This window comes from Halichoeres trimaculatus, unplaced genomic scaffold (assembly GCF_033239565.1).
Source record: "Halichoeres trimaculatus isolate MK-OKI-2021-1 unplaced genomic scaffold, fHalTri1.1 fHalTri1_scaffold_2, whole genome shotgun sequence".
Lineage (NCBI taxonomy): Eukaryota > Metazoa > Chordata > Actinopteri > Labriformes > Labridae > Halichoeres > Halichoeres trimaculatus.
This window is the reverse complement of record NW_027437180.1, coordinates 11,960,983-12,021,930: the sequence shown is the minus strand read 5'-3', so window position 1 is coordinate 12,021,930 and position 60,948 is coordinate 11,960,983. Positions and strand designations below refer to the sequence as shown.

General features: G+C 39.5%; 1 protein-coding gene across 1 annotated transcript; it reads left to right on the top strand.

The window, feature by feature from the left end:
* The first annotated feature begins 12,975 nt into the window (after window positions 1–12,975).
* Window positions 12,976–34,676, top strand: LOC141810409 (uncharacterized). Its single transcript, XM_074697937.1, has 7 exons — window positions 12,976–13,251; window positions 17,471–17,773; window positions 23,115–23,405; window positions 23,499–23,607; window positions 25,467–25,537; window positions 28,255–28,322; window positions 34,111–34,676. The coding sequence occupies exons 1-7, from the start codon at window positions 13,218–13,220 to the stop codon at window positions 34,240–34,242; spliced, it is 1,008 nt and encodes a 335-aa protein (XP_074554038.1). The 5' UTR covers window positions 12,976–13,217; the 3' UTR covers window positions 34,243–34,676.
* The last annotated feature ends 26,272 nt before the right edge of the window (window positions 34,677–60,948 follow it).

The following is a 60,948-nucleotide window of genomic DNA, read 5'->3' as shown; positions in this document are numbered from 1 at the left end:
AAAAGAGCAGAATCATGAATGACAAAAGTGCTGGGATGTAGGCAACAAATGTTGACATCTTTTTGAAATTAAACAAAAAGTGGGTAGAATGCAAATCATAGCTAAAACAATTAGGGAACAAACAGTCATGTCAAGATTAAGACTAGGTCACACTGGGTTAAACAAGACTGTGCATTTAATTGGAAAACATCCAACAGGGAGATGTGACTGTGGAATTGAGGATCAAACACTGGAACATGTTATATGTAAGTGTCAAAAGTACAATAAACAAAGAGAAATTCTTTTAAGAAAACTACAGAAAAAGTGGAATTAGGGTGTTAAACCTTAAAAATCTATTTAGCTTGGGAAAAGGAGAATATTAAACAGTTTTTGATTTATTAAAACAAACTAGATTAGTAAACAGAATTTAGTGTAAGTTTTTTTATGGCTCTCACTCCTGTATGGTAGGTGGCAGTAATGCACCTCTAATGATGGATGCCACTCGACCATAAAAGCAAAAGAAGTAGAACATGGTGGCCTTTTGTCTTGTCTGCTTGCTGGCTGCTACATGTTAACTACACTGAGGTAGGTTATGAATCAAAATGACAATTTAAAACGTGTTCCAAGTAATTTTGTATTTACTTACAGGTAGCAAAGTTTGATTAGCCATGAAGTAGTCCTTGCCTGCCTGTGAACTGTTGTCTGGCTCGCTAAGGTCTGTCTTTTTCAAATATTGTTTATTCATTGCTGAAAAGTGGAAATATTTTAAAGGTGCAGCATGTAGAAATCAGAATTTTAGCAACATTGAGCGTTCAGATGTTAAAACAAGCTGCTGCTAAAACTCTCAGACTCTCAGCCTTTGCAAGTCAAACAGGATCCTGAAGATGGCGTCATTTATTCTGATCATTATGTTGATGGGTGTTGATGCTGTGGGACATGTCTCATAGCTGGAGAAACAACAGGCAGAAAGCTCCATGACAGCCACACCACCCTCTGATAGCTTATGTTCTGTTTGACAGAGCTAGCCTTCAACAATGAAGCACAAATCCACCTCTGACTGTCAGAGAGAAAAGAAAACTCTCAAACAGAGAAACACTTAGACTATACCATAAACAATAAACAATGTGGTTTACAGCCAATAAACGTTGCAACAACTGTGGAGCAGAAAACGTCCAACCTTAGCGTCCTTCAGACCCAACTTTTCATTGATGGCTCCCAGCTTGGAAACTCTACACCATGTTTACTCTCCTTTTAGTCATTATCTGTCCTGGTTTCTCTTCATTTCTCTCTGCTCTTTTTGGACCAAAATCTGATCATTTACACTCATGTGATGCATTTTTGTGGTTCTCCATCAGGAAGTACTCTAAATACCAGTTCTTATGAACAAAACAACAAAAATGTTATCTCTTCTTCTTCTACCACAGTCTTCTTCTTCTGCTACTGTAAAAACAACTGTCCCTCTCTTCTTCACCTGACTTCCAGGTAGATTCCAGGACCAGCAGCCAGGCTTGAATTAAAAACTGCAAGTCACTCTTTCTGTCCCCCCAAATGTGCCGTATGCAAACATGGCCGTTCGTTATGACTGCCTCTGTGAATAGGACCCAGAGTAATGTAAATATAAAAAGTTTTTTTCTAACTTTTAGTGCAGCAGATAACTGAAAAACTATTCACATGATGATGCAAGCATGAAATTTGGCATAAATACTCTTTTAGAGACACTCTTTTGAAAAATTACATTTAACTTGAAAATTCAAGATGACGTCCATTTTTTAGGGTTGTGGCAATTTTTTTAAAGATGGGCACCATTTCCATTAAACGCTCATTATTCCAACAGTTCAAATGGTGATGCAAGCATGAAATTTGGTACAAATACTCTCTAAGGGACACTCTTTTGAATAATGATGCAAGACTGTGCAGGGGTACCCTGTGCAGTGCTATTAGACCTATGAAGACCACAGGCATACCGCTCTATCACAGGTTGTGATACTGTATCAGCCTTTCCCAACAAAGCCAGAAAGATTGCCTGGCAAACCTGGAACATTTGTCTTGAGGCCTCTCCCATCTTTAGCAAATTAAGTCAATACCCTCCTGTACTGACTGATGGTGGCCTTGAGATCCTGGAGAAGTTTGTGGTCCTGTCATGCTGAAATAAAGGCCAAAAAATAAAAAAAGTTTTAAGATACGACTTAAAAAGCCAGTAGGGTCAGTAGTTTGTAAAGGGGTTGCATCATTTGTAGAGTATTTTCATGGAACCTCTGGACTATGGAGAGATCCAAATACCAAGCTCTGCATATTCCTCCGTGTGCTAACCCACAGGCCTGTGAAAGCAGGCCACAAACAGAGACCGCCGACCCAAGGGAATGACGTTATCCACTGAAGGCACCTGTTGTATGTAATTCAAACAAATGTTGGGGCATGAGGTAGTTTCCGAGAGGCCATGTTCTAGGTGAGATCATGTAGATATGATTCAGATAAGCATGACTCAGGCAGGCTCTGGAAGCCCGGTGTTTTCCACAATGCATCTAATGACATCTAATGAGGCTACTGTAATGAGCTAAGGATCATGAGATCATTGAAATGAGATCATCCGTATGAGGTATTGTGCATCTGCCTATATGACCATGCAGGATGACATATGTTTCGTTTGTGCTTGTTTGTGTAAACTCTGTATCCTAAAAAGCCCAATCATTAAACAAACAAAGGCCTAACTAGGCCTATTTTTTATTAAACGAACTATGATACTGAGACACCATTAAAATTGATAGTAAAAGACCCGGAAGTACTGGGGACTCTAAGACACCAATATAATCTGTAGTATGTGGGAAAGGCGAGGGGTGGAGCCCACATCAGATGAGATCACTATTAAAAACCAAACGAACAGCTTTGTTAGAATTGGAAAGGGGGCTTAGGGCCGCCCCCTAGGAAAAGGGTATATAAGACGCTGCAAGCTTAGTTTAAACCAGTACGGGCTTCGATAGAACTCCTGCCCACAACCTTTGTTCAACTTTGTGCTGAATAAAGACCTTTTAGATGCATTTTTGAAGGCTCTTTCTCTTGACTTTTGCCTTTATTGATCCTGAAGAAAATAGAGACTTCAGATAACCTCATCCAGAAATTTAAGACACAACACATTTGCACAGGGTTTTCGTGTAAATGATGCAACATTACCTCGGGTTTCATCCTTAAACCGTTGTCTTGTTTATGTCCCCTTTGAAACTTTGGCTATGTGCCACTTTTCCCTCATGGAAATAAGAGGAGGGTAAATTTTACTCATCATACAAGTCATGAAAAATATCTGAACTTCATTAGAAGGATGATCTTTTCAGACTGGCTCTGCAAAAGACAATGTCAGAGTGACCTTGTTGACTATGTTCTTGTACATGGACTTATCTCTGTTTGGGTCTTTTGTAGTTGTTTAACATCAAACAGCTTAAACAATGATGTGTGAAGTATCATCATGTTATTTAAAAAAAATATTGCCTCCAGGTAAGTCCCTTTGAAGTTAAAATAGAGGAGTTGATGTCTGAAAGCACAAAAGAGCTGTTACTAAAGGTGAATCTGATCCACCTGGCAGGTCTGAAAAGAGTTTCCTGACTCAACATGCCCTCTGAGAAAGCTTGTTTATATTTCCACTGACTGGTCCTAACAGACACCCATAGCTGACGTTATCCTGCAGGGTATTTATCACTATATATAAAGACTCCAGTGAAAACAGCCTCTGTCAGTCTGTCAGCATGATTCTTTTTGTGCTGTTGTGACATAAGTGTTTTATAGAGTAAGGTCAAATCAAACTCATTATATATGAATGTTGTTAGCTATATAGTTAGCATCTACCTCAGTCTGTACATCAGTGGTAAAAAAACATGCACAGGCTGTAGTGGTACGTTTCCTCTTATAGACTCATTGTGGTCATGTGACGTGGGCTTGAGGCTGTGGTCTTAGGTTGTGTACTGGGACACTGCAGAGTTTCCTTTTGAGTTGGTTGAGGCCTACATGAGCGACCTAACTAAAGGGCACTTATATGGAGGCCTGTGGGTGTCAGACAATTTGCAAAAGCGACAACAGGAATGCAAAGCCCACAACACAATGGAAACACAGCCACAACAGAGTTAAAGAGGTCAACTTTAATGGTTTTCTAAAAGACGGTTAATCCAACAGACACAGAAAAGTTATGAAATAAAGTAAAATACTTTTCAAAAATTCAGCTATACGACTAAAGCTGACCTCTGTGGACTTCTGTTGTGGCTGTACTTTTTCATTGTGTTGTGGCTTTTGGATTTGTGTTTGCTTTTGCAAATTGCCTGACACCTACTGGCCACCAAACCATTTAGTTAAGCAACATACAGTGGGTTGCAAAAGTATTCATACTCATGACCAAAACTTTTTTTTTTTTTTTTTTAGCAAAAAGAGGTACCTTTTTCGATCACATTCACCTCAACGCTCCATCCTGTGATCCTCTCCATGATCTCCATTGTCTTTTCTCATGATCGGGCCGCTCTTTCTCTCTAAACTACCTCGATACATTCTCTTGGAGTGTGAGCTGCCTTTTCTGACTTGCAGCGTCTCGCTGTGCCTCTATCATCTCACATCTCCTCATATCCATGCAGTGAGTTGGAGGAGCTGAAGCAAAAAGTGTTACTACCATACCAAGTCCCCCCTACTGCAGATCTGCAGAGTCACTTAAGTCCTCTTTTCTTACTCCATTCTGATGCTCACTTTGAACTGCAACAGGTTGCCCTCATTGTGTCTATGTGTCCTTTCAATTTTCTTTTTAATAATTTCTTTTATATTTCAGTTTTAAGTGAAAATAAATAAATAAAAAACAAATATATTTATTCCATTTTGATTTTGAAGTTGGCTTTTTAATTTGAAATTTGATAACAACCTAAAGTGCACGCTTGAAGATTTAAAAGGGTCAATGCACCAATATTCGTAAAAGCAAAAGAATTCCCCTTCAAGCAATTTAGTTTTGAATTTGCTTGTTATATAGGAAAGAATTGCTTTTTTAGTCTTTATTTGTTTGCATACTGTTTTGCGTTTGAATGAACCCATATGACCTGTGCTCGTTACAGAGACATGTTCGGGTGTTAGAGTTCCCCTGGGTGGTGTTAATGAAAAGATATCTTTCCTTTTAAAACATTTATTAAAGAACAAATATACCACCAATGAACTTTTTCCAGTCATCAGGTGATGCTACGGAAACAGGTTTTCTATCAGCTTTACTTCCACCTGAAAAACTGAAAACCAGCGAAGCATACTACCAATCAAGACTAAACAGAACCATACATACTCCATACTCCATACTCCATACTCCATACCCCATACTCCATACTAATATTGCATACTACATACTACAATTGTATGTAGGAGGTAGTAGGTGGTTTGAAAACAGCCAGGGAGAGGACATATCCTGTTAATCGTCAGTAGATTTATATCTGCCTGTGTCAACTACCATCCAAAGAGCAGCCAACACCCAGCCTCCACCTTACAGAATGGTCCTTTTATTGTTTACAGTCTTTGAAATAATGAGCTTATAAAACTGTTTAGGGCATCAGTTGATGTTGTTTTATGTAGAAACATGTTTTTGACCTGACAAACATTCTTTTTCATTTTTTCTCTACACAGTAAAAGCTGACCTTAGCAGCTGGTGTATAAATCTCTCTTTGAGAGTGGGGCTGGTTGAAAAGGTGGTTACCCAGGGTGTATGACACCAAGCCTTCGGTCTAGATGGCTAAGGATTACAATCTGTTAGACTGGAGCTGTTGTGATACTCATAAGAGGAATTTCCCCAAAAACCGCATCAGTCTGGACCTTCATAATGGATCTTAAGACTGTGACACAACCTCTAAAAAGCTCCCAAACCCTTTTAAATGTGGCAGATCCCTGAGTAACAGACAGGCAGACATATGACTCAGTCACAGTTACACTCTAACTCACTGTCTGCAATCCAAAAGAGAAACTGATTTTCTTGTTATAAACGCCTGAAGTTTGCTGCAATAATGGACATGTTTGGAAGAGATTAAACAATTAAGTTTCAAGAATATATAAACTTTTATTTTTCTTTAAAACTGTTGTTTATGAATTTTCAAGTGTATGCTTTTACAATAAAAGCAAATCTATATATTTAATAAGCCCTGTGATGGACTCTTGAAGACATATTACTCTGAACAGGATTAGTGGCAGAAGATGGATGGATGAATATATATATATGTATATATATTTATATTTATAGAGAGGTCTATATGTATTACTAGTCAATGCTAGGTCACACCTCTTTTTTTTCAATGGTCAGGATACAGTTTACAGCAGACAGCTTTGAGTCTGCCGATGATTTAGCTCAGGGGTCTCTAAACTTTCTAGGATGTCAGCTACTTTCAACATAAAACAAGACGTAAGCTACCTCCAGTCCCCTTATGAATTATTACTATTTTTTTCTGGATTTAGATTTAGCGCCTTATTGGAGCCACTGAAAACAGCACCCAATTTAAAAGTCATAATTTGCATAATTTTGAATAATTTAATGTATTTAAACTTAAATTAACATGTTTGTTTTGGATCTTGAAGAATCATTTTAAGTTCATTTTTTTGCACTTTGAAACATTGTTAAAAGATATAGCTGCTGTCGTCCTTTAAGTGTCATGCCCTTAAGTTTCAATTACCGTAAAGTGCAGTTTATTGTCATAAAATGGCCATGTGGGAGTCTGATGAGGAGGAAATGAGCTCTTGTTGGGAGGCTTTTCAAGCAGGATGAGGACTGAGTGTTAGGATGTTAGTTGTTGTTTAAGAGAGTTGCCGGCGTAGCAAATGTCATATCATTTGTATACTTCAGTTTTCTTTTTGGAGGAATAAAATGTTCCTTTTTTTTAAACGTTGAAATTTCCCTTTTGTAATTGGATTACCTAGATACATTCGAGTCAGAAACTTCAAGTCCTGCTTTGAAGTGGCAAGAGGACTTTTGTTTGAGCTAAGTTGGCTACTACACACCTTATTATAGGATAACCTTGGTTATGATGTTTGACACTGTAATAATAATAATAATAATAATAATAATAATAATAATAATAATTATTATTATTATTATTATTATTATTATTATTATTATTATTATTATTATTATTATTATTATTATTATTATCATCATCATTATTATTATTGATAAACATTTTCCATCTGCTACAAGTACTACTTGTTGAGGGTCTGCAAGCTGTTGGAGACCCCTGATCAGCAAATTTAGGGAGACTCCTTCCACTCATCTCTGAAAATTAGAGAATTTTACTGACAGAAAGACCGTTTTGTTTTTGCACTATTTTCTCAGGGGGATTTCTTACTTGTACAGTGTGTGAGAACAACTTCTAACCACAAACGTTTTTTTGTTTCCTGTTGGAAACACTTTGGTTATCACCCTGTGAACAGACTGTCCACTTACTCATAGCTCTGATCACATTGTCACTGCTGGGGCTCTTCTGCTGCTCCGGGTTTTACAAAGAAATATGAACATCCTTAAACCAGAATTAGGCTTTAGAAGGGCAGAGAAAAAACAGCTGAGAAATTTCACATCTATTATTTAAACAGTCTGGACAGAAAATGTTTTTTTAACATGATCTGTGTCTGTACAACAACAGTATTACCCAGGCCACCTTCCTCATGTTAGAAGAGTAATCATTTCATATTAACTGGCGTGAGACGTGTCTTTCTGTCTGTTAGCAGTCTAAACTCAGGGCTACAGGACTCAGAGATACAAACAGGAAGCATCTGTTTTCCATGACCATTAAGAACATCCACACACTTCACAAGCCTTCCTGTGACGCCCTCAGCTCTGTAAGGAAATGTCTGCCTTCAGTCTGCTCTTGAAGCTGCGTGAGTAATCTGCATTCAGATGGAACAACAAAGCCTCAGAGATTTGAACACAAAGACACAGACTTGCATGTTGTGTGAGAAGTGGAGATAAAGGCCTCCTCTGTGGTTGGTTTTGTAGAATTGAAAGCCAGTGAGAGGTAAGTGACGTGGGCTGAGGAGTGTTTTTACATATCTGCCTCTGGTCGACCAGAAGCCTTTTTTGTCCACGCACCATCTTTGTCCCCGTTATTCTGAGGCACAACATGACAGGAAGAGGTGTCTGGGTTTTTTTTTTTAAGAGGAACTTTAACCATGAGAACAGAAACGTGCAGCAGCTTGAAGATAGAGCTTCACAGGAAACAGAGGCATCAAAAACCGTACAGCAAACTGAGAAACAACACAAGTCAATTTTTATTTCTAAAGAGTGCTCTCTGTTCTATTTGACTCCGAAAGTTTCATCATCAGACACCAAAAACAAATCAACACCATGGACACCAAACCTCAGTCTCCAGACATCCCTTCAGTGTCTGATTACAGCAAACCCACTGAGGGGAGGTTTAAGGACAGTCTTCTGCAGTTTGAAACCTCCTCCAGAGGATGAACTCAACTTTTCATGTACTGTGCCCAGAGTCTGTTTCAGGTAGAGATGGGTATCCAAAACTGTTACCTGTAAAGAATTGATAAATTTAAATCCATTGAAATTATTAGCCTTTTTGCTTAGCGATTCCTCTATTGATTCTTTTGCACTATGCCAGAGCTGCTGGACCTTGTGTTGACCAGTCTGCCTCAGCTGTCTTAGCTAAGCAAATGATAACATTTCCCAAGAAAACTCTGATTCAGGATTTTATAATTGAAGTTTTACTGAAGAACTAGACACACAAAGAAATGAACATTACTCTCTCACTGGAGATTCCTGTTCATCACATTCAGCATGTTATGAATTTCATTATTTAGCACAAAAAATGTAAATACAATAGTGCTAGCTTGATGCTTACATATGTAGGAAATTGCATGGATATGCTGGGGGTTTGTATATAAAATAATGCATTAGTAACACATAAATAATGTGTAAATTAGTGCTGTCATGTGATTTAAAAATTTAATCTAATTAATTACCAGATTTGTAATTATTGATCTAATTAATCACATTTTTGTCTCATAACCCAAATAAAAAATTTCAATTTTAGGAAATTACAAAATTGTAGTGTGTGACTAGTAAAGTGAGTACATAAAGGAGAGAAGATTTATAAATTTACATCTTGTCAACTGTCCAAAATTAAAATGTCTGTGTACGCTGCCATTGATGACTTTAGAGGCGGATCTGGGGGAGCTTGTCAATCAAAATCATGCTCCTATACTTCTGTGGGTGATCATTTGGGTCTTGAAAGATTATTCAAGATGCACTGAAAAGGTTAATCTTGTGTTAATTTTTTTAAGGCATTCATTTGTGGTGTAATTAATCAATTTAATTTATGTTTTAAAGTGACAGCCCTAGTTATAATTAATTTATCTGACACATTAAATAGTTACTAGGCCCTACCCTATTGTGGCAGCCCTCTCTTTCTCGTTCTTTCGTGTTGTTTTTTCTACTCTTTTGGTAATCTTTGTTTTTGGAGTGGGTCATTACTTTGTATAGTTCATTTGTTGGTCATGGACACCAAACTGGTTTTGTCTTCAGTGATATTTTTGCTACTTTTTTTCTCCTGTGTTCGTCTGGAGATCCTACATGTAACCATGGCTGCATTGTTTACATGTGAAATCAGCTGCTAGCAGCCTGTAGCATGTCAATGCTAACTGGTGCAAGGCCTGATGTTTCCCCACAAGGTGTGGAGAAGAAGGTGAGGACGACATTCAGGTTCTCAGGTGTGAGCTAAGAAGTGACGACTTTGACCAGTCTTACTATCCATCTTTATTGGGAATGTAAGATCTACAGTGGGTATGGAAAGTATTCAGACCTCCTCAATTTTTTACTCTTTGTCAAATTACAGCCATTTGTTAAAGTCATCGTAGTTATTTTTTTTCCTTAAAAATGTACACACAGCACCCCATTATGACAAAAAAAACAAAAAACAAACAAACAAAAAAAAACAAAAAACAAAAAACAAAAAAAAACGAAACGCACAATACCAGACATCTCTACGGATGTAGTGAAAAAAAAAAAATGAAACTATTGCATGGCCATAAGTGTAAAGACCCATTGCTCAATATTTTGTAGAAGCACCTTTTTCAACTAAGTCAGCCATGAGTCTTCTTGGGAATGATGCAACAAGGTTTTCACACCTGGATTTGGGGATCCTCTGCCATTCCCCCTTGCAGATCCTCTCCAGTTCAGCTCGGTTGGGTGATGAATGTTGGTGGACAGACATTTTCAGGTTTCTCGAGAGATGCTTAATTGGGTCTGGGCTCTGGCTGGGCCATTGGAGAGCAGTCACATTGTTGTTCTGAAGCCACTCCTTCATTATTTTAGCTGTGTGCTTAGGGTTGTTGTCTTGTTGGACAGTGAATCTTCGACCCAGTCTGAGGATTGATCACTCTGGTAAAGGTTTTCTTCCAGGATGTCTCTGTACTTGGCCACATTCATTTTGCTTCTAATTGCAACCAGTCGTCCTGACCCTGCAGCTGAGAAACACCCCCACAGCATGATGCTCCCACCACCACACTTCACTGTAGGGATGGTATTGGGCAGGTAGTGAGCAGTGCCTGGTCCTCTCCATACATACCGCTTAGAATTTAGGCTGAAAAGTTCTGTCTTGGTCTCATCATGTGTCTCTTGGCAAACTCTATGTGGGCTTTCATGTGTCTTACTCTGAGGAGCGGCTGTGTCAAATGCGTCTAAACGTGGCGTCCAGGGCGAATCGGCATCCCAACATGTCTTTGCATTGACTTTGTATGTAATCTTGAATTGAATCTTGAATTCGCGTCCGTGTGGCCGTACCATTATAAAGACAGGTGTGTGGTGTTCTTAATCAAGTCCTATCAATATAATTAAATGCAGCTGGACTCCAATGAAGGTGTAGAACCATCTTGTGGATGATCAGAAAATAGACAGCACCTGAGTTGAATACATGAGTGTCACAACAAAAGGTCTGAGTACTTATGGCTTTGTGATATTTCTGTTTTTCTTTTTTTAATAAATCTTTAAAAACGTCTAAAATTGTGTGTTTTTGTGTCAATATGAGGTGCTGTGTGTACATTGTTTAAAAAAGCTTTGACCTTATCAAATGACTGTAATATAACAGAGTGAAAAACTTGAGGGAGTCTGAATATTTTCCATCCCACTGTATCTCCAATTAGATGGACAAGCTAGCCATGCTAAACCAGCAACAGAGAAAATACCAGAGGGCAGAGTAGCATCATGCTATTCACAGACATGGTTAATGAGGCCAACATCAGACACCAACGCCACATTGGAAGAACTTCACCTGCTGTGAGCAGACAGGATCCAGGAGAAAGAGACTGAACAGACTGCTGAAGAAGTTCAGTCCTGGACCCTGTGGAGGTGGAGGAGCTCCAACCTTTGATCCACTCCATGGTCTCTGTCATCTTTTCTTACGATTTCTCTTCCTCTCTGAACTACTGCAACACATCCTCAGTTCGAGCGTGAGCTGCGAACCCACAGTAGTTTACGAGCAGGATTTTCATTGACAAGCTCCTCCTCAACCCGCCTCCCCTTGCTGAAAAACACTTTTATTGACATGGGAAATAGTTGGAATCAAATTGATGTCTGTAGATGTCAAAGGTAGTGAACACAGACATTTAAATATTGGACGGTTTCTTTTCAGATTATTTATTTCCGCTATATCTCTGTAAATATCAATATTATTTAAATATAGCACTCCTGTATTTATATTAAACTTTCCTGCTGCTACTTTGGTTGACTGCTACTGTTTTTGTTCAATATTCCATGTAAACATTTATGTTAATGTATTGTTTAAAAAATGTAATTTTGCAGGAAATGGTCCATAATTTTTAACAGATTTTTCTTTTCTTACAAAATGCTAGTAGATTTATAGATATTTTCAGCAATTTTTACACAGTAGGACTATAAAAAAATCATAATTTTACGGTTATTAACCCCTAATTTTTAAAGTATTTTCTCTGTTTTTCAAAAATATAACACAACTCTGTAAGATTACAGAAATTATCAGGAAATAACAAAAAGTAAAGAGCAAAAGCTTTCCAGAAGAAAGCAGTGTTTTCTGTTTGGAGGTATTTGGTTTTAAAAATCTGTCACTGATAAAAGAAAAGTTTATGTTTTGTATTTATACACTTATTTCACGTATTTCTGTGTTTTTACAGTGTTGTAATTTTACAGTATCCATCTGGAAACTTTGCCACCATTGATTTATACGTTTTTTTAAAATAATTAATTAATTAAATTTTTTAAGCAGTTTTTTTTTTTTGCAGTGTTGTCCTGCAATTTCACAGTTATTTCATGAAGTTCTGTGTTTTTAAAGTGGTTGATTATAATTTTACGGTATCCATCGGGAAACTTTGCTGCAAGTGTTTTTTTCCTTTTTTTTTTTTTTTTTTTTTTTTTTTTACAGTGAATTGCACCTATGAGTACGGAAACAGAGTTCAGCTATACGCTATTATGGGTATAATAACTAAAAAAAATATCCAGAATGTTATTTAACAGATTATTCTTGTAATTTTTTTTTTTAGTTTTGACTCCTTTTTTTGTAAAACAGAAAAAAAACTTGAAACATTAAGGGTTATTACCAATGAAATTAGGATTTTCTTTTTTACAGTGTAAAATTACTGACAATGTCTGTAAATTTACTGGCATTTTGCTGTCTTAAAAGAAAACATAAAAAATCTGTTTAAAATTGTAGACCGTTCTCTGCAAAAAAAACAAAAAAAACAAACATTCTTTACATTGTATTAAAAAAATGTAAAAGGAAAGAAAAAACAGGAAAAAAAAAACAAAACGGTTAAAAGCACTGGCAACAAAATTTCCAGACAGAGACTGTTAAATTAAAGTAAAGCTGTGTTTAAACACAAAACTACGTGAAATGATTGTAAAAGTACAGGACTACATTGTAAAAAATAAAAATCTGTATTAAAAAAATTTGAAAGCACTGGCAAAGAGAGAGAGAGAGAGAGAGAGAGAGAGAGAGAGAGAGAGAGAGAGAGAGAGAGAGATGAGTGTAAGGAGGAGACTTTCAGATTAGACTTTTTCGAGCCAATTATTGGTGCAACTTTGCGCTTTCTAAAACATGCTTCTGCCGCGGTGACTAGTTAAAGTGTTGTGGTACAAATCAGCGCCATCTTTGCAGCATCCAGCCTGACTTCAGTATTGATACGGCCATGATCTTCCAGTGACAAAGGATATCAGCAGGGACATGATCCTGATGACTTTCTGTTGGATAAAAAAGTGCTTTTAATGGCCACAAGCTTCAATGGAGCAGACGAGATTCATCGTCTTCTTTATAGGTAAGATCTGCCTCAATACTTCCTGTAACTTACCAACTGCTGTGTTATGCTAACAGCAGTGTTTTAGTCTGAGCTGTTTGAACAGAGCGCGGTGCGGGTTGGAGAGACTTGAGTCAGACAAAAGCTCAGGAGTAAAATATCAACATTTAGTTCATCCTCAGAGTCTTTGTGTCTGTCTCTCCTGGTTCTCCGTGGGGTCTGTAAGAAGGACTTGGTCTGAATTTTGCTGGCTGACTGGGCGTTTTAAAACATTTTAGGGTGCTGAAGCACCCCGTAATATTCCCCATGAGCTCCTCACAGGGGCATGTGTCCAACCAGATGTTAAAATCTAGCGGAGGTTTGAGAGGTTCAGGTGTTTTTCCAGTCTGTCTGACCACACAAAGCGATCACACAAAGTGATGGCAAAGACTGTGTTTGTTAACATCTTCATCTTATATTCTCGTCACGTTTGATAAAAGTTTAGAATCTATTTGCTGTCTGTTTCTCACCTCTACTTCAGGTAAAGTTAAAGAAACAGACTAAAATTCAGTCTGATCTCAAGATCATATTAAATCCAGCTCTATTTGTATAGGATCCAATTTGATAAACTTAATTAAACTACCCTGCAGAAAAAAACCCTGGTAATATATGGTTAACAGAGACACTATATGGACTTGCAGACTTCACATATGCGCAGTGAGGTTTTTTCTGTCCCTTACATCCTAAACTGCAAATTATGAAGATGCATAATTTGTCAAACTGCTGTGGTCTGTAATATTTTCTTTTGGTAAATCCTCTCAGTGCTAATATTTTGCCTTGAATCTGGGATGGGTGGCAGGGCCAAACAATAACTATTAAGTGACGAAGAGAATGACTTATTCAAGAGAGTGACTTCAAAACTTTCGATGTACAGATAATTTCACCATCACGGTAAACTGGAAAGTAATTTACTCATGTCGCCCTCCAGGCTAAAACTATATAGACAAATTTAGGCTGAGAACAAATGATCTATTTCAGGATGTTTTCTTTGTTTTGCAAATATAATATTAAATTAATTTTAAAATAAATGGCCTGTAAAACTCTTTCCATGCAAATTGATCTAAGTCAGTGGGTAAATTGAGCCATCTGATTATTTTTTTTGTATAAACATGATGAAACATTATGATGTAATGATAATCATACATTTTTTCAGTTTCAGTTAGCTTTCATTGTTTTGTTTTTTTTACCCTAACCCAAATAACATTAAAACCAACAACAAAACATTAAGTAAATTTAGAATGTTCAAATATTTTCCATGGGTTCATTAATTTATTTATGTCTTTCAAAATAATAATAATAATAACAATTATTAAAGAACCCTAAAAGATTCACGACTACAAACTGAAAACCTTAGGTTAATGTCTCCTTCAGTTTTATAGGTTGGCAAATCACAAATGTGATGATGCACATTTCTATTGGGGATGCACCAAATCAAGTGGTTCTAATCCCATCCCAATACCTTGGCTTTGGGTACCAATACCGATCTGATATCAGTGTCAAATAATAACCTGCATGCCCTACTGTGGGATAAGACTGGTAATGTTTTGGGCAAAAGGCAAAAAATGAGTATACAGAATCACTGAAGTTGATCTTTAGTAAACTATGAAATATTTCAATGTTCACCAGCAAAACAAAGTTTCAGACAGTACTGAAATAGATATTTTATTGTAAACTTTGATACTCTGTAGACTTGGTATGTAGCAAAAAAAAAAAATAAAAGAAAAGAAAGAGCATCAGAGGTAACACATAAAAAAGGCGTAGAGCAGGTTGCCTGGATCAGCACCATGGATCAGCCCCTTCCCACTGATACCGATCCAGCTTGAAGGGGCATTGATACACCAATACCCGATACCAGGATCAGTACTGGTGCATCCCTAATTTTAAGGGCTTTATATTTACCACTTAATTCATTACAGCTGGCATGGAGAAAATTGACTTTTACTTTTTAAAATGTGTTTTTTGTGTAAATAAATACCATCCACTCTGCTGAGAGCGGGTCAAACTATCTTTTAGCTCATCTTACCCCATTGTCCCCTGATTAATTAAACTGATATTCACATTATATCTGGTCGTCATGTGCCCATTAGTGATCAACAGAGCCTGTCTGTGTTAATATTTAATCTGGTCTCCAGGCTACTTTAAACACACAGACAACCAGATCGTTACAAAAAGCTGTGAGTCAGTTCAGGGGCATGAACCAGTGTTACTGTGAAAACAGCTGCTTGTGAAAACTGTGTACCTCAGACAGAAATGTGTTTACATGTGTGGATGGAAGAACATACTTTATTAAATAAAAAGTAGCAGTCTTAAACCAGACTCAGAGAGCTCTGACTCAGCTTTTTCTATTGTTAAGACCGACTCGAGAGCCACAACAAAAAGGGAGATGCTCACGCACAAGTCAAAGTTTTATGAAGCACATTTTATTGAGCCAAATGTTAGAAAAAGGATGGTCAGTGTCAGGAGTGTGTGTGAGTGTAGGGTACATGTTGTCTCTGCAAAAAGCTAGAAAGAAAAAGAGAGATAGAAGGAGTGGCTGCTGTGATGGACACCAGGGAGAGACAGACCAGGGTAGGCGGGTCGAAATAATCTGTACACCTGCCAGAGGCACCTGGTTGCTTATCAGCACCTGGAAGAAACTAATACAGAGAACTAGGACCAGGGCAACAACAGAACAGGACCCTAAGCCCCCCTTTTAAGGCTGCATCAATAGGTAGATAAAAACAGGAAGAATCATGCCTGGATGCTGGAACAAATGTTGAATCAATTTCTTAGCCCCTGAAAGATTATCACAACAGCATAATGTCAGAAAACACATTTATTTCTTTGGGTAAACAGTTTATTTCAGGGCTGGAAGGAGGGCTGAGTAGATTACTGGGTTCATTATCCTTCAAAGTAATTTTCCAATAGTCTGTTCAGGAACATAACCTCATCAGGATTTATTTTCATGTTAAAACATAAAAGTAGAGAGTTGAAGGCTGCGTGATGTCAGGTGATGATATCAGGTTTAAATGTTCCTCACAGTAGAAAAGAAGCTGAGAGAAAGAAGTCAGTGAAACAGGATCTTTTGCTAATGAGGGAGGAAACTTTTCACACAGCTGAATTAAAGTTAAGCTGTGTCTGTGGAAATCTTTAAACTGTTTTAACTACATAGGGAAGTTCTTATTGAGGAAGTAAAGACATTTATACAAAAATATAAAGATGTTGAAGTTTACGTGACACAAATGCAGTAAACTGACCACTTCCTCTGAGTTTGGTCAGGAGATCATTTGTAGATGATCAGAGTCTCAGCTCGGCTAGTGTCAGACCTTTTTCAGGCACAGTTACCGCAGCACAACCCTCTAAAAATGAAAGCATATAAAGCTTCAGTGTTGACATGATGGGTTTGTTTCATGAAGATACCATAAAATATTATCTAAGGTTATTTAAACCAGTGTATTTGTCTGTTGGAGAGAGAAGAAGTGCGAGAGAGAGAAGTCTGAGACGCATTGAATATAGGTCTCAAGAACCACTGAGATGTGTGCTTTATGTTGTATTAAGTGAACAGACTGTTAATGTGTTGAGTGAGAAGTGAAAACAACATGAGAAGAGATGAAAACAGACGTCAGATCAGTCCTTATCTCACTCTTAACATGACCAGCATGCAGAAACATCAACAAACTTAAAAGTTTTCACAAGCCAAATTGAACATAAACACAGAACGAGACACAAGACATGATGACTAGTCAAGGCCTAGACTACCACAGTCTCAACCCAGGACACCTCATAGGGCTCTTGAGAAACATCCTCTTCTACTCTAGTAGAGGCTTCCAGTCCGTCTGAACTGTGATAGTTTTTTTTTTTTTAACTTCTCTGCAGGATGAATTCGTGTTGAACACCTTGAAAGTTGCTTTTAACGTGTGGTATTTTTTTGATACTTTCAGATATGTGAACATATTTGTAAAATCAGAGAATCTTGTTGCTAATATCTTCAAGAGTTCAATGCACCAAGACATGTCACTCCTGAAAATTACCCATATATTTTTTTGAAAACTTCAGGACATCTCACAGTAATTTACCAAGACATTAAAAAGATCAGGAATATTGCCTGTAGAAAGTCTAGATAAGTTTAGTGTGTGTTGCTCCTGAATAAAACTCCAGTTGAAGACAACACATTTGCATCTCGGCTGTGGACGCTCTGACTGTTTCTTCTCTGTTTTTACAGTGATGCTCTCTTCTGCTGCTGAGGATATAAAGAGTAACCTCACACGTGTTCAGGGAGGATCTGTCACTTTTCCTGATCCGGTGCTGAAGAAAGGATCTTTCTCCTTTAAAAGCAACACCATTGCTATAGTGGAAAAGGGACAAATCAATATATGGGAGGAGATTTATGAAGAAAGACTTTTCTGGGACAAAGAAACTGGACTCTTCACACTCAGGGGACTGCAGAGGAATGACTCAGGGATTTTTAAAATTGAATCCAAAGACAGACAGGGTGCCCCTACATATCATAGACTCACAGTATATGGTAAGTTACTTCTACTTTACAGCTCAGTGTGTTAGTGGTAACACTGTTTTATTAACAAGTTTTCTGTTGCCTTAACTCATATGTGACCATTATGTTATCGTGCAGTTGAATTGAAACATTTACCACTGAGGGCTGGTGGTAAGAACACCATAGTGTTTGTAAAAGATGTTAAATGTCAAGTTTTCAGTGATCAAAAACAACATTTCCAACCCTGAATGACTTGAACAAGATTTTATCTGTACATGAATTTTGTTATAATTACTTTAAATTTACTGTTATCGTAACAAACTGGCTGAATCAAACTGGATCATTCTGCAGCTCAACCTCCACAACAGGAGCTGTGTCCATTACACACAACGGACTGTTGTATTCATTTATCCATCTTTATACTTTGAACAGCTACTTTTCTGCATGTTTCAGGAAAATATGTTGGACATAAACTTAAGTGTGTGACACATCTGTCTTGTATCCTCTCCTCAAAATGTTCAGGCCTTTCTCTCTTCATTAAACTCATAGTGTGATTATACAATTTAGCCCTGTCAGGTTTAGATGTCACAGTGCAGCACTGCTAACAGCTTGTCTCAGTCACAGTCACAACTAAAACTTTGTGGGCGTACCTTTTTTTCCAGAATATCATGAGAGAAATTTTCTTCATTGTTCAAACGTTGAGATGGAGCAGATAGCAGAGATAATGATGTGCAATTCTTGGTACTTGAAGCATCCACAAGTCATTCTCAGTGTGTTGTAGATTTCAGCCTCATCAGCCTGTGGAAAAGTCCAAAGCCAAATGAGGCTGAGTTTGTTTGGATTCACTTGCACAGTTTTACAGTTGGGTTGATCGCTAACCCTCTTTCTGCCTACGTGCAGGAGTCTCTTTTTATTTCCTTTCTCAGACAGAATCAGACGTCTTATCCTGTCTTGATGTTTGGTTCTTTTAATCATATACAGAATCTTCATGGAGTAAATCCTGGAGTAAAATTTGTCTCCACTGAAGCAAACTCCACAGGTTCTTCAACATGCCTACATCTCTGTTAAAGTTAAGTTATATAGAAGTTAAGACTAAACCAATAACTACTGGACCTAACCTGAATCATAAGAGCAGACGTCTCAGGGCAGATCCCTCAGCAGTGGTGGTTTGTTGGAGCAGGAACAGGAAGCTGTAAAGACCGTGACCCGTATGCACGTCCAGCCATTAGCCAGAAAAACAGGCCGCCTATACTAATGATAAATCAATAAAAGATAAATAAATAAATAAATCAATAAGTGGTATGCACGAGCCAGGTTAACAGGGCAGAAGAACTTTAGATTTAATGGAGGCATACCTCACCATTACAGGCGCTAACGATAGGATTACAGCGCCTTCTCAGCTGTTTAAAAGCAGACATTGCACGATGCATTACCATTTGAGACAAAATATGTCAAGACAGTGGACGATCCTTTGGAAAGGTGGTGATGTGTAGCCATACAGAAACTTTAGATTTAGGAAACACAACATTTTTCAGTGAATAGATGAGATGAGGGAGACAATCGAATACTCAAACTGGCGAGGCTCACTGCTGTCAGTTTTACAAGTTTGATTTGCTCTTTGCTTTTATGCGTCTGGGTCCTTCAAGATGTGTGTGGGGAAATGTTGAAGTTCATAAACTGCTTTAAATGTTATTCATCGAGGTACTGGGGCATTATTGCTGCACTTGTTTTGTAAAGCAGCTTTCATATTATTGATTTTATTATTGAATTTTTTTACACTGTGCTCAGAAACACCACACACATTCACTCTGTTCAAAATCACCAAACTTTCTCTGTATCTTTGTTTACCAGATTGACTCACTAACAGCTGTTTGTGTGCTCTTGTTATAAAATCTCCATTTCCTCCTATGAAAAATGTTCTTCTTGATATTCTCTCAGTCACACTGTTACCACTCGCCAGGTTAATTGCTGTTTATTAGTGGCAGGTATACACAGTTCAAGTTTTTTTGATGGGGAGGTTCCCCTGAATTATGACATAATCTCCGCCTGTGTCTCTTTCATGGTGTAATTAGTTAACTGATGATTATTTGCAGTTGTTCATATGGCTAACAGTGCAGCCAAATAGGCCGTACCATAACAGAACGTTAGGACTAATGGTCCCATTTGTTCAATGACTAAACGTGCATACAGGCCCGTGTCCTCATCCTGCAGCTGCTCTGTGGGTTTTATTACTTGTATTTTTAGTCAGCACACTGCTGACACAGCTTTCTGTGAAAGAAGTTCAGTGAAAGAGATGATAGGTTTCAGAAATTAATCATCATCAATATCGTCACTTTTTGGCTCTTAATGGCAGCACCTGCGGCTAAATCACCTGAAGCACTTTGTTTCACTAACTAAGGATTTCCCACCAGTCTATATTCTTGCTTGTGTTGTACATCACTTTGGACTTTTACCCTTTTACAACGTACCGTCTGTATGCTACAAAAAGAAAAAAAGAATACTCTTCTTTTATAGAAAATGCAGATGGTCAAACACAGCCTGAATTTAGGCTTGTGAAAACACACATGTAGTCCATGTGCAGACGAGTATGATCAGCCAACACCTGAGTGAAGGCCTCCATGATACTCAGAGTTGGCAGGGTGTTAGCTTCAACAGTAGGAGGAACAAAAAAAAAACAAAGAGGGAAATTCAGGCAGGTGTGAGGTAAAGGTCTGTTAACTGTTGGACTGATAACAGGTAGGACAGGATAGGACAGAGCCTTCTTTATTTCTCGGTCAATACCTGGTTTGACAACCTGTTGGAGCAAGTCGTCTGTTAAATAAAACAGGAAGTTCAACAAAGCAGGTGGGTTTCAAAAATAAGCCAAAATAATTCACAGATGTTTCACCAGAGAGTGAGTTAGATCAAAGATGGAAACCTGACCCTGTGTTTTCAGCATGGCTTTTTATATTTTTGGCACAGCAGTGGTAAATGATTGAACAACCTGACAGATGGTTTGATGTGTGATCATAATATGGCTTTATTATGGTTACACATCAATCTTCAGCAGTGTGTATACATTGACTGTCAACAAGAACAGGTGTTGTTTTAAACCTTTGTCATCAGTTTCTTTTATTTTAAAATATTTCTTTCATGAACAAAACAACATGCTCTTCAAGGATTAAAAAGGAGCACAGCACTGAAAAACAAATAGGAAATAAAATATCAATAAAACCACTAATTGTTACTGTGAAAAACAGACTACAGTCATACACAATAAAAAGGAACTTAGAATTTTATGTTAGACCTAACAGCAACTTGAAAGAGGGATGTCTTTTTTTAAATAATAAAAATCCTTGAAAAAAGTTATCCTGCTGGAAGTCTCCATCAGAAGAAGGGTACACTGTGGTCATAAAGGGATGGACATGGTCAGCAACAATACTCAGGTAGGCTGTGGACTTTAAACCATGAATATACACTGCCTGGCCAAAAAAAAAGTCTAATATTTTGTTGGACCACCTTTAGCTTTGATTATGGCACACATTCTCTGTGGCATTGTTTTGATAAGCTTCTGCAATGCCACAAGATTTATTTTCATCCAGTGTTACATTAATTTCTCACCAAGATCTTCATTGATGATGGTAGAGTCTGACTGTTGCTGAACCTAGACCTGACCAACTGCAGCAACCCCAGATCATAGACTGCCCCCACAGGCTTGGACAGTAGGCACTAGGCATGATGGGTAATCACTTCATCTGCCTCTCTTCTTACCCTGATGGACCATCACTCTGAAACAGGGTCAATCTGGACTCATCAGACCACAGGACCTTCTTCTATTGCTCCAGAGTCCAGTCTTTATGCTCCCTAGAAAATTGAAGCCTTTACTCTTTACAGTCAGACTCTACCATCATCAGTAAAGATCTTACAGAAAAATTTAAGCAACACTGAATGGAAATAAATATTGTGACATTGCAGGAGCTTTTCAAAACTATGCCAAAGAGAATGTGTGCCGTAACCAAAACTAAAGGCAATCCAACGAAACATTAGAGTGGGCAGCCTTTCTTTTGGTGGCAACTTTTTGGTGGCAGGGCAGTGTATACAAAAATAAAGTTTACAAGATCATTACCCTGGTTCCATGTGCACTAGTGGAGCTCCCTGCTGGAATCTGTGGGTACTAATCCTCCACTAATGCACCTGGCCGATCAAAAAGTGCCTACCTGAATACATGTGGGTCTCACTGTTTACAGTATGTTGCTGGGAATACACCAGATGTATCTTTAGCCTTGTGCTTCTCTGTTGCGTGTTAACTGCGTGCTGTATTACTGGTCAGCTCACAACAGCTGCAAGTTTCCGTGCTTCCTGCTCCACTGATGAGTCTCTCCATTCATGTTGGGCCATAAAAACCTCAAACCTGTTGACTCCTGGTCTGGCTCTGTTGGTTTATTGTTTAAGTCAAGCTAAAGACCACCTGGTTTTGACACGTTTTGTTTTATTTTAAAAGTCAGCTGTATGTTTTCATGTGGTTCCAGTGCCTGACTTCTTGTCCTGCTACGTCTGCTTTCTGATAGTTGATGTGTCAAAGCTCCAGCATCCAGCAGTTAGGAGGGTTGTGTTTCTGCTGCATGTACGTACAGGGTGCAGACCATTATTCTGCCATACATATGTCCCAGGCCCTCTAAATACTGCGGTGTTGGTCTGTGTTTGCTGGGTGTGCACGGATCATAGTGGGAGCTTCTCTCACTGCCTGTCTTTAAGCCTGAGTGATGTACTCTCAGATCCATTTAGCAAAATGTTTCTTTGATGGGTTTTACCAGCCACACCATCCCTGAAGCTGTTTGGTGCATCTGATGGGGGCAGTGCCTTCAAGCTAATTTGCTAAGACATAAACTGGATCTTGTCCATGAACTACTATTAAGAGAAATTTAAAAGACCAAAATAAAATTGAAAATGTGGAAGTTTTCTTAATCAGAGTGGGTGGTGGAGCTGTTGTTTCACATCCATTATATTGCACAGGTGGTCATAATGAGTCAGCTGTTTGGATGTCCTCTTAAAGCTCATTTGCAAATATGTCACAGTGGAGCTTTCGGGTGTTTTCCACCAACCTGAGCAGATGTTCACAGGAAGGAAAAGCTTTGACCAGAGGAAATCACTGTGACACTGGGGCTAAAGTTTCTAACATAACAGACATGCTCGGACACACACACACACACACACACACACACACACACACACACACACACACACACACACACACACACACACACACACACACACACACACACACAAACAAGCTGAAATGTTACTGATAGTTTAACACGTTATCAGTTTTCCACATTGTTGCATCCAAATGTTGAGCATTTCGCCTCATTTTTTCTTCCCTCTCCTCTTTTCTCAGAGCCTGTATCAGCTCCAGAGGTGACAAAGTTGAATGTGAGCACAGAGAGCTGCACCCTGCTGTGTGAGGTGCAGAAAGCTGAAGAGACCACTCTGTACTGGTACAGAAACGAGGAAATCGTGAACCAGAGCAGCTTGGCTCTATCTCTGCCTCTTACAGTGGAGGATTTCAGATCATCATACAGATGTGTTTCAGAGAACCCTGCAGAAAATAAGACGGTTCCAGTCAATATTAAGACTCTCTGTGGTGAACGACATGACTCAAAAAATCCACCTGACAACACAAGAAGCTGTAAGACTAATTTCGATGCTCAGATTTTAGAGTCACACAGCCTTGTTTAGTTGAGTTTTTAATGTGCTGATGTTCTGTGTTTTGTTTTCACAGATATGATGGCATTGCCCATTGTGTTTGCTGCAGCTGTTGTTATCGGAGCTTTTTTAGGTGTACGGTGGATTTACCACAAACGAAAGGAAATCCAAGAGACACAAGGCAGGTAGATATTCCATTCATCTCTGTCCTGAACATGTATGAATGAGAAGAAACATCTGCCAACAGATGTTACAGTGTATCTCGGCAAATTATCTTAGATTTTATAGACACTATACCATAAGCCAAATAAATGCTGGATTCTGATTGGCTGCAGGATGTCCAGTAAGTCATGACTTGAAGTGCTCTCTGTTTGATGTTCTAAACTCATGAGCACCTTCTTTAACCTGCAGTCCCAGCCACTGCGATGCGGACTCAGTCAAAGCATTCAGAGGATAAAATATAGAGACTGACTTTATCATTTTATCAGTTGTGAGCAGAAAATGAAAACATTATAAGCTGAAAGTCCTTCAATTCTTGTAAACACCACAAGATGGCGCCTCTCTGAAATCGTTGCCATGGGAAATGCAGACTGAACCACTTAGGACGCGGTCAGACTGGCAAACCGTGCTGTGCTTAAGCACGCTTCAGCCCTAAAGCACGTTTGGAATGGCCAGTGTGACCGCAACCATGTCGTGCTTGAGCACGATTCACATCTCTGCTTTGGCACGCTTCAGAGTGGTGGGCTTTGGCATGGTTTACTTCATGCACGAGCACAAGCACGCGGACAGAGCATTCGATCCATGACGTATAATCGCCACGAGCGCATCTCAATCTTAGTAAACAAAGCGGGGGTTTAGAGGGTTGTATCAGACCAAAACAGCTTACCATAAGTCAAAAAGTCTCTAAAGTTGTAGCAGTGCTCTTTGTGTCTCATTGTGCTGACTCTGATGAGATGGCACTTCATGTAAACAAACGCTTCACGATGACGTAGGTGGGCCATGCGTGTGTGTGATACCCGCTAAAGTCTGATTCATATAGGGGTAGTGTGATGCTGGCTGTACTCTCCAGCTTGCGAACAGCACTGCGGGGGGCAATCGTGCTTAAGCACGGCACAGTTTGAATGGCCAGTGTGACCGTGCCCTTAATGTTATGATATCAACAAGATATGATAACCATCAGATAAACGGCAGTAGCAGACCACGTCTCACCTGTGGGGGATATAGGTGCTGTGACACCCGTACTGTCACAGAAACAGAAAAGCATCCCCCTCACTTTTTTCAGAGGGATTTATTGTTGAAAACATATTGGTCAAGTTTTACTGATTGAATGGCGATCAAGCCAGTTACAGTCAGCCACTTGGCAAACTCGCAGCTCCGAGAAGGCAGAAAGAGACTTGGCAGCAGAGCACTGTAAAGTGACGCTTGAGCCTTCCTTAAAGGAAGATGAGGTTTTAATTTAACGAGTGGTGATAAGTTATGTTTTGTAACTTCGTCCCGTTGTTTTAGTGTCAGCTCACATTTTAAATTCAACATTTAATGAAAAACTTCCCTAATCTTCCAAGCACTGTCATGGTGGTAGGATTATTCCATGCAAGCTGATGTAACGTATCCCTGATGAATGTTTTAAATCATCTCCTCCACTTCCAGTTCACACTTCATCTCTTCTCATTAAGCTTTTAATGAGTAAATTAGTTCTGGGTTTTGATTTGACTGATTTAAAATAGATCTGAGACTTATGTGAAAACTGCTGTATGGTACACAGCAGAAATGCACCAAGACATGCAAAAAAAAGTTATGGTAATATGAAGTGTTGTCTGGTCAAAAGAAATGTGGATAACCAGTAAAAAAGAAAAGACTGTGCAGTGTAAACAATTTCTGCATTTCCAGTTGAACCAGAACATGAATATACGCTGAATTCACACATCATGCTGCCAACACCGTGACACCGTGCACCTGTCCCGTATTTAGAAGTGAGAAAATTGGCAACCTTACTATCAGACATTTTCTGATGCTCAAAATAAATTCTCTGGTTGTATCTGAACAGAGCTGAAGTCCAAATGCTGAGCCCTCATTCCTTATTCAAGCCTAAGCTACAACAGAAGAAGAAGACTGACGGTAAACTCAGAAGTACATTTTGAAAAATAATGAAGCAGAAAAAAAGGATAAGGAAACAAAAAAGTAGGGTCTGAAGTTTAGCAGAACCTTTAGTTTACTTAAACTGATGTGAAGAGGTGGAGTTGAACCTTGCTAACAGCTACATGGTGCTCGCCTGTGGGTCAAGTCAGCCCCGCCCCTAAATATGCAAACCTTGTAACCTTAATGTGTTTAGAATAACGTGTTATAAAAAATACATCTCTGAGTGTGTTGTACAGTGTGTTCTGATAAAGAAATAAGCTGTTTAGACTGAAGTCTTTTTTTTACCAGGCTGTGAATGTGTTTATTTCTGCTTTTTGATTGGTGTGTAAATGACTTCTGCTGCCCCTGTGGCCAGCCTCGAGTGGACACTCCTGGAACTGCAGCTTTAAACACTTCAGCAACAGTTCTTAAAGACAGACTGTTGTGTTTTATCTACATGAAGTTGGTCTCTGAAGTCTTCTACTGTGACTCTGTGTTGATAAAGCCTTATGAAGCAGCTTTTTGAGGCTTGTTCAGGTCAATTCTCACGTCTGTTTACAACTCAAGAAGCAGGTGAGATCATAGCTGGGGAGTTGCATGTAGATTGCCAGCAGAGAAGAACAGAACAGTGAGAAGCTTTAACTTGGACCAGCTGACAGTTAGCTCTCTGGCTCGTAGATGAAATACCATAAACCATCTGAGAATTTTCTAAGGTCTGTTTAATTTACCAGAGTGGTAAGCAGTGCTCAGAGCAGTGTTAATGTTGAGAGGCTGTTTGTGTCGTAATGGCTGTCTGTAGCCATGGTAACTATCCTTAATGTGGTTTTGAGCTCTGCTGTATTAGACATGTGGAAGATACACGAGCTGTTTTGCCTAAGACTCTGAGTGCTCCTGTCAGTTCAGTTTGAACAGAGTTTATCTTCCAACCCAGAGCCGAAGCTGTAATTCCTTTCTCATGACAGTGTTAAGTAAACAGAGACAACTGCCAAGCGACTTCCCCTTTCCCCAGAATCAAATAGGAAGTTTGATAAATGTTGGTCACACGGGAAGTTACAGCAAATCAACATGATAATAAAAAAACAGCGTGTCAAAGTTGTTGTTTTTTTCTCTTCAAAGCTTGGCTCTTGACTGCTGTTTGTAAAAATGTTATTCATCGTAAACTCTTCACCCAGTTTTTGAATTGGTTGGTTTTATGAGTTCGTCCTGCCATGGACAACGAGCCTCTGTGTACCTCACTACCTACAGTAAAACTGATGCTCACCAGAAACAGGCTGACTACATTGTCGGGGGTACTCTATTTAACAGCTGAGAGAAACAAGCCCCCCCCCCTGTGGTGGGTCTGTGTTGTTCACTCATAGAGTAACACATTCAGTAACAGAACAGTTTTATGTCTTTGGTTTAATGTGATCGGGTTTTCAAACCTCCACTCTCACCTGTATGAGGTCATGGTACGGTTGGACCAAGCTGTGAGAAATGCGACGCAGAAGAGCCAAAAGCTGCAGTTCTCCGAGAGTCCACTTGAGGCTGACAAATAGCGTTAGCGCCGTGTATTGTGGGAAACAGTATGCCAGGTAGACTGGTCCTTTGCACACTGAGAAATTTTCCTGGATTAGTAGGACATCCGGGGATTTTTGGTATACTGCAGATTTTGCAAGTTTTCGCATCCTGACTACTACAGACTGAAATTCAGCCAAAATAGTCGGCACTGCTGGTGTAGGAGACTGTTTGGAAAACGTCCGAGGTCTCCCTTCACCAATCAGAACTTTGTTTGACCAGAGAGCAGCCTGGTAAAGTCTGCTGTGACCAGCCCACCAGGGCTAGCTTACAGCAGCATCTACAGATTGACCTACTCATGCACAGATAGAGCAAAACCAAACCTTGACTCTTGGTACACTGGGGATTCAAACCAGAAACCCTCTAGCAGGGCAACAGCACCAACCATTGCACCACATGCATCCATTGTATGGTGCATTGTTTGTTCAGATCTTTAAAACCAGGACAAGAAGCAGCGAAAAGCAGGAGCTGTCAGTGACTTATGAAGATTCTTTGGGATTAGGACACAGCTTTAAAACAGGACAAATTTCAGCCAAACCAGGACATTTTGTCACCTTACATTAAATGTCTTAATTAAATAAACAACAACAACAAAACTTGTTCTTAATTAACTAGTGAAGCTTTTAAATAAACACAGCCAGCTTTATAATTAACATTACATGAAACAAACTTGAAAATACATGTTAATCGTCCAAATGATGAAGATCATAAACGCCAGAGTCTGTTTTCGTGTGACTGCAGAGAGATAAACAGCCTTCCACTTTAAATGAAGGCTGAGGGAAACACAAAGCTCTTAAGAACTCTGTTTTGTGTGTAGCGTGTAATTAGAGGAGGCTGCTCATCCATCAAAGGGGAATTTCCTGTAAAAGCTCTCAGACACTGAGACTGGGTGGGTGTGATATAGCTCAAGGCCTCAGCTTGTATGAGAGTCCGCTGAACAAGATCACAGGCTATCAGTTTCTATTGAGACACTAATGGTGTGTGAAGAAAAGCACGCTGGACATGTCTCAAGATCTTGTTTTGCTGAAGCTTCCCTTACAAGCTGCTTCTTTTGTTTACTTTTTTGTTTTTAAAATATTTTGTCCAACATGTTTGAATTTTATTTTACTGCACAGTTTAAAGTTCATTTCTAGCTTTGGCTCTAACTCTGTGTGTGTCTGCAGGTTCAGAGAACAGAGACTCTGACGTGGTTTACACGGACATTCATATACCTGAAAACAGACGCAGACAGGTTGGTATGAACACACACTCACACACATTTTAAGTCTTATTAAGGACATTGACAGTGTCAGTAGCTGCTCCCCACATCCAGCAGGAGCACTTCCTTTTGTCTCCCACATTTAGCAACAACATCAGGTGTATTAACAGAAATATAAGAAAACACAGCTACACACCACCCTAGGTAAAGATTGATACAACCATTAAAGCATGCTTATCTAACTGAACCACACACTGTGTACATATTTGAAGGAGACTCTCCCTAATATGTCTCTGTGCTTTACTGGAAACTGGCTGCACTAATGTCTCCACATCAGTTATACAGGCTTTTACAGTAATGTAATAATGTAATAAATCAATATTATCTGAGATCCTGAATAAACAATGTATACAGGACACTCTTTGCAATATCACTCTGCAGAGAACAGATCAACAGCCACCAGTTCATTTCAGGGTCAGACAGGTTTTTTTTTGCATGTGCTTTGCAATGCAAATAGTTTTAGAAGCTCACACACTATCATTTCAGGGGTGAGATGGAGAGTGTTTGCCTTTTTGTTGAGTTAAAAGCTCTCAGTGTCAAATACTGACACGTCAAACCAACACTGTATAAGGTCATGTCTGTTTACCCAAACCATTTGGGTAAACAGAAAGAGAAAAAAAACTTTATTGAACATAATTTAAGCTGTAATCTAACTACAAGAACAAACACATTCCAAGTGCCATCATGTCTCTGCCTGCAAAAGACTCCAACAGCAGAGACGAGATGCAAATTTAAAAAAAAAAGTGCTGTGGGAGGCTTAGAGAAATACCAGACCAGCAAACACACACAGATAAATAATTTAAAGTCAGACACAAAAACCCAGGCAACAGAAGCCCTGTTTCTACCAAGCAGTTCAGTTTCGTTCATCTCAGTACAGTACGCATTTTGTGGCGTTTCCCTTTGACTATAAGTGGAACTGGTCCCTAAATTACTGACTTGTACCATCCCACTTTTTGGGAACCTTCTGTTGAGATGCCAGACATGCTGATCCAACGCCAGAAGGTGGAGCTACAACACTGCAGTCTGTTGATTGGTCGTAAGAATCGTCACTTCCTGTATTTCTGCTGGCGGCACACAGTCTTCTCTGAAACAAAGCTTGGTTTTTCTTTGTAACAAAGGATCACATGCCAATCACAAAGAAGATGAATTGCTAGATGGCTTCCATTGTTGCTCTTTGTTTACTGTGTTGCACTTAATTCTCCGTTGGAGTTATTAGCTTACTGGCTTACACTCAGCCTACCAAGAGGTCACGGTTGGCTGTAGAAATACAAACAGAATCAGGCTTTACTGATCCAATGTGTACCAAACTATACTGATCCAGACTGGACCGTTTGGTGGAAACAGGTCTAAAGTGCTCCAGGTCTGTAGGGGGCTCTGGACTTGATGTGTTACATGTAAAGTTGTTAGGCTTAGGGGTCTCAGCAAGAACTGCTGACTGAGTCTGACAAAGATTAGGGGCAGTCAGCCCAATGGAGGGACGTTGGTGACTCTATTGGGAGTCTGTCAGGCTGCAACTGTTTAAACCTTCAAGCCTCAAACCCTGCGATCCTGGCAGCTGAAACTCAGATGTCAAGGATTATTTTCTGGACAAGTTTCACTTTGCGCCCCCTACAGGCCTGGAGACTTGGAAAGTTTTCTTGGTTTGTCTTGAAGCATATACACACTTTTCAAAGGTTTGCAGCGTGTTTTGTGTTTTTACTCTTTCCTGTTTCCTTTTAGGAGCACCATTTTGATGTTTTATGATTTGTGATTAAGATGGTGGTGTTTCTGAAGTAGCAGCATCAATCTCCCTACAACTCTTGTGTGTTTTTTCCCCTGTTGGCCCCATGCTCACTAAACATAGAGCGTGTCATCTCTAAAGATGATAGTGAAGAACCTGATATTATATCTTTCCTTTGAGCTTAAAGTTTAGAAAAAGAGGCACGTTAACAAACTCCAAAAAACTCTGGAAATCTCATACAGAGACTCAAGGACTGAATCAGGTCGGGGAGGTAAAGTAGGCCCAGCCGTACACTTGCTGGAAATGAGGCAGTGAGCAAACACAGACAGTCTGACGCTGGATATTTGTGAGTGTGTGTGTTTCAGGGAGGGGCAGTAATTATATCAGAAGCAAACAGGAAGCAGATGGCGGTAATGGATGGATGTAAGATAAGGCGAGCTAAATACATGGCAGGAAAAGGGTGCACTTAGAGGTTTCCAGAGTTTATTGGAACAGATCATCTGACCATCAAAAAGAAAGCACACACTCTGGTCAGTTCCAGCCGTCTTGTCCTAACTTGAGCTCCAAACTGGAACTGGGTTTAGAAAACACATAACAGAGCTTACAGCCACAGACAGGACCGGTGTTTCAGTGTAAAGTGTGACCCTGGTAACTGACGAACGCCAGCTAAGTGGGCCTCTCTAAGCCCTGTTTTCACCAAGCGCTTAAGTTCAGTTCATCTTGATGCGGCACGCATTTTGTTGTGTTTCTACTGACTTATCCCAGGACACATCCCAATATAACCGAGACCAGCCATCCCACTTTTTGGGACCCTTTTGTATGGGTGCCAGACTGAACCAATCTGCTCCCAGAAGGTGGAGCTACAACACTGCAGACTGTAGATTAGTCGAAAGAATCGTCACTTACCCCACGACAGTGGCTGCATTTTTCCTGGCGGCACACAGACTTCTCTGAAACAAAACTTGATTGTTCTTTGTATCAAAGAGCTACATGCCAATCACAGAGAGGATGAAATGCTGGATGTCTTCCATCTATGCTCTTTGTTTACTGTGTCGCGTTTTTCTTCTTCGTTGGATTTATTAGCGGGGTAAACTGTGTCGCCCTGCTACGGCGTCACGCTATTGTTTAACAGCTGCTTTTGGCATCCGACTTACATGTTACCTACTACGAGAGGGCACAGTTTGCTGTGGAAACGCAAACAGGATCAGGCTTAACTGTACCAAACTCTGCCAAACCGTACTGAACTGAACCAGACTGCTTGGTGGAAATGAAGCTTGATATATTGAGACAGGTCCATACATTATTGACCCATACTGTCAGACTTTTTGATACCCTTCTGTTGGGGTGTCAGACACACTGATCGGACCCCAGAGGGTTGAGCTAGAACCACTGCAGTCCTTTGATTGGTCGAAAGAATCATCACCCTGCCATGTTTAAATCTCCTGTCAACTTTGTGAAGAGAACTTTCTTTTTGTTTGGAAAATGGTATCATGAAATAGCTTCCCATGGTCCATTTTTCTTTGTTGGATTTATTAGTGGGGTACACTGCGCTGCGCTGCTGTGCTGTCCCGCTATTCCGAAGCTGATGCAGCTGTCAGCATCCAACTTACATGCTTCCTACCATGAGAGGGCACAGTTGGCTGGGAACACAAACAGGACCAGGTTTTACTGATCCGACCCATACCAAACTGTACTGATCCAAATTGGACTATTTGAACAGAGCTCTAGATGACTTTAAGACATTTTGTATTTAATTCGTTCATTTTAACTTTATGATAAACTAAAAATCCTTATATGAACTAGAATTTGTTTTCAAGACTCTTTCATGTCTCAACAGCTGGTCGGATGATTTGGTTGAAAGACTCAAGTTAGCATCATATTTTTTTAACATCATAACCCCAGTTTTTATCACATTTGGGTGGTTTAACTTTGGTAAACTCTTTTCAGTAGACATTCTTTCTTTGAATGCAGAAAATGCTTATCTTTAAAACAAGGAACAATTTAAATATTATTCTCTCCACAGCTTCTTGAAAATTAGCAATTAGCAAAAGTGAGGGGATGATTTCATGAGAGCAGCCATTTTGAAAAGGACAAAAAAACAACTTCAGCTGCCTGTAGTGGAATGATAATCATCAGGGGTAGAATGCTTAAAAAACAAAGTTTACAAGTTAAGAAAACTATGTGGATGAGATAGAAGTCTTTGAGACTCATGTATCTCATATGATACATTTGGTGATGCAGGGTCAATTCATAGACTGTGTAATTAATGGACGTGGTCTCCCAAACATCAAGAGTCTGTTTGTGAAACAGACTCTTGAAACAAATCAGCTATGGCAGCCAAATTGGAAGTAATGATGGCTTCGCATACAGCTATAGGGCTCCCATCAGTCACTTGACCTGAGCTGTGCCTCTGATTGGGCCAGCTCGGGATCTTAATATCCTCTGAAAGGCCGAGTTATAAAAAATTCACCCCCTGTACAGTGGGTGCAGATAGTAAAATTAGTGATTCATACAGGAGACTTTTGTTGAACAAGGCTATAAATATGTTAATTGCTGCTTTAAAAACAACTTTTTTTTTTTTTTTTGGCTTGGTGTGTATGTGACATCCAGTACTTTCAGAGCCAGCCTCCAGTGGACACTGGAGAAACAGCAGATGTTAGCACTTCAGCATTGTCTCATATTCTTAGACCAGAAGTTGCTTTATGGGTCAAGCTTGCTAACTAGTCTGAATAATTGGATGCTGGTGAATCATTGAGATGATGAAGGCTGTGAATGATGTGAAGTGCTCCACTGCAAACCTGATTTATGGGCTCATCTGGAGCTGGAGCTTCAACTGACTGTATTAGATGGCTACCAACGCTTGGCTGTGCATTCAGGTGTTTTCCAACAGGTTCCTTGTACTCTGTGAGAGACAGAAAGAGAGCTGCAGGTGGTGCAGTGATTAGCACTCTTTCCTCACCATAAAAGGTTCCTGTTGGATCCCCCTGCCTGACAGGTGTCTCTCTGGTTGGAGTTTTAATGTTGCTTGCTGCATGTGTGGGTTTTCCCCAGCTTCCTCCCACAGTCCAAGAACATGCTCATCAGGTTGACCGGTCACTCTTAATCCCTTGTAGGTGTGAGTGTGTGTATGATTATCTGTCTCCATGTTAGCCTTGTGACAGACTCACAACCCGTTCAGGTGTACCCTGTCCTTGACCCATGAACAGCTGGGTTCATCTCCAGCTCCCTGAAAATAGAGATAGACTGATATGGATTATCCCGGGCTGATACCGATACTGATTATTTGTAGTCAAGGAGGCCGATAACGATATTTGGAGCTGATATTAATTTGCAGTCAAAGTGAAAATATTGGTGTCAAAATTTTTAACAATACAAACTCCAACACTTAACTGCATTCAAATACCTTTAAGCCTGAGTTTATCAAACAGCTCCCTTACATGCTTAGCAGCATGTAAGGATTTATAAGGTTAAAGGAAAACTTAAAAAAAAAAAAAAAGCTAAAGTTTTCGACAGTAAATAAAGTTTTCCAAAATTTCAACGTATAATAACTATAACAGCTGCTCTGCTGATTGGCTGTTTCCCAAGCTATGGCTCTGCTTGTAACCAATCAGGTGGTGCTGTGGGTGGGACAGTGTTGGGGACTGAGTAGTGACTGCAGACAGCAGAGCAGCTGCATCAGAGCCACAATTACGCAGTTTTACATATGTTTCTTATCGGCCGTGGGATAAAAAAAAGGCAGAAGCCGATATGCCTCAAAATGCCAAATATTGGCCCCAGTAATAGGCCCGGCAGATAATCAGTCTTTCCTTACCTGAAACCCTGAAAGAAATCCATAAGTGAGGGCGTTTACTTGATGATTTTTTTATCTGCTAGTGATAAATTCAGATCTTTACTCTGTGCTGACAGGAAACACTCTGATGATGAAAGTCTGATTGTGCAGAGCTGGTTTTAAGTCGTCTCTTATTTGACTCTGGAGCTTCAGTATGATATCTGTTTCTTTTTCATAAATGTTTCTCTCTGTTTGTCTTTTTGTTCCTTTAGGAAAGAAACCAACCTTCTGATGAAGGATCCAGCCTTACAACAGTTTATGATAAGATTCAGGCTCATCGCATCACTCCTGCAGAAACAGACGCTTGTTTGTACAGCCTAACCACAAACCCCTCACATGTATGAGCAGCTGACTGTAGTACAGTCTGATATTGACGCTTTCAAGTTTACCACCTGCCTGTGTAGCTTGCTGATTACTTTTAGGTGCTTGTTACTTGCTGTTTACATTTCTTTGTTTTTTTAAAAAATTTGTTATGAAAAGTGTTCTAAAAAGCCTGTCACATATTTTAATGTGTCTTTGATCTCTTGAAGGGGATCAGCCTGACCTAAAAGTATTTCTGTTGAACATCTGGATGTCAAACTTCTTATTTCTGAACATGCTCAAAGGTTCATGGAAGTTTGCATGTGCATCAGGTTCACTGAAGATTTTTTTTTACCTACCCACCAATTCTCACAATGAGGGATTTAATGACTCTGCATCTTCTGTTTCATACAGACAGGAAACACATTGAGAAACATGTGGCCTGTGCCCTGTGTACAAAAATTCAATGGCATTTGAAAATCGGGAAAGTTTTCTGTCTTTCTTTTTACTTATTTATTTGGAGAGGGGTGTTTGCTTCAATCTTTTTCTCTAACCAGGTAAAATCATTAAAATGAATGTTTAGAACATGTGTTCAAACAGTGAGTGTGTCTGTTGCAGTTCTTCAGAGTTTGATATCTCTCCACTTAACAGGAGGTTCTCACATCTTCCTTCTTACATGGTGTAAACCTCTTTCTGAGAACTGTTTCATGCCATTACTGCACATTTGTCAAAGAGTAAAATAACTTTTTATATTATTATAATAATTAATTAATTAATTAATAATTGAAATCATTATTTTATTATTTATATTTAACTTAATAGTTTTAAGATATTAAGACTGAGTCTCGCTATATAAGGGGCATCGTAGACTTGACTGATGGTGGGGACAGCTGAGCTGTTAGTAAGGAAGTTATAGGCCTGTCTAAACTCTGCCTCTTTACCTGCCTTACCAACATAGTAACCACTGTCTCTAGCCTTCATAACACCTCTGAGAAGTGTGAGTGTGTGTGTGTGTGTGTGTGTGTGTGTGTGTGTGTGTGTGTGTGTGTGTGTGTGTGTGTGTGTGTGTGTGTGTGTGTGTGTGTGTGTGTGATGTCACTATATTCGTTGTTTATTTGGTTTGAGGTGTTAGGGTGTTAGTCCGGTGTTTCCTGTACGTGTCAGTGTGAAAGAGGCATTTTGCTGACAGCTAGCAGGAGGGTTCGTGGAAGTCATCAAGTGGACACATTTTGTCCCTCCTGCAGGGAAATGAAGACACTGTTTTAAGCATCCGTCTCATCCAGGCATGTTGAAGACTTTAAGACTTTAAGCTGACTCAGATGATCTGGTGTGAAGACTGGACTGAAGCCAGGACTGCAGGCCAGAGATGCTCTGATGTCCCCTCAGCTCTCCCCAGTTTTATCCTCTCTTATCACACAGAAAAAAAAGCTCTCTAAAAGTTTTTTTTTTCTTCTCCTCTCGAGGACGGACTTCACAAAGTTTTACTTTTTATCTATTCTGATTATCTACCTCTTGGTGTGACTGACTGATAGTTGGCAATAAAAAAAAAGTTTATTTTCAGCCTCATCCTGCTGAAGGAAGCCAGAGTGAAGTCTCATGCACAGGACATAAAGGTCAGTATGACAAAACAAGATATAGCAAGACAAAGTCTGTTTATTGCTTTTTCCTCATCTTCTTTTTTTTTTTTTTTAAATAAAAGTTACAACCTTAAAAAGATAATAATAACATTCTGTGGTTCTGTCTTTAATGTTTCTGTGAATAAAACCAGGGTTTTAATGCACTCTTCATCTGGTGTGCAGCAAAACTTCATCCACCCTCCTCTCCTCTGGCCATATGTCATTTATTGCTTTATATTACCTGCGAACAGGGAACAGGTGCTGCAGATAACATGATGGAAAGAGGAAGCGGAGATCGCAGACAGACCTTTATTGTTCATAATGAGTTTTTTTCCCATGGGGTTTTCTTGTAACTGTCAATGATGACTTTATGTTCATATCACCTACCTTTGTTAAATTATGTTAAGGGTATTTTGACTTTTATTTTTCAACAAACTATTTGTGAATGGATTTTGTAAAAATGCTTCCTGAATGTTTCTTGGTTCCTTAAACATGCGATGATCCACACACAGACAAAAGTGAATCAAAGTGAATAATAACCAGAATTTAAAATGCAAACATGTGTGAAACAGATATGAAACGTAAACCCTTCACTGATACTGATCAGGGTCTTTGGTCTCTGAATTAAGGTTTCTTCACTGAACAGATGATATTTGATCTGAGAGACACCACAGGATGTGCTGCACAGTGAGGAAATGTTTATCTGTAACATTTCACTTCAGCACCCCCTGCTGGCTGCTATAAAAACATCACAAATAAATGCATATAAGTCAGTTGGTACGAATACACACTGAGGCTGTTTTCCAAACCACGTGCTTTTCTCGCAGCGTGTACTTATTTCAGGAAAATTCAGTGGGGTAGACTGGGGACAGTTGTAACATGGGTAAGTTGTAACACTTGCAGTTACTCCAAGCAGGAACAAGTTAGGAATCACCTAATTCTTTATGAGCATGCACAGTTTAGTCCTTAGTCCGCTTGTGAAGACATAGAGCCCTGAAGCAGACAGCTAAATGTGAAGAAAAACAAATTTTTGAGCTAAATCTTTACCCCCACAATTTGTTTTTGTGATTAAATGGCCTGCTTTGAAGTTAAACTCATAAAATGTTCATCACGTTGATCACATGACTGTTAAGCAATCTGTCATTCAGATTGTTTTTGGTAATGTTGTAACTGTTAGCTGGGCGCTAAGCTAGCTCGTCGCTAAAGCACTCAGAGACAGTTGTAACAAACCTGTTTGGGAAAAGTTGTAACATTTCAAAAGATAAGTGCATGACATGTAGCCAGGGGCCCATGAATCGTGCACTCAAGGAGTAGAAGAAAGGTTAAAGTAGGTTCGACACTAACTGGTGCAACTGAAGCGATCCCTGCCCAGCTGAGGACTAAACGCCAAATCTGTATCACTGTCCCAGTACTTGAAAAGACATTGCTGTCACACCCAGTCAGCCAGGATCTTGTCCTTCCCAGAAGGATGCTGCAGTAAAAGAAGCATACACGTAGATTCTTCTACAACTGCAGACAATTGGCTTGTACGCTCCCTGAGCCGTGCCCTGGTCAAGATGCTATAGTGAAGGTCGACTGGAACAAGAGCTGGAAAACACCTGCCAGGGTCATCAGCAAAAATGTCACAGTGACTTGTGCGACAGAGGACACCCCCAGGCTGTCCCCAGGCAGTTTACTCAGTGATGCAACAGCAGCCTGCCAGTCCAGACCCACCACTGCAGGACTGCAGTGGTCCTACTGCAGCAGAGGTTACCCCTCAGGTGCCATCACCAAGCCAGCCAATGCCAGGTCCCGCTTTGAGTGACCTGTCCAGCCTGTGGCCCCTCAGAGAGACTTCAAGAGGCCGGGAGGTTAAACTGCCTCTCAGATTCAGAGACTGAAAAGTGCCATTTAACCTTGTCCTGTTGTGTCTTTTTGAGTGTTAGTTCTTCTCTTTTTCTCACAGCAACCAGTGACTGAAGTTGGACAAATGGGAAAGTTTAGTTATATTGCTGTTCAATAATTAGAAGCGAGTACACTGTCTTTCATGAAGCCTGTGGTGTGTATTTTCTTTTAAAAGGGGAAGATGATGTGAGATGTAGCCTGTTGGTAGTAGGCTATTGTCTTTGGTGTCACTAGAGAGCGCCAGTTCTTTATTGACATGTTAAGCCCTTGTTGAGCCATTTAACACTGTTGTGAGCGATACAAACATGGGCCATCACTGGTATCATGATGAGCATGCCAAAGAAAATGTTGATATTGAAAGGAAACTAATGGCTTTCTGACAAATCCGAAAGGGGGGGACTCATTTATGCTGAGCCCTACATGTTTGATATACAGTTGGAAAACTGGAAATACTAATATGTATGACCATATACACAGAATATGCATAGGAGAGCACAAAATGTACATATAAATACGGTTTGTTGTTCACTAGAGAGGTTTTTGTTGTGGAGCCTAACAGTTGCAGAAAGGAATGACCTGTGATATCTCTCCATCACACTCTTCAGGTGGAGCTTCCTGTCTCAAACAGAGCTCCTTAGTTCAGTGAGTGTGTCAAAATTTACAGTTTGCAAACCAAGAACAAATAAATGATACTTGCTGATGGTAAACTGCATTGACTGCATCTCTTAAATTTGTGCTGTCTTTTATCATAAGGAGGATGTTTTGTTCATGAAGGTGTACCTCAAAATAAAAGAACCTGATGACACTGAGGTTCAAAAGTCCAAAACCTGTCCTTTATAGCCAATGTGTACACGCTGCTATTTTTCTTTTTTTTTTAATGTATAATCATAATAAAGCCATATTATGATCACACTCCAAATCATGTGTCAGGTAATCTAATCGTTACACACTGTTGAGACAAAAATATAAAAAGCCATGCTGAAAACACAGGAGCAGGTTTTCCATCTTTCATCTAACTCACCCTCTGTTGAAACTTCTGTGAATGATTTTGGCTGAAACACAGTAAGGAGGAGGCCTGGAGAAGCCTACAAACAGACTGTCTGACCCCTACAGTAAAGCATGGGGGTGGATCAGTGATGGTCTGGGGTTGTTTCAGTCTGGGTGGAAGGGAACAATTGTGAAAAGGGCAAATGAACCAGGTCACGTACAGGGCTACTCTTTAAAACAGTCTTCTTCCATCAGCTGGAAAACTCTTTCCTGACTAAAATGACTGGATTTTCCAACAAGACAATGCTCCTTACCACACGGTAAGGCCAGTTAAAACCTGGACGGAGAACCCTGCCTTGGCCAGCTCAATCACCAGATCTTAATCCAACTGAAAACCTGTGAACATCAGACTCCAAATGTAGAAGAACAAGCCCAAAAGCAAAGCAGGTCTGTTTGAATGTTTGCAGCAGAAATGGACAGCTGTGATAGCAGAACAGTGTCAGAAGCTGGTGGAGAGCACGCCAAGACTCATGGCTGCAGTCATCAAAAACCGTGGTTATACCGTCAGGTACTAACTCCTGTGAGTTTAATTTCATTGTAACAGACAGAAAAAACATGGACAGTGCAAAAGCTCTGTTTTTGGCAGTACAATGCTATAGCTATAAATGCAAGAACCTCAGTGATTTTAGTTATCAAGAAAACCATGGATAAAGGGAACAAAAAAAAGGATTTGTATCATCATGTTTTTGTAAAACAATGTAAGTCCTTTTGAAGTCACGAAGGACAATGACATCTGAAAGCACAAAGAGCTGCATCCATAGTTAACATGATACAAAGGATCATGCAGCGTATTTATCATTTTTTCAAAAGACTCCAGTGAAAACAGGCTCTGTCAGTCTGTCAGCATGATTCTGTTTGTGTTGTTGAGACTTTTAGTGTTTTATAGAGTAAGGTCAAACCAAACTCATTATATATGAATGTGGTTAGCTATACAGTTAGCATCTACCTCAGTTTTCCCGTCAGTGGTAAAAAAACATGCACACGCTGTAGTGGTACGTTTCTTCTTATAGACTCGTTGTAGTCATGTGACGTTTGAGGCCTACATGAGCGACCTAATTAGAGGACACTTATATGGAGGCCTGTGGGTGTCAGACAATTTGCAAGAGCGACAACAGGAAAGCAAAGCCCACAACACAATGGAAACACAGCCCCAACAGAGTTAAAGAGGTCAACTTTAATGGTTTTTCTAAAAGACGGTTATTCCAACAGACACAGAAAAGTTGTGAAAGAAAGTAAAACATTGTTTTCTTTTCTAAATTCAGCTCCACTGCTGAAGTTGACCTTTTTTTAACTCCTTTTGCAGCTTTTGCAAATTGTCTGACACCTACTGGCCACCATACCATTTAGTCAGAGGACATGGATGTGGGAGGAGTCATCATTAAACTCTGTCTGTACTCAATGGGCCCTGGATGAAGCCCATCATGAGCCCTGCAGAGCCTCCATGTAAACTGAGAACAAACCTGGTGGGACCCAGGCTGGTAGAGGAGACTGATACAGAATCACCTAAATCCTCTTTCTTCTCCATTCTGATGCTCACTTTGAACCTCAACAGGTTGTCTTCACCATGTCTACATGTCCTTTCCATTTTTTTTAAAGATTGCTTTTTTATTTCAATTTTCAGTGAAAATAAATAAATAAATAGTGATTTAAAAGTTAAATTAAAAAAGCTCATTTATTTATTAGGACAGGTAATGGAGCCATAAATCTAAATGCGATTGGCTGATATTCTTTGTGGAGTGGGGGAGGGCAGGTTGGAAAGATTTAGAGTTATAATATTCTGAGTTTGCGTTGAGTCTTTATATTTTCTTTATTCTTTTATTAAAATTATTATCACTATCAAAACAATTTCCATCAGCTTCTTGTTGAGGGTCTGCAAGCTGTTGGAGACCCCTGATCAGCTAATTTAGGGAGACTCCTTCCACTTATCTCAGAAAGTTACTGAGAATTTTACTGTCAAAAGGTTGCACTATTTTCTCAGAGTGAGTTTTTGCTTCTACAATGTATGAGAACAGCTTCTAACCACAAAAAAGTTTCTTGTTTCTTGTGGGAAACACTTTGGTTATCACCCAGTGAACAGACACTTCATAGCTCTGATCATGTTGTCACTGCTGGGGCTCTTCTGCTGCTCTGGGTTCTTAAAAGAAACATGAACATCCTAAAACCAGAATTAGGCTTCACTCGGGGCTACAGAGCTCAGAAGTACAAACAGGAAGTATCTGTTTTCACTGACCATTAAGAACATCCACACACTTCACAAGCCTTCCTGTGACACACGGGGCAGACCGACTGTCTGTGTTCCATGGCGTGGACCATGTATCCAGTAATTTTTTCAGTGTGTTTTGTGTTAACAAACAAGATATGTTGATGGGAGTGTTGTTGTGTCAACTTTAATAACAGTGTAGTTAAGATTATACAGCCTGTCCATGCAGTGTTGCACAGGAAGCCTGTTCCCCCAATGCAATACTAATGTTCAGCAGAGTCTTTTATCCACTGTGTTCGCTCCTCACTCATGGTTTCAAAACAGCATCACAACAAAAAGTATTTTGTTGTAAAATAACGGACATTTTCTGCAGAACTCTTTGCATTGTCACAACATTGAAGGTGTTAGACCATAATAGTTTAAGAAAAATCTGTTAGATAATGTTTTTTTTCTCTAAAATAACATACTAATACATGTGTTTTGACTGAATTTATATGTTATTTTACCGTATAATGGACATTTATAGACTATGAAATACCATGTTTTAATTCATTTTGGCTGTAAAACCTAGTCCTGCATTTTTATAGTTATTTTACATAGTTCTGTGTTACAGTGTTTGACTATAACTTCACTGTATTCATCTGGAAACCTTGTGTTTTTAAATTTTTTTTTTTTTTACAGTGTACGTGACATGGGCTAAGGGGTGTTTTTACATATCTGCCTGTGGTTAACCAGAAGGCACCTTTGTCAACGCACCATCTCTGTCCCTGTTATTCTGAGGCACAACGTGACAGGAAGAGGTGTATGAGGTTTTTTTTTTTTTTTTAAAGAGGAGGAACTTTAACCATGAGAACAGAAACGTGCAGCAGCTTAAAGATAGAGCTTCACAGGAAACAGAGGCTTCAAAAACTGTACAGCATATTGAGAAACTACACAAGTCTAGTTTTATTTCTCAAGAGCGCTCTCTGTTGTATTTTACTCCAAAAGTTTCATCATCAGACACCAAAAACAAATCAACACAACTCTGAGTTTAAAGTTGCGTATGAACACCTCAGTCTCAGGACATCCCTTCAGTGTCTGATTACAGCAAACCTACCAAGAGATTTAAAAACAGTCTTCTGCTGCTTTCATACCTCCTTTAGAGGGTGAACTGTTATTTGCAATGTGTAGGTGAAACTTAATTTGTAAAGCTTGTTTCAACATATGCCATAAGGTAAGACATTCAAACTGTGAGTGAGGAGGGTACACAGTGGATATAAGACCTTGCTGTTCATTGAGCTGTGTTTTACGTTACTTTGGATGAAAGCAATATAGGTTGACTGTATACCCCTGCATGGACTGGCTGTGTAATCTTAAAGCACCTCAGTTTGAAAATGGCCAACAAAGCACAGCCTGTCAACACATTGTTTTTATTTTATGAAAATATAATTGGCATCACCTGTGAGAGAGTAATATTCATTTCTTTGTGTTAAGTTCTTCAGTAAAACTGAAAGCAGAAAATCCTGAATCAGAGTTTTCTTGGGAAACTGTAATCTAACTGCTAAGGTAAGATAGCTGGGGCACAAAACAAATGAAGACATGAAAATGAGATCATAACAGCAAATGGGGTGTTCACCATTTTATGCATTTCCTTTTTTTAATTTAACACCATCAAGGAATTGGATTAATCAAGGTCATCAAGACGCAGAAAATTAGATGTGTCTACCCAACGTAACTTCGAAGCATAGACCGTATAAAACACAGACATAGTCTCCCTGACGTCACCCGTCTGTTTTCTGAAATGGAAAATGAACAGCACAGTGTGTGCTGATAGTGAAACCAACGATTCAGACAGGAGACAATTTTTGAGCCAAGCTGTAAACAGGTTGATTTCTGCTTTGTAAACATTTTTTTTTGATTGGTGTGTAAGTGACTTCAGGTACTTCTGGGGCCAGCCTTAAGCAGACACTCAAAAACACAGCAGATTTTAGCACTTCAGCATCGTCTTATATAATTAGGGTGCATCTCAAAACAACAATTTCATGCCTCCTCTCTCCTATCTCCTCCGTGGCACCAGAAGTACTTTTTGAGTCGCCAATTTGAAGACTGTCCCAAAGTGATAACTGTGCTCAGAAGAGAGAGGAGAGAGGATGGAGAGGGGAGTAGACTGATCGGAGGAGGGATGATTGAGGAAACACAAGAGGTCTTTTCACTGACTGACACGCCCCCATATGGAAAATCACTCTCTTATTGGACGCGGCTGTGGCTGTGGCTTTCTCCACATGAAACTTCACAAACACAGCAATGTTTAATGAGAGAGAGGATGTCCCATTGCTCTCCTTTATCTCTCGTGGGAGGGACTAGCAAGTGAAGGAAGGAAGGATGGAACTTTGGAGCTTTGTGACACTTTGGGACAGCCTTAGAAATGGAGACTCAGACAGTACTTCTGGTGCTGTGGAGGAGGGAGGAGAGAGGAGGCTTCGGATTAACACTTTGGGATACACCCCAAGGGAGCTGAGAGTGGAAATCTGTAGCTAGGGGAGGGGTTGAGTCTCTAGCCTCCAGTGATACAGGATATCAGCAGGGACATGGCCCTGAGGACTTGCTGAATAAAAAGTGTATTTAATTGACAAAAGCATCAATGGAGCAGATAAGAATCATCTTCTTCTTTATAGGTAAGATCTGCCTCAACACTTCCTGTAACTTCCCTACTTTCTGGAAAGCTTACTGCAGTGCTTTAGTTTGAGCTGTCTGAACATACATTTAGTGTTCAAGAATCTTCCAAGAGTGCACACGTGGACTGAAAGGACTTCAAGTAATAGTCAGAGAAAGCTCAAGAAGAAAATATCAACACTGAAGCATCCTGTAATATCCCCCAAGAGCTCCTCTCAGGAACATGTGCCAAACCAAACATTAAAATCTATCAGAGGTTTGAGAAGGTGTTTTTCTAGTCTGACCAGTCAAAGTGCTTTACACTGCTGATCTATGTCAACATCCTCACCACATTCCCAAAGTGATGGTAGGGACTGTGTTTGTAAACATTTTTATCTTATATTCTAGTTATTGTTGATTACAGTTTATAATCTTTTGCTGTCTGTTTGTAAAGTAAAGTTAAAGGAAAAAACTGAACTTTAGTCTTATAGAATTCATGTAACAGCTTTAGGTTGGCTACTTTTCAGATATTCGACTCAAATAGAGAATATAATATATGAAACTTATTATTAAATCTATCTGAATTTTGTAGATATACTTAATCAAACCTAGTTTTCACATAATACAATGAAGTAAACCTGATGGACTCAGTAATGTTTAAAAAAGATCAGTCACATAGAGTAATAGATACCCTGAAGTGTGCCATCCTGCAGAAAAACTAACCAGGTGATATCTGGTTCACAGAGACATCATATTGACTTGCAGACTTTAAATACCTGAAAACAGCGCAATGACATTATTTCTGTCTCTTACTTCCCAAACTGCAAAATTTGAAAATGCATTATTTTCAAGCTGAAGTTGTCTGTAATTTCTTTTTTTCATATGTTAAACAAAATACTCTCAGTGCTAATACTTTTTTCCTGATTCTGGTCCTGGGATGGTTGGCAGGGCCAGACAACAATTATAAGGGAATAACTTTAAAACAAAGTAACTAGGTACATAAGAAGTTAAGATAATATCATCACCAGGGTAAATTGAAGAATTATTTACTCATGATGTACCACATGAGTATCATGTTGCTCTCCAGACTAGAAATACGTAGATTTACACTTTAAATAAATGATCTATTGTTAGGGTGCCTTTTCTTTCTATTGCAAAAAATTCCTGTAGAATTAAGGGTCTTTGCTCCAGGCAAACTGATGGGGGTCATTTGGTAAACTGAGTCTATATTTTTAGTTTAAACCTGATTAATCATCAAGATCTTAGTTAACTTTTTTTTAAAAGTACAGAGATCAAACATTTTCGTATTTCAATTTGCTTTGGTTCTTTTTTTAGAGCTAACCTTCACAACACCAAAACCAACTGATTTTTTTTGTAACTTTCGAATGTTTAAATATTTGCTATTAGTTTATTTATTAATTTATTCCTGTCAAAAAAACAACAACAAAAACTTAAGAGCCATGGCCAGAGACCTTAGCTTAATACCTCCCTTAGTTTTATTGGTTAGCAAATCGCAATAAATATGGTGTGTGGTGCACATTTAGACCTTTATATTTGCGTTTTAATAATGTTTTTTACAGAAGATACAATTTATTTTTATTTTTATTTTTTGGGTAAATGAATACTAACCACTTGTCAGCTGGCTCATCTTATCCCGCTGGCCCTATACATAGTCTGATATTCATATCTAACACCTGCTCCCTGGTCTTCATGTGCCCATTAGTGATCAACAGAGCCTGTCTGTGTTCATATTTAATCTGGTCTCCAGGCTACTTTAAACACACAGACAACCAGATCGTTACAGAGAGCTGTGAGTCAGTTCAGGAGCATGAACCAGTGTTGCTGTGAAATTAGCTGCATGTGAAAACTGTTTACCCTCAGCAGAAATGTGTTTACATGTGTGGATGGAAGGAGAATCTTCTGTAAATGAGGGAGTTAACTTTTCACACAGCTGAATTTAAGTTAAGCTGTGTCTGTGGACGTCTCTGAACTGTTCTGACCACAGAGGAAGTGCTTAATGAGGAAGTAAAGACATTTATATAACAATATAAAAATGTTGAAGTTTACATGACACACATGCAGTAAACTGACCACTTCCACTGAGTTTAGTCTCTGCAGACAGAAGATCAGTTGGAGATTGCCAGATAATGTCACACCTTTTACAGTCAGTGTTACAGCAGCACAACCTTCTGAAAAAAAAAAGCATACAAAGCCTCAGTGTTGACACAGTGGGTTTGTTTCATGGGGATACCATAAAACATTATCTAAGGTTATTTAAACCAGCGGATTTGTCTGTTGGTGCTCTTTGCATCTGATTTTAGTCCTGTAGGTCAGACCTCTCTGCACTTGATAAAACTGTTTCAATTGGTGACCCAAAACAGTTTTTCAGATAACTGTTTTATGTTGGGCTTACATCATTGATTTAGGTCTCATGTGCTTAGTATTTTGATTCATTTCAAATCATCATCTTGTATAAATTCAACTCAAAACAAGCTAAGCTAAATTTCCAAACCTCAAACAAACTTCAAAAACCTGCTCCTTTACATTTTAGGACAATGGTTATTGCAAAATATTTTTTTGCTGCTAAGTTAGGAGGGAACGTAGAGGATATGAGGCCCTGCGTTATGTGAGAGCACAGACTATTTGTGCTCAACGCCTCAGACTTCTTGTCTGCACTCTAAGGCACTGATTAGCTGTCTGTGGTCTACACATCACAGACTGGCTGTCTGTGTGCTGCATGGCATGGGCATGCTGCTTCATGCCCCATACAGCATGGACCGGCTTTTTTTTCCCCTCATGCCACGCAGAGTCTGTGCCCAACACTAGATGGGTTTCTCCTGTGCCCCAGCATGCACCAAACATTACTGTCTGATGTTAATTCAAAGTTAACTGAAAAAGGCTCCACGGTGACAACAGAGCACAAACAGCCAGTCCGTGTCATGATGCACAGACATCCAGTCTGTGCCATGTGCAGAGCACAGACAATCAGTCTGCGCTGTGAAGGACTATCTGACAGTCTGTGCCCCTGTGTAATTACTCAGTGTTCAGCAAGGTCTCATATCTACTGTGTTCATTCCTCACTCACAGTTACAAAACGCTATCACCAGTGGCGTATTTACCTAGCACTGGGCCCTCATACAGAATTCTTATATGTGCCCCCAATGCCAGAAATTTTACATTTTTCAGACAAAAAAAAAACACTAGATGAAGGTAATAAAAAAATGCCCATAAAAGTCAAATATCTGTCAGTCATTAGAAATGCTCTTGTGTAACAGGTTATTAATAAAATAAACTAATATGCCAAGGCTACTGGTCTATAAGGCCAGCCAATAAACGCAAAGAAAAATGATGACGTGCTAGAATGCTTAATATGCAGTAATCAACAAAACATTCAAGTAATGTAATTGCTTTTATTTCAAATTTCAACTCAACTTTCCTAAAAAGGAACAACAACATACAACACACTGTGGTTGTTTTTGACAACTAAGAATCAAACAACGCTTCAATCAACAGCCATCACCGCTCTCTTCAGCACCCATTGGGCTTGGACAGCCACTGGTGGAGAGGAGAAAAAAGAGAAGAAAAAAGAAAAGAGGATCAGCATTATAGCTCAGTTTCCTAACACAATCTGGTGACGGTGCATCGTAACAACAGATTAAAAGTTCTTGATCATTTAAATACACAACAGCTCTGCCTGTCTCTGCTTACAGTTGCACCTTCCTGCCGCCACCCTCCTCCCCTACCAGGCGGCATGAGGCTGAGCTGCTGATGGCAGCGATCGGCATCTTTTCATCATCTTCTTGTTCCCCCGTGTCCCCCTCAGCCGCGTTGAATATGTTAGCATCTCTCTTTTCAAAGTAACAAATTATTTTGGGGAGCTTTGCTCTTTTTTATTTTTTTATTTTTTTTTTATGCTTCACTTATTTTTTGCTTCTGGTAGCCACTTTTCTGTCTCTGCTTCTCCATTGTTTTGTTTATCGTGTGACCTGTGACCCGTCTTTCTTCCTGTATCTTTGCCCACAGGGCACACCGGGAGGTTCCTGTCCTGCTCCCACCGCCCCTCCCATAAAATTGTCACAGGGTAATTGATCACAGAAAATTCAAAATATTATGTTGTGACATAAAATCAACCTTGGTTAACCATAGATTAAGGGCCCGGTCGCACTTTTCTTCTCCTTTTTTCTTTTTCTTTTTTCCTCTTTTTTTCGCGACCTGGGAGTGCCCCTCGACGTCATGTGCACCCATGCAACTGCGTGCCATGCGTCACGCTAGTGACGCGTCTGGCTATCACAACACAAATTAAAGTCTAATGATAAAATGCACAATCCAACAAAACTTTTTTTTTTTTTAATTTGAGCCTTACTTAAAAGATTTGCTTGCCAACAACTATGGGTTAACAGTGCTGACGTTTTATTTTAGAAACAGAAAAATCACTGAAACCATGAGTGAGGGGGAATAGCATTTATGGGCTACCTTGTGTTTCAGTATTGTTTTAATGAAGGGTTCTGTGTCTTGAAATTTCATCTTATGGAATTGTTTGATAGAAAAATAAATGTTCTTGGTTTTGATTGTCTGTTTTTTTTTGTTTTTTTGTTTTTTTTTTTGCACACAAATATGTGCAAAAAAAGAGATTTCACACTTAAACTCTAACCTTCATCAACTTCTTTTTTGCTACATTTCAGCTAAAATTAATGGACACCATCAAGTGTTAACTGAACACTGATTCCGTGTAATTTTCTTATCCCTATAGAGTTACTAATGGAGAACAATGTACACCAACTTAGTGGCCATTTAACACCATTGTGATGTTAATATTTTACACTCTGAGAGTTGACTGGGTGACACTGTTGTAGTGTTAAACTTTTAATACTTTAATAAGTGTTAATTTAACACTTTTCAGTGGTTCCCATCTAAACTCTGGAGCAGTGTTAAATTTAACTCAGGGAGACTGTCTCTTTCAGACAGTTTTTCTTTACGTTTGGGAAGAGAGAAGTTTGAGACCCACTGAGTAAAGGTTTCAGGAACCACTAAGACATGTGCTTTATGTTGTGTTAAGTAAACAGACTAATAACGTGTCCAGTGAGAAGTGAATGCAACATGACAACAAGATGAGATGAAAACAGATGTAAGAAAAGCCTTTATCTCGCTCTTACCATGACCAATATGTAGAAACATCAACAAGCTTAAAAGTTTTCACAAGCCACGTTAAACATCAACACAGAACAAGACACGAGGCGTGAGGCATGGTGTCTTAAGGCCTCAGCTAAAACTGTCTCAACCCAGGACATCCCATAGGGTTCTTGAGAAACATCCTCTTCTGCTCTAGTAGAGGCTTCCAGTCTGTCTGAACTGTGATAGGTAATTATTTTTTTCATTAACCTGTGTGCTGGATGAATTAATGTCAAACACTTTGAAAGTTGTTTTTATAAAATGTATATAATACGTTGATACATATCCATACATTTGTAAAACTTTGGAATCTAGCTGCACAATTTCTTCAAGAGTTGGATGAACCAAGACATGTCACTCCTGAAAATAAATAACCTTTATTTCCAGAAAATTGCAGGACATCTTTCCCTTGTAATTTACCAAGATATCTGAGAAAATTCAGGAATATATGGCTCTAGAAAGTCTAGATAAGTGTAGTGTGTGTTGCTCCTGAATGAAACTCACGTTGAAGACAACAGTTTTGTATCAAGGCTGTGGATGCTCTGACTGACTGTTTCCTCTCTGTTTTTACAGTGATGCTCTCTTCTGCTGCTGAGGACATAAAGAGTAATCTCACACGTGTTCAGGGTGGATCTGTCACTTTTCCTGATCCAGTACTGGAGAAAGGACTTCTTGCCTTTAAAGGCACAGCCATTGGTTTAGTGGGTGGGGAAAGATTTGACATATGGGAGAAGATTTACAAAAACAGAGTTTTCTGGGACAATAAAACTGGACTCTTCACACTCAGGGGACTGCAGAGGAATGACTCTGGGATTTTTAAAATTGAATCCAAAGACAGACAGGGTGCCCCTACATATCATAGACTCACAGTATACGGTAAGTTACTTCTACTTTACAGCTCAGTGTGTTGGTGGTCAAACTGTTTTATTAGCAAGTTTTCTGTTGCCTTAATTCATATGTTACCATTGTGTTCTAGTGCAGTTGAAATGAAACATTTACCATCCACTGAGGGCTGGTGGTAAGAGCACTGTAGTGTTTGTAAAAGATGTGAAACGCCAAGTTTTCAGTAATCAGAAACAACATTTCCAACCCTGAATGACTTGAAAAAGATTTTATCTGTACATAAAATTTGTTATAATTACTTTGAATTTCCTGTTGTTGTAACAAACAGGGGCTGAATCAGACTGAATCATTCTGCAGCTCAACCTCCACAACAGGAGCTGTGTCCATCACGCGCAATGGGCTGTTTTGATTATTTATCCATCCTTATGATTTGAACAGCTACTTTTTGCAGGCCTGTTTCAGGAAAAGATGTTGGACTTAAGCTTGAGTGTGTGTCACATCTGTCGTGTATCCGCTCCTCAAAATGTTCAGGCCCTTCTCTCTCCATTCAGCTCATAGTGTAGACATACAATTTAGTGCTGTCAGGTTATGTCGCAGCTCTTCTCAGTCACAGTCACAACTGAAACTTTGTGGGCATTCCTTTTTTTTTGCCAGAATATTGTGAGAGAAATTTTCCTCATTGTTCAGACATTGAGATGGAGCAGATAGCAGGGATAATGATGCACAATTCTTAGTTCTTTAAGCCGCCACAAGTCATTCTCAGTGTGTTGTAGATTTTATATTTATCAACCTGTAGAACCAAATGAGGCTAAGTTTGTTTGGATTCACTTGCATTGTTTTATAGTTGGGTTGACTGTTAACTGTCCTCCTGCCTACCTACAGGAGTCTCTTTTTTTATTTCCTCTGTCAGACAGAATCAGACCTCTTATCTTGTCTTAAAGGATAAGTTCAGTTTATACAGTTTTTACATTGTTTATAGAATGTAGTAGAACAAAATACTCACCCAGAAGGCTTTCCTGATCCAAGCAGTGCTTCGGGAGATATTTAGATCCAAAATCGTGCAGCAGACGTCTGTATAATGGGATCCATCGGGGCATAGACAGCGCCGCTCCTAAAACTGCATTAATCGTCCAAAACTCGTGTTTTTCACCGATATTACGGTTCAATGACTGAACGTGCATATGGGCCCATGGTTTTATTTCTTGTAGTTATAGCCAGCACGAGGCTTGTGTTTCTGCTGCATGAACGGACAGGGTGCAGACCATGATGATGCTGTACACTTGACCCCCAAGTCCCTCTAAATACAGCACTGCTGGTCTGTGTTTGCTGGGCATGCATGGATCAAAGTTGGAGCTTCTCTTCCTGCCTGTCTTTAAGCCTGAGTGATACACTCTCAAAGCCATTTAGTAAAATGTTACTTTGATGGGTTTTTAACAGCCACACCATCCCTGAAGCCCACAAACAGCTGTTTGGTGCATCTGATGGGGGCAGTGCCTTCAACCTAATTCGCAAAGACATAAACTGGATCTTGTCCATGAACTACAATTAAGAGAAATTTTAAAAACCAAAATAAAATTGAAACAGAGGAAGTTTCCTTAATTAGAATGTGTGGTGGACCTGTTGTTTCACATCCATTAAATTGCACTGGTGGTCATCATGAGTCAGCTGTTTGAATATTGTCTTAAAGTTCACAGTGGAGCTCTCAGGTGTTTTCCACCAACCTGGACAGATGTTCACAGGAAGGAAAAGCTTTGACCAGAAGAAATCACTGTGACATAACAGACATGCTCGGATACACACACACACACACACACACACACACACACACACACACACACACACACACACACACACACACACACACACACACACACACAGAGGCTGAAATATAATGTTACTGATATCTAAGCACGTGTTATTTCATCAGCCCTCTACATTGGTGCATCCAAGTGTTGATTTTTTTTGTCTCATTTCTCCTTTTCTCTTCTCTGTTCTCAGAGCCTGTAGCAGCTCCAGAGGTTAGAATGTTAAATGTGAGCACAGAGAGCTGCACCCTGCAGTGTGAGGTGCAGAAAGCTGAAGAGACCACTCTGTACTGGTACAGAGACACAGAGATATTGATCCAGAGCAGCTTGGTTCTATCTCTGCCTCTCACTGTGGAAGATTTCAGATCATCATACAGATGTGAAGCAAAGAACCCTGTAGAAAACAAGACGATTGATGTCAATCCTACGGCTATCTGCTATGAAAAAAAAGGCCCAGAAATTGAAGTTGATGACCACACAAGAAGCAGTAAGACTAATTTCAATGCTCACATTTTGAGTCACACAGCCTTGCTCAGTTGAGTTTTTCATGTGCTGATGTTCTGTGTTTTGTTTTCACAGATTGGATTGTAGGGCCCATTGTGGTTACTGCAGTTGTTGTAGGTGTAACTCTGTTGGCTGTACTGTGCCTCAAACAAAATGCGACCCAAGAGACACATGGCAGGTATATATATATTCCATTCATCTCTGTCCTGAACACGTGTGAACAAAACATCTGCCACCAAATATTTGAAAGAACCTCTGTAAATTTACCTAGATTTTAAAGACTTAATATCATGATCTGAATAAATGCTGGATTGTCTGTTTAGCTGCAGGGTCTCCAACAACACATGACCTGAGAAGTGATGATTTGAACTCATGTGTACCTTCTTTAACCTGCAGTCCCTGTCACTGCAACATGGACTCAGTCAAAGCATTCAGAGGTTAAAATATGGAGTGAAGTTAACATTTTATCAACAGTGAGCAGAAAATGGAAATGTAAAAAGGTGAAAGTCCTCCAGTTCTTGTGAACACCACGAGATGGCGCCTCTCTGAAACCGTTGCCATGAGAAATGCTGACTGAACCACTTAATGTTATGATTAACAACTAGATACAATAACCACTTTTATCTGGCAACAACCTCAGGCTTAAGTCTTGATGTTATAAGTCCTTAAAAACATTACAGAGGTTTACTAACAGGGCTCACTATCTGACATTTTCTGATACTCAAAGTAAAGACTTCTCTGGTTGGATATGAACACAACTGAGGACCAAGTGCTGAGCCCTCATTCTTTATTCAAGCCTTATCTACAATAGAAGAAGACTTAAAGATGAGAGAAAAGCAGAAAAATGGATATGAAAAAAACAAAATAGGGGGCTGAGGTTTATCAAAGCTTTTAGTCAACGTAAAATGTGATACCAAGGTGTGAATATGTTTATTTCTGTTTTAAAGATCTGCATTCTAGAACAGGTGTGAGTGACTTCTGGTGCTCATGTAGCCAGCATCAAGTGGACACTCCTGGAACTGCAGCTTTTCACACCTCAGCATCAGTTTCTTCAGACAGCATGTTGAATGATATCTACATGAAGTTGGTCTCCGAAGCCTTCTGCTGTGATTGAGTGCTGATAAAGTGGCTGTTTATAGGACAATGGTTTTATGATGAAACGCAAAAGTATTGTTGTGTTTCAGCTTCTTGTTTACACAGAAACGGCGTTTTGGCTAACTGACAACAAAAACTTATGAAAACGGCCTCCCGGGTGCTGCAGCCACTGTTGCCATGTAAACAGCAAGCCGGTGTTTTCAGTGGAAATGCTGACGTCAAGCTCAGCATAGCACAAGCCCATCCAACAGTACCGTTGTTTCGAGCTTCATGGTCTACCAAGTTGTTCTTGTGCTGCTCAATCTGCTGAATCTGCTGACTGTCTTTCAACAAAATGAGCATCTGTTGCTCCACTTCTGCTCTTAGCATTCACCAATACACCACATGATCAGCCCAACTCTACCTCAGTGGAGATCGACTAAAAGCTGCTTCTGGACAAGACAGTTATAGCGCCAACTACAGCCTGACATGCTTACTACAGCATTATCAGTCCCTCAGCCTTTCCATGTATTGGAACTAGTGCTGTCTGGCGATTAAAAAAATTAATCTAATTAATTACAGGATTTGTAATTAATTAATCTAATTAATCGCATTTTAATCTCATATCTGCTTGGGGTCCCAAAATAAAGAATTTGAATTCCAGGACATTAAAATTACATTAAAAGACATTTAAAAATAAGGTGGGAATATATACAACACATTTTTACGTACCATGAGGCATAAGGAACAAATGAAAAAAGTGTTATGGTTCTATCTTTACAAAATCTACACAGTCCTGCACCTAAGATAAGCTGATTTGATTTTTAGGACATTTTTTGTTTCTGTTCACATTTTTACTCGATGTGGTCTCAATTTTCACTGCAATATGGACTTCTATACTTCTATGAGGTCAGGAGAACCAGGGCTACAGGCTAAAAACTGTAAGGAACTATGTACAAAACACTTTATTCAAGTCTTGGATCAAAGAAAAGTGAAGTATTCTCAGTTTAACATGCTCTGAACACACAAACTGTTGCTCATTGGTGCAGAGCAGCCCCAAGCTGAAACATAACACCAGGAAGATGGGAGCAAATTTTCAAAGAATTCTTTAGATTTAAATACTGGACCTTTTTCAATCATTCAGGGCTTGTTTGATGCAGTAGAGAGTGTAAAATTACCTGTTTTTTACAGAATTGAGCTAGAGCAAACGGTTGATTTTCTGTAGATTTTCAAAAAGGACGTGTGAATGAACGAGATGTGGACGGCAGTCCCCTTAAAGGATAAGTTCGGTTTATACAGCTTTTACATTGTTTATAGAATGAAGTAGAACAAAATACTCACCAAGAAGGTTTTCCTGATCCAAGCAGTGCTTCGGGAGATATTTAGATCCAAAATCGTGCAGCGGACGTCCGTATGATGGGATCTGTCGGGGCAGAGACAGCGCCGCGCCTAAAACTGCATTAATCGTCCAAAAACTCGTGTTTTTCACCAATATTCCATCATGGTCGGCTCCGAGATAGTCCTCTGCTGCAGTCTGTGTCACTCCAGACAGAGCTGTGCGGCTGTACTGACCTCTGAACTGACGAAGACTTTGTTTACGCTTGCCCCTCAAAGAAAGGAGTCAGTGCTCCAGAGAGTACTGCGCACTTTTAGGAGCGGCGCTGTCTATGCCCCCATGGATCCCATTATACGGAAATCAGGAAAGCCTGGGTGAGTATTTTGTTCTATTTCATTCTATGAACAATGTAAAAGCTGTATAAACCGAACTTATCCTTTAACAGCGCTCTCTCTTCCCCTGGTTCAAAGCATGTTGCTAGATGTGATACATTCAGGGACCGTCGGAAATTTGAAAATCTGACAAGAACAACATTTTTTTCATGTAGGACAAACGGTTTGTAAATGCTGGACATTTGAAAATAAGTGCGTCTTTGAACGCCTCGCGGGTTTGGGATCCAGATTAATCTGCGTTAATTTTTATGACGCGTTAATTTGCAGTGTAATTAATTAATCTAATTAACGCGTTAAAATGACAGCCCTAACTGGAACGTAACAATACTTTGTGTTTCATCCTAAAACCATTGTCCTGTAAACGGTCCCTTAGATCAGTTTCATATCTGGGGTTCAAGGTGACCGTTTTTCCAAACCTCCACAGTTGGACCAAGCTGTAAAAAATGAAGCCATGCAGACGAGCTGAAAACTGCAGTTCTTCAAGATTCCACTTGAAGTTCACTGCAACAGAAACAGCAATTGGTGCCCATGTTTCTATGGTTCACCTTTTAGTGCCATAAACACAAACCCAACAGAAATCTGGGGGGTATTCGACGAAGCTGGCTTGGCTCAAAGCCTGGCTTATTTTGGTTAGCCTCGCTAACTTTAGTGAGAGAAGTGAGTTCCACAAATGAGGCTTAGGGCTAGCGTGGCTTAGTAACCATGGTACATCAGCCAGCACGACCAGCCTGGTCCCAGTCAGGCTAACAGTCAGGCTTACCATATCTGCGTCTGAGAGAAGGTTCGTCAGGCTTCTAAAATAGAATAGAATAGAATAGAATAGAATAGAATAGAATAGAATAGAATAGAATAGAAGATACTTTATTTATCCCCGAGGGGAAATTCAGGAGTCACCGCAGCATTTAGGAAAACAAAAGTAAGAAAGAGTATAGAAAGTGCAAAAAGGTCCATAAGAAATTAGATGACGACATCCCGTCCACCGCTCGTCCACCACTCTCCAGCCAGTCTCCACCTCCACAGGGTCCAGGACTGAGCCTTCCCAGAAATCTGTTCAGTCTCTGTCTCCTGGATCCTGTCTGCTCACAGCAGGCGAAGCTCCTCCAATGTGGGGCCGGCGTAAGATGTCAGCTCCGTCAGCCACGTCCGTGAACAGCACGATGCCGCTAGGTTAGCACAGCTAGCTCGGCCATCCCCTGGGGCTAGATCCCACGTTCCCAGCAACAATGGATGGAAGGACAGGTCCACGTCGTCACCCCCAAATCACATCCGAGAACCAGCACGTCGTCCTCACCTCCTCCTCCTCACCTCGAGGGAAACCATCAAGCCCTACACTAGTTAGCATTGACATGCTACAGGCTGCTAACAGCTAATTTTGCATGTAAACAATTCAGCCATGGTTAAACGTAGGATCTCCAGACAAACAGGAGAAAAGTAGTAAAAAATATCGCCGAAGCCACAAAAAATTTGGTGTCCATGACCAACAATGAACCATACAAAGTAATGATCTACTCCAAATACAAAGATTACGAAAAAGAGATGAAAAAAATTACAAGAAACGGACAAAGACGAGAGAGCTGCTGCAACAGGCAGCTACTTGGGCAGCGCCTAGCAACGGAAAGACGCCTTGTGAACTGCAGGTGTCACATCAAATTAATCTAGAACTGCAATGACTGATGCTCTTGTTCGGAAACATAAACTGAGACCTTTTGGTCACTTTTCTGACACCTCCTGCTGAAAACCCAAAAAGTCAGAAGGATTGTGAGGCCTCGCTCACGGCAGCCAAAAATGGCAGCCAAAGCAGCAACAACAGCATAAATCAGCCAAATCAGGACATTTTGTCACCTTACGTTAAATGTTCTTATTAAAAAATGAATTTCAAAAAAGTGTTAAAAATTCTATGAGGAGGTTCTTTTTTATTTAGACTGCACTTTTTGGCCCAACTCACACACTGTTGTGAAGATGTGACTTTTAACAAGACGTGTGTTTGTTTTGGAAATGAATGGAGTTCAAATCTGCTTTTTTAACTCTACTTTTCTTTGTTCAAGACAACATTTTACCGGATACAACATGACGGGGTAAGGTACTTTTGTGAAGAAAGGCAAAACCAGGCACAACCAAGCACAACCAAGTCCATTTCTACCTTATGGCTTTAACTCTGTGTGTCTCTGCAGGTTCAGAGACTCTGAAGTGGTTTACACGTACATTGATATACCTGAAAACAGACGCAGAGGAGTTGGTATGAACACAAACTCACTCACATTTCAAGTTGTATTCGTTTTCCCACATAAGTAGGAGGCACACATCACTTTTTACAAAGGACATGAACACTGCAAATTTTAAAGGGTAAATTTAACTCCTTTAGAGTTAAATTTATGACTGCACTGGTGTTTATATACATGGGAACCAATAAAGGTGTTAAATTAAGACTTCTCAAAGTGTTAAATTTTAACACCCAGTCAACTCTCACAGTGTACAATAATGGAACCAAAATGGTGTTAAATGGACACTAAGTTGGAGTACATTGTTTTTCCATCAGTAACTCTATAGAAGTAAAAAAAATTACATTGAACCAGTGTTCAATGGTTGACTTGACGGTGTACTTTAAGTTTAGCTAAGGTTTAGGTGAAGTTAGAGTTAACCTGTGAAATATCTGAGTATTAACACATTCATGTGTGATAAAAACAGGCAAATCAAAACAGGAACATTTATTTTTTCATGCCAACAATTCCATAGGATGAAATGTCAAGAGACAGACCCTGTCATTGGGACATGTCTGAAATACAAAGTAGTCCATAAATGCTGCCCCCTTCTCACTCAAGGTTGCAGTGTTTGTTCTGTTTTGATAATAAACCGTTCTTTGTTCTGCACTGTTAACCCAGAGTTGTTTGCGATCAAATCTTTTAAATTAGGTTTAATTAAGAAACAAAGTTTTTTTTTTTTTTTTGGATTACTTTAACTATTAAATTGCACTTTACCATTAGACATTAATTTGTTCTGTGATGATGTTTTGTAACCTGAGTGAGGAGGGAACACAGTAGATATGAGACCCTGCTGAACATGTGTGGGTGCAGACTGTGCGTGGTCAGTGAGTCAGACTGCTTGTGAATGCTCCACGTACCACAGAGCTGCTGTCTGTGTGCTGCATGGCATGGTATTGACTGGCTGTCTGTGTGCCTCATGACATGGACCGGGTGTCTGTGCTCTTTGCCACAGACAGGTTCCATGTTTCACAGTATGCACCATGAGTTCCAAACTAAAAACTGTCCCAGTAGTGTTAATTAAAAGTCAGCTGAAAACTCTACACTCTATAGTGCTACAAGTTATTCAGCTGCAGCAGCTGCCATAAGTGCAGGATTTAAAAAGAAAAAAAAAAAAGTAAAGTAGAATAATCTGGCCAACAGCTCCCTGAAACCTTGAAAGAAAATGGATAAATGGCGTTTATGTTATGATTTTCTCACTGCTTGTGATAAATTCAAATCTTTTACACGGTGCTGACAAGAAACTCTGATGATAAAAGTCTGATAATGCAGAGCTGGTTTTAGGCCGTCTCTTGTTGACTCTGTTTCTCAATCAAAAACACTGTTTTTCCTTTTCTTTCTCCAGGAAAGAAACCAAACAGGCTCTCTTGAAGCTGATGAAGGATCCGGCCTTACACACATCACTTCTGCAGAAACAGACGCTTGTTTGTACAGCCCAACCAAAAACCCCTCACATGTATAAGCAGTTGACTGAAGTACTGTCTGATATTGATGCTTTGGAGTATAACAGCCACCCGTGTAGCTTGCTGCTTACTTCTTAGTTCTTGTTACTCACTGTTTAAATTCCTTTGTTTTTACACATTTGTCATAAAAAGTGTTTTAAAAAGCCTGTCATGTATTTTTTTTTATCAGCATGACCTAGCAGTATTTCTGTTGAACATCTGGATGTAAAACTTCTTGTTTCAGGGTCTGAACATGCTCAAAAGGTCGTGGAAGTTTGCATGTGCATCAGGTTCACTGAAAATTTGTCCAGTGTGAGCTAGGAGAAGTCACTCACTTGCGCCCCCTAGCAGTGAAGCCAGTCAGCAGATGCATCTAGTGTATTCATGTTATAAACCCAATTGCTGTCTGACAGACAATTTTTTTTTTAATTGTTAGAAGTAGTAATGAACTGTGTGATAGCAGCAAACAGAGAGTCTTTTATTTTGGGAATCAGCTCGAGGGATGTGGATTGAAGCACAGCTGGCTCTACTGAAAAAGAGAACTTGAGGCGAAAAAATGAACATTTACAGTTCATTTTTTTGGATCATGAACTGGGTTCAATTTTTTTTTTTTTTAATTAACCATGAATGTGAACTAGTTCGTTTTAATTGGTTTACAGTCTATACGCCCCCTCCCCAACACACACACACACACACACACACACACACACACACACACACACACACACACACACACACACACACACACACACACACACACACACACACACACACTAATGTTTGATTGGTGAAGCTAGTACAACACAGATGCACCTTTTGTACAGTTTAATTATTGATGTTTTTTAATGAACTGTTTAGATACTAATGCAATTTAAGTCCATTTCTCTATAGAATCACAGCAGTTCTGTCGAAAAATTTTGTCCTCATTTCATCATGTTACATTACACCCGGTGTATGTAACAACTAACCTGGACTGTGGGGTCAACTGTTACACTTCACTCCTCGTGTCTGAGATGGAGCCAATAAAAGAACAGCTCCACCAGAAGAAGATTCAGGTTTATGAACAGCCCAAAGCCCAGACCTGAACCCCAGTGAAAACCAGAGGGCTGATCTGAAGAGGGCTGAGTACAGGACATGTCCTCACAGTCTGACAGATCTGGAGCATTTTTGGTCAAATATCATCTAGTCAAGATGTGCCATGCTGACATACAGCTTCCCAAAAATACTACTGAACTAAAATGAAACTGTTTAACGGTGTGCACATGTCCGTGACCACTTTGTTTAAATTTTTAATTTCACACCCCCCACAAATGATTTCATTTTGTTTTTCAGTTGAGTTGTAAAGGTTAAAGGTCACATTAACTGTGGAAAAAGTTCTGAAATTGTTCATCTTGGTCTCTTTTTTTTTTTTACATCACAAAATCCTTGTGTTATAACAGGGGTTTGTAAACCTTTTATATCCACACTGACTTCTACACTGTTAAAAAATGGGAAAGTGAGGCTACTATCCCCACTGTTTCACCTGTTTTCTCTGAGTCCTTCTCTGACCAGTGAGTTTCAGTCCTGATAGAACTTGATGAACATGATTACACCACTGTTTGCACAGAGAGTCATTAATGTGCTGTTATTTTATCCAGAGCTTGTTGATTTGTGTATGCAGAGCGTCTTTTACCTTCCATACCTCCAGCAATTCACAATCTAAGCCCAAAGCAGAAAAAACACAGAGATTTTAGTAAAAATAATTTAAAAAAAACATACCACACAGCAGATTTTTAAGCACTGTTTATAGAAATATTAAGTTCAACAAGTTTTTGGAAACTGTACTTCAGTAGTTATTACATTTCACTGTTCATGTTTCCAGAACAATTTAGACATTTGATGCAATAAATACTTAAATATTAAATAATTCCAAATGGTCTACAATTTCATGGTGTTGCTTGTTGAGCAGGGAAGTGATAAATATGTTAAATAGTTAAAAACAGTGGAATGATTTTAAAGGCAGAAGAACCCTTTACTGTTTGTTAACAGCTTTAGCTGTGTGTGTATTTTGGCAACAGAAGAACCGTGGAGTACAGTGGTTAGCTAAAAAAACATTTTGATCGACAGTAAATGACTCCTATCTTCGTATCAAAGCAGTAAGTTATTGGAAGACATTATCAGGTGGACAAAGGGTGACCAGGTGCTTTCAAACCACACGTGGGACAAGGAGTGTGTTTGAGTGGGACAATGTGGGACATGTTACCACACTGCTGAAAAATAGGCCAAATTTTTAAATAATGTCCATCTAACCCTAAAACATTAGTATTTCTATTGATACAAAGCTTTTAATTAATAGCTACAATTCAATTTAGTTGCAAATAGTATGCACATTTGTGTTTTTTTTATTCTAATTATTATTATATTTTTATTTTTACTCGCTGTGAATCACCCTGCACTGGTTTTCAACGTTAAACATGTTTCCATCTCCTTTTTTCCCCAAGGAATTTCACGTTTTTTTTTCCCACAAAAATCTGCATCCTGTTGTCTGAGGCCTTTGCCCTTGATTTTGG

What these genes read in the sequence shown, in the direction of transcription:
- LOC141810409 (XM_074697937.1), top strand. Translation starts at nt 13,218, where the DNA reads ATGGAGCAGACGAGATTCATCGTCTTCTTTATAG. An exon ending in ATTCATCGTCTTCTTTATAG is followed by an intron (nt 13,252 to 17,470) that starts GTAAGATCTGCC and finishes CTGTTTTTACAG; the next exon opens with TGATGCTCTCTTCTGCTGCT. An exon ending in ATCCAAGAGACACAAGGCAG is followed by an intron (nt 23,608 to 25,466) that starts GTAGATATTCCA and finishes GTATCTGAACAG; the next exon opens with AGCTGAAGTCCAAATGCTGA.